The 71,350-nt window shown below is 43.9% G+C and overlaps 2 protein-coding genes across 4 annotated transcripts in view; both read left to right on the top strand.

Moving 5' to 3' along the window:
* The window catches only part of ARHGAP11A (Rho GTPase activating protein 11A), a 24,514-nt gene extending 13,414 nt beyond the window's left edge, over positions 1–11,100 (top strand). Inside the window, exons 7-12 of the mRNA XM_059372457.1 lie at positions 1,291–1,365; positions 2,120–2,287; positions 4,681–4,810; positions 5,888–5,996; positions 8,103–8,241; positions 8,641–11,100. Coding sequence (XP_059228440.1) covers positions 1,291–1,365; positions 2,120–2,287; positions 4,681–4,810; positions 5,888–5,996; positions 8,103–8,241; positions 8,641–10,235 — 2,216 coding nt within the window. The 3' untranslated portion in view covers positions 10,236–11,100. The remainder of the gene's footprint in view (positions 1–1,290; positions 1,366–2,119; positions 2,288–4,680; positions 4,811–5,887; positions 5,997–8,102; positions 8,242–8,640) is intronic.
* Positions 11,101–13,860: 2,760 nt separating this feature from the next.
* Positions 13,861–66,151, top strand: SCG5 (secretogranin V). Of its 3 annotated transcripts, none has more exons than XM_059372459.1 (6): positions 13,893–13,979; positions 15,427–15,659; positions 50,235–50,384; positions 54,492–54,601; positions 61,890–61,943; positions 65,574–66,151. In XM_059372459.1, exons 2-6 carry the CDS (start codon positions 15,434–15,436, stop codon positions 65,667–65,669), a joined length of 636 nt encoding a protein of 211 aa, XP_059228442.1. In that variant the 5' UTR covers positions 13,893–13,979; positions 15,427–15,433; the 3' UTR covers positions 65,670–66,151. The 3 variants fall into 3 exon arrangements, with proteins under 3 accessions (XP_059228443.1, XP_059228442.1, XP_059228441.1); XM_059372458.1 differs by having other exon boundaries at positions 54,489–54,601; XM_059372460.1 differs by lacking the exon at positions 15,427–15,659 and having other exon boundaries at positions 13,861–13,979; positions 54,489–54,601.
* Positions 66,152–71,350: the final 5,199 nt, after the last annotated feature.

The raw sequence follows: 71,350 nt of genomic DNA, 5'->3' as shown, positions 1-71,350 counted from the left end.
CTGAGCCACCCAGTTTTTTAAAAACGACCATTGCTGGGCTGATGACTGCCAAATCTACTTCTGTATTCCTGATCTTTCCACAATTTGATTTCATACCCATTTCAGTCAGTGTTCCATAGACATAGCTAATTTTTCCTTGCATAATTTCCTTTTCTTTGGGTGACATCATTGTCTACTCCGTCATGAAAATCAGCATTTTAGATATTCTTATCTATTCTTTTCTCATTCTCACATCTCACTGATCACTAAGTCTTGTCACTTTGAGCTCTGAAATACCTTTATTCCCATCTCCATTTGCACTCTTCCTGCTTAGTTCAGATCTTCATCTTTTGCTTGGCTAATTGCCACTCTTTAGATCTCAAATATCACTTCCTCACTAGCACTTTCTCTAATTCCCCATTGTAAAGCTTATTAAATTTATACGTCAGACTACAGATCTCATTTGTCATATTTTTATTTCCTTGGTATTTATATATTTTTTTCTGTTAGAATAAGTTTTATGAAAATGAAGACCATGTCTGATTTGACATGTGCTTGACACATAGTAGGTACAAAATAAATATTTGTTGAATGACTAAATAACATACTTAGAACAACCTTCATATGGTTTGCTAATCCTCTGTCATACTGCTGCTGGTTATTTTTTAAAAAATGCAGATTTGACCATTTTGTCCCCCTTTGCCTTTGGAGAAGTTCAAGTTCTTCAAAATGACAACAGGCCTTTTTCTGTCTAATGCACAAGACTTATCTCTTACCATACCACAGCTCTCTGTTTGCTCTAGCAGTATCAAACTACTGGTTTCTAGTATACATAAATCCTATTTTTTCACCTACATGCTTTTGCATATGCTATTCCCCTTGCCCAATGCTACCTTCCTACTGAATGAACACCTATTGATTCTTCAGAACACTGTCCAGGTTTTGCTTCCCCTTCCAAGCTTTCTCTCTTGTTGCCATTTCTTCTCTTCCTCAACAAGTAATGATTTTCTTTACCATTCTCTTTCTGTACATTATACACATTTTGTTTTACACACATTCTATATTGTATGTCTTTTTTTTTTTTTTTCTGAGAGAAAGAGGTGTATAAGTAGGGAATGTAATCAAAATATATCTTAGTTTTTTCCAATTTTGAAATAATTTCTTCCACATAACCTTAAGTGATTTTAAAATGTATAAGCTGACATAAACTTAGATGCTGGAAAGTCACAAATATCATATGAATTACTGGTGAAAGGTAGGTAAATGTGAAATTATAATTGATTATATGGTTATATGTGCTTTGCATTTCAGATTTTGTTAGTGGAGCATTAAATAAACTTAAATCTAACAGAACACCCTCTGTTACACCTCAACAGGAAAAAATTGGTAGGTATTATGTATTTTTAATTTTAAGTGAAAATTTCTGTGTATTATACAAAAAGTAACCATTACCTAACTTACTTTGGTTACATCAAATCAAGATCTTATTTTCAATGGAGATACTGTAGTATAATTGTGTTGTGACATTGCTAATTACATTGTATATAACCCAAAATTTTAGGTAAGAATTTTTTAGTCTGTTGTTAGGTCTTTAGTCTTTCAAATCATGCTTTTCTGTTGAACGTAAGTTGGATGCTGTTGAATATGTGAAAATAATTCAAATTTCATTTTTGTTTTAGAACCAGAAGTTTATTAGTGTATATTCCCATTTTTATCTTGGTTTGCTGGTGGCTGAAAGTAGTCAGCCCAATAACAGAATAATAGACAATATGATCATTTGTTTTGCTTTTCAGATTGAAGAAATTATTTGGTTAATACTCAGTTATGATAAAAAGCAAAACTATTATGTAGATCAGTTTGAGCTCCTTGATTATGATTTTATTCCATATGTTAATGTTCTTTAATGTGGATTATATGCATCTTTCAGTCTATTTGGTTTAAGTTACTATTAATCTTGCCTCTTTGTGCCTTTCCTATTATCATTTTAAATAATTGGATGGTATTAATTTGATATATTTGGTAATATAAACATAATCCCTCATTGTTTGGTCAGCTCTAAGTAATAGCTTTATAAGAAGAAATTGTATAAAGCTTTTTTTTCCCCCATAGAGTTAATAAAATAAAACAGTGTTTTTTTCAGCCCAGGTATCCATCTCACCCACGATTCTTACACCAAATGCTAAACGTAAACTGCCAGTGGATTCCTCTCATGGTTTCTCAAGTAAGAAGAGGAAGTCCATCAAGCACAATTTTAACTTTGAGTTGTTGCCAACTAACCTCTTCAGTAGCAGTTCTACACCAGTATCAGGTAGCAAATAGAATTTATATTACTGAGTTGTAAACATTAACATGAATGCGTATTTTGAGAAAAGTGCTATTTCATATTAATGTCACCCCTTTTAGGAGCTATGGCTTTATTCTGTTTATCAAATCTCTTAATTTTTATAAAGTCCCCTAACTTTTAAAATAGACGCTAGGTCTGTATAATAAATGTGTGTATGTGTATGTTGATTGACCATGCCTATTGAAAGTTATGATATGAATAACTTGGAATGAGAGTTTGGGCTTCTGTATATAGCAGTGGTGCTCAGGTTTTAGGTGATGGGATATCCTGAATTCTATTTTAGTTACTTCGTGATCTATAGCTATGATTGTATTGCTGTCTCCTGTTGAGGTTGTCAAAACGTTTGATTTTCCCGTCCATGGAGTTGTGGGGTACCGCCATTGGAGGAACCATTGTGTAGTTGGCGGGGGGGGGGGGGGGCATTTTTTTTAGTTTTATACTCAAGTAGATTTTATAAAAGCTCTAATAATTTGGTATACGCTGTTCCTTATGACATAGTTTCCAGATTCTTTGCCCGCTCAGCCATTTTCTTCCAAATGACCTATAAGTTCCTAACATGGCCAACCAGAGCCTCCAGAGAAAGATGTAATTTTGCCAATTTGACTATCAGATTTTTGTTAGTATGGTCTTAGATTGAGTTGGCTCCTTTAGAATACAAGTTGGCTTATGGTCAATCTTATAAGTTAATGTTATGATCAACCCAAAATGAAATGAAATCCTAACTAAGCCCAGAGTCCTCTATCTTCTATTTGTCTCATATATCATCAACAAGTGAGTGATCTCTAATTCTTAGGTTTTTATTGATTTCAGACAATGTTGAGAGTTTTCCTTTAAATTTGCTGGCTAAGTTAGATCTTTCCAGAAGCCTCCCTTTGGTTTCTGTTATCCAGGAAGTTTGGATTTTCCTTGTTTGTTTTATTAGAAAGTTGAACAGAATAGCAACTTGTTTTTTATGGTCCTTCACATGTTCTCTGTGTATAGTTTGTTAAAATGTAATGATAAGAACTCTGAAGTTTTGTCTGTATTTCTTTCAGTATTCAGAGGTTGGAGAATTAAATTCTATTAATTAATTTATTTGAGAATTAAATTCTTTTAAACTTAGTGTTTCCTCTCTTATTTTAGAGAGAGAAAGAGTAGTAGCAGAGGGAGAAGGAGAGAAAGAATCTCAAGCAGATTCAGTGCAGAGCCTGAGACTAGGCTTGACCTCAGTGACCCTGAGTTCATGACCTGAGCTGAAATCAAGAGTGATGCTTAACCAGTTGAGCCATCCAGGTGCCCCAACTTAGTGTTTTCTTAATTATTAAAGTATTTTCCACTTTGGAGGACTGTTTCCAGATGGCCAATATGAATTATAATTCTATCTGTCTTTGCATTGTAATATTTGCTCCAAGAAATGAACCTCTTGCTTCCTTCTCTCCAAGCTCCTAAAAAGTAGTTTAAACGTTCTTGTGTTACTGGAACATTAGTATAAGCCTGCTTAATCAGTGATATTTTTTAAATTAAAAATTAATTAAATTTAATTATTAAATAATAATCCTATTATTTTAACTCACCATTTTTCTTTTTTCTTCTTTTTTTTTAAAAGATTATATTTATTTGAGAGAGGAAGTATGAGCAGGAGGGAGAGAGGGAGCGTGGAGCTGAGCGTGGAGCCTGTCGCATGGCTCCATCTTAGGACCCTGAGATCATATCCTGGGCCAAAGTTAGATGCTTAACTAACTGACTGAGCCACCCGGGCACCCTGAAAGATTCAGTTTCAAAATTTGTCTAATCTAATTATAATAATTATATTTTAATAACTTAGGGAGCAATAACATATAAGTTTTTATTACCAAGCACCATGTTTATATTACTGAGAAAAATAACAATAATGTAGTTTATATTTACTAATATATTTTTTTAAGATTTTATTTATTTATTTGACAGACAGAGATCACAAGCAGGCAGAGAGGCAGGCAGAGAGAGGAAGGGAAGCAGGCTCCCTGCTGAGCAAGAGCCCGACTCAGGGCTCGATCCCAGGACCTTGGGATCATGACCTGAGCCAAAACCAGAGGCTTTAACCCACTGAGCCACCCAGGAGCCCCTACAATCCATTGTTAAATGAGGTTAAAGCAAAACTTTAATATAAAGGTCATGTTTAGTCTGACACTTAATTGACAAAGTGTAAGAAACTGATTTTTTTTTTTTTTTTTAAGTTGAATTGGGTTTATTTGGCTTCTGAATTTTCTACCCGGAAATATGTGATTTTGTTGTTGCATAGGGTTGGAAATTAAGCCTTGAAATCTAATTGCTATTAATATTTTATACTTTAAAAAGGAAGTATGGGTGGTACATTTCATGTGGTTCTATTTTTATAGTTCCCTTTGATACAAGCCCAGAAGGATCATCTCAGAGTTCACTCTCTCCCATTGCCATCAGTGGAAACCACTTGATCAGTTCAGGTGTACTAAGACGAAGTAAGAGGATTGCAAGCAAAAAGGTTTGCAGGTAATAAGTCCAGGACATTTCGTTTCATTGGATAAACATTTGGAGTATATAGTTAATAAAATATTTTGTTTTTCTGCTGGGAATCATATTTGAGTCACAATTTTTAAAAATTCCCTCTGCCTTTATTGTCTTATCAGTCAGACTGCTGTTTATATGCTCTCCAGAGAATGATTTCTAATTTGAGGCCACTTTGCTTGCTTAGAAAATTCTATTGTATGTTGATAATGTGTGATTTTTAAATTTCCTTTTATTTAAAGGCTAGTCTATTCTTTTTTTTTTTTTAAGGACTTATGTATTTTAGGGGGAGGGGCAGAGTGAGAGGGAGAAAGAGAATCTTTAAGCAGACACCCCGCTGAGTGTGGAGCCATCAAGGCACTCAGTCCCAGGACCCTGAGATCATGACCTAAGCCAAAATCAAAAGTCAGACTCTCAACTGACTGAGCCAATCCAGGCACCCTAATGCTAGTCTATTCTAATGATTCTGGGTTTTTGGTTTTTTTTTTTTAAAGATTTTATTTATTTATTTGACACACAGAGATCACAAGTAGGCAGGGAGGCAGGCAGAGAGAGAGAGAGAGCCGAAGACAGAGGCTTTAACCCACTGAGCCACCCAGGAGCCCCATGATTTTGGTTTATAAGTGATGAAGTAACTCTTGTGATAAACAGGAGAGGCCATTTATTATACAAATATAGTATGTTCATATATGGTATCTTAAAACTTAACTGATTTTAGAAAACTATTACTCTGTTTAATTACTAGCAATATAATTTGCTCTGGACTTTCAAATTGCATTTTGTAAGAATGCTTCCAGTTTTTATGCAAACAGTTTTGTTTTTTTTTTTAATGCTGACATTTTTATTTATTTAATTTTTTAAAAGATTTTATTTATTTATTTGACAGAGATTACAAGTAGGCAGAGAGAGAGGAGGAAGCAGGCTCCCTGCTGAGCAGAGAGCCTGATGCGGGGCTTGATCCCAGGACCCTGGGATCATGACCTGAGCCGTAGGCAGAGGCTTTAATCCACTGAGCCACCCAGGTGCCCCAATGCTGACATTTTTAATCCCATGCTTTTTTAGAGTGGAATCAGGAAAAGCAGGCTGCTTCTCTCCTAAGATCAGTCGTAAAGAAAAGGTCCGAAGATCTCTTCGTTTGAAATTTAGTCTGGGGAAAAGTTGCAAAGACATGGTAAGTGTCTTTCAGCGTTTCATTGATGTTCATATTAGCATAAAGCTGTAGAATGGATGGTAAAAGACACTCAACCTTGCTTCTCTAGCTGTTGTCCCGTTCTCTACTCCCCTTTATACCACACTCTTACACATGAATTAATATCTCCTGTTCCCTCCTTTCCTTTTCTGTTCTGCTTAAATCCCAATGAGGCTTTGAACCCCAACACTCAATATAGCTGCTCTCAAAATCACCCAGAATTTCAGTGGTGCTCAAACCAGTTGACAAATAACAGTCCTTGTTAGACTTGACTTGTCAACAGCATTTGACCTGGCTAGTCACTTGCTCCTCTTTGTTATACTTTCCTTCCCTACTTCAGGGCACTTTACTCATGATTTTCTTCCTTCACTGGTTACTTTTCTGATTTCTTTACATTGTGATGCCCAAAGCTTTGTCCTTGGATTTCCCTTTTCTGTTTCTACTCATTCAAGGTGCTCATTTGCTTTAAACATCATATCGTTACTTAAGACTTTGAGTTTCTATCTCTAGCCCAAAATGCTTTCCTGAACAACTTGACTGTTTCTTAACAACTGTCTACTTCACTTCTCTACTTGATGGCCATCCAATAGATAGCTCAGGTGTAACCTGTCCCAAATAGAGCTCGCAAGGTGTATTTCTTCACTGCTGCTAATTCTCCACCCTTCCCCCTCTCTGCCAACCACATTCCCACCTGCAGTCTTCACTATCTCTGCTATGGCAACTCATTGTTCTAGTCATTTAGGCCAAAAACCATATAGGCGTTCTTGACTCCTCACTTTCTCACACCATCCTGTGTAAACCATTAGGGAATCTTATGTCTCCTCTGCTTTTAGAGTATATCCAGACTGACCAATTCTCACTGGTACTACATTTCTAATGTTCTATAAATTCTGGCCTCTCCAACTTGGATTACTGCAATAAGTTCCTACTAGTAGGTCTGCCTGCGTCTACCTTGCTACAATACTACAGCCAAAATGATCCTTTTAAATTCCTTTTAGATCCTTGTCACTGTTCTGCTCAGAATCTTCCAGTGACTCCTCATGTGAAATAAGGAGATAAAAAAAATAGATAAAAAATAGATTTAAAAAAATAGATAAAAAATAGATAAAAAAATCTTTTTCTGAAAAAAAAGATAAAATTCTTATGTTTCCATGTACCTCTCCACAGGACGGGAACCAGCCTGCCTCTTTCTGAGCCCTCTTCTCACCCACTCCCTCTTGCTCACTCAGCTTCTTGCCTCCTTGCTGTTTGTCAAATGTGCCAGACCTGTTTTCAGTCTTGGACAGTACCCTGGCCTTTATTCTCTCTGGAGTAATGTTCTTTCCTCTTTTATCTTCATGACTTTCTCACATTTTTCTTTTTTTTTTTTTTTTAAAGATTTTATTTATTTATTTGACAGAGAGAAATTATAAGTACACTGAGAGGCAGGCAGAGAGAGAGAGAAGGAAGCAGGCTCCCTGCTGAGCAGAGAGCCCGATGCAGGACTCGATCCCAGGACCCTGAGATCATGACCTGAGCCGAAGGCAGCGGCTTAACCCACTGAGCCACCCAGGCGCCCCTCACATTTTTCTTTACTCACAAATCATCTTCTGATCACTCTATTTAAAATGACACCCCACCATACCCGTCTTACTCGGCTCAACTTTTCTGGATAACATTTCTCACCTTGTATATTGTAAAATATATAATGTAATTTACCGTTTTTCTTGTCCTGCTCAAAATCTCCCCATCTAAAATGTAAATTCTGAGGGTAAGATTTTGGTCTGTTTGTTTTGTTTTGTTCACTCACTGCTGTGAGCAGGTCCTAGCGCAGAGTCATCACAAAAGAAGTTATTTTAGTTAATATGCGAGGCTGTTTTTATTTTAGGTCATAAAATATCAAGTAATAGCCAAGTCAAATGCTTACAGTTTTTGTCAACATGCATGCAAGTATATTTGTGTTTGGTATGAAATTGTTTAATTTTATTTACCTTTTTTAATCAGCTGTAGAGGATTTTGATAACTATAAAAATTTACTTTGTCTTAGTATTTGAATTAACTAGATTTATTTCTTAACCAAAACATTTTCAATTTTTCTTTTCTGTACAGAATGGGTGTTCTGGGGTTGATCGACGTGAAAATGTTGGTCGACGACTTGCAAATCAACAAAGTTTAAAAAATAGGATTGAGTCTGTAAAAACAGGTCTGCTTTTTAGCCCAGATATTGATGAAAGATTAACAAAGAAAGGTAGAGTTACATGATATTTTTAATTTTACTCAAAAAGCTTACTCTCATTGCTTTTCTGAAAAAGTTTTTCTGGCTTTCTTGAGATATAATTAGATATAATTACATACAAGCTTCAGTTATTTTATCATAAAATATCTTAATTTACTGTTCTAGAAATTTAAAATTCATGTTTGAATAGTGAAAATAATTGAATTGGCATTGTATTTTTGTCTGAACAATTGGAAGATGCTTATAAGTATAAAACTAACTGACCTTTTTATTTAAAAAATTATTTCTTTTAACAAATCCTTAATTTATTGAAATTTAATGCCCAATACCTTTATCTGCTATGTATTTGAATAGTATTTCAAATATGTTTCAAATATAAATGATTAAAAATGCTGAACTACTTTATTTTAGGTTCAAAAAAGATCAGTAAGTCTGAGGAAAACTTATTAACTCCAGAGCGTCTAGATGGAACAAGTTATCGGATGTCTTGGACGGGACCAAGTAATTCCAGTTTTCAAGAAATAACTGCAAGTGAAGGTTCTCCAATCAAGGGAAATGTTGAGGTGGAAAGCTCTTCTTTGGAGCCTGATACTATGGTTGAAAAGTCCCCTCTTAGTTCATTTGGACTCACTCCTTCTAGTGTACATGATAAGCATAATAATGACAAAACTGGAAGCTCTCTTAGTGGGGATGAAAATAACTTGACCACAGAGACTTTGGTGAAAATTCAGAAAGCATTTTCTGAATCCGGAAGTAATCTTCATGCATTGATAAATCACAGGCAGTCATCAGTAACTAATGTGGGGAAAGTGAAGCTAAATGAAACATCTTCTATAGAATATAGCCCAGAGAAAAATCTATTTGAAACTAATGATTTGACTGTGATAGAATCAAATGAACATGAGACTAAAACAGATGAAAATAGTTTTTCAGAACAAGACATCTCACTACATCAAACTCAGAAATTGGATAGAGAAGCAACTATAACATTTTACTCAAGTCATACGAAGATTGAATATGAGAAAAGCATCCATTCGAATATACTTAGAGATCATTCACTCAAGCCAGAATTGCCTAGTGATGAACACATAAAGAATCAGCAGCTCACAAGGGACAAGCTGAATGCTCCGTTAAAGGAGAATGAGAATGAGAATATGACTGGAGAGAACTTGCTGAAACGTGCAGCTTCTAGGGAGGATCCAGCTGACACCTCTTCCTCAGAGCAGATTACATGTAATAGAACAAACTTGCCAAAACCGAGGCCTATGAGAATTGTCCGGCAGCCGTCACTGGTGGAAACCTGCCACACAGCCGGCTCTGCGAGCTTACAAGTGGCAGAGCACGGAAGGGTGTCAGACCACATACAGTGGTTTAATAAGCTTTCTCTCAATGAAACAAACAGAACCAAAGTTCGCTCACCTCTTAAGTTTCAGCGTACACCTGTCCGTCAGTCTGTCAGAAGGATTAACTCCTTGTTGGAGTACAGCAGACAACCTGCAAGGCAGAAATTGGCAAGTCTTGGTGATGCGGCTTCTCCTCTGGTTAAATCCATAAGCTGTGACAGTGCTCTTTCCTCTGGTCTAGAAAGTACATCAAAGGATTCCTTGATTTCATGTACCAAGTCAGGTCCTAAGGAATTGAAGTTTACAGCATGTGAGCAGCCAAATAGTGATGCAATTTCAAAATCAGGCATGGAGTTAACTTACAAGTCTTTCTCAAGGATGAAGAGGCACCCAGACTCCAAGAATGCTGCTTCTCTTGGGTCTACCAGAGTTTGTAAACAGGAAGTAGTATCCGATGGCCAAATTAAGATTCCTTTGGATGACCTGACAAATCATGACATATTAAAATCTGTTGTAAATAATAATACAGGCTCTTCTCCTGGGATAAATAACAGGGTCCTTAGGAAACCATCAGAAAAAGAAAGGGTCTGGTATAAAGGTTCTCCAAAAAATCCTATTGGCAAAGGTCAGCTACTACCAACGAGTAAACCTGTAGACTTGTAATTGACAGATGTTAATACTTGTTACTGTAAATAAAATTAGAGGGTGGTGATAGGACTGGCAGGATAATCTGCATGTTAGTTTGTTAGCTCAGGAAGATTAAGTGATTTTAGTTTCACTTAACAAGCAACTTGAATTCTTATGCTTGTATAAATGACTTGTTTTTCTTAATTACGGCAGTATTTAAACTTGTGATCTCTTAAAGCAGAGATTATACTTTACTTTTTGAAAGAAATTGTTGGCTGGGTTTGTGAGAAATCAATTTTTGAAAATTGTATGAATTTTGTACTACGTGTGATAGAAAAAGTGGAACGAGTTGTCTATTTCCTGTTATTCCTCCTAAGTCAGAGAAGGTTTCTACAAGAAATTTCTAACATAAAGGGAAAAGATAAGCCTTACAAATCTTATTTCTTAAATTACATTGATATTTATGGTTTTTGCCAAAATCCCTAAAAATTAACTTCCTTCAATAGCCTCTTAATCTAGTACTCCTATGTGGGGCAGAATAATTAGGTTTATATTGTCTGTAGTTGTGTACAGTGTGTTCACTTGGACTAAGAATAACGGCTAAAGCAGAATAATGACCCAAGTATGCTCTTATAGAATTATGCTGCAGAAATAATTGTTGACTTTTGAGCCATACTATGTTTTTAAAGTTAATTTGCACAAATACATTCGCTGTTTTGTCTGATAGAGAATTTTAAAATTATCTAAGGAGGAATAATTAAGCTTGGAAATTTTTAATCAAGGTGATTTCTTACATGCACATACTTGATTTTATAATTTAAAATAGTTGATGTACCTCTGTATATTTAACTTGGATTCTTAACTTTTGATTCTTATAAAAGCCTATAATGGTTTTGTCTGATGTGTAAATGTTATTTATTTAGCATAGACATTAAAGGTAACCTGGAAAATAACTTGTCTGAATCTGATGAAATTCAAAGGGCCTTTTAGAATTTGACCCAAATTGTCAAGCAAATCTGTCTAAATTTATATTTTAAGTTATTAGAAGTTACAAATGTTTAAGAAAAGAATCATGTCAACAATGGTAGATATTCTTGAGGTTTTAGAGGAAGGAATGCTATAGGCAGAATGATCCACTAAAGATAGTTTTTTTGATCAGTTATTAGAATGCCACATTCCTTTTTTTTTAAGATTTTATTTCTCTGACAGCTCACAAGTAGGCAGAGAGGCAGGCAGGGAGAGAGGGGGAACCAGGCTCCCTGCTGAGCAGAGAGCCTGATATTGGGCTCAATCCCAGCCCCTGAGATCATGACCTGAGCCAAAGGCAGAGAGGCTTATAACCCACTGAGCCACCCAGGTGCCCCAGAATGGCACGGTCTGATAGTGGAGGAGAATACAACAGCATATCTACTCAGAGCAGTCATATTTACAGAGAAATTTAAAGTAATTAGATGTGTCTGCTTCACCAGGTTCTACTTGATAATAATATATTTCATTTCAAAGCTATTTCCTATTTCTATATGACCTAGGAATCCACCTTTTCTCACTATTAGTAAGAATTTGACTTAAAGACTGAAAACCTGTAGATACAAATACCATGATTTATAACATCAAAACAGGTGTGTAATATAAACCAGATATGCACTTTGGGTGTTTATGATATTTCTGATAGTAAGTGGTGATAGAAAACACTCATAAACTCTTGAAATATATGTTTTCTGAATCAAAGCAATTATTTAAACTTCACCTCCCCTCTGGATAAACTTTTAAAAATGTACTGCTGTCATTTTATATCCTTGGGAATGGGTGAAGTGTTGAATTGGAAGAGCAATAAGGTGGCACAGGAGATTAACTGTACAATTACCTGAATTAGTGGCTTTTCTGAGATTAATAATAATGAAAGATATTTATTTAAAAAAAAAAAACAGAAAAAACTACCCTGAGATGCCTCAGTGGCTCAGTCAGTTAAGCATAAGCTTTCAGCTTGGGTGGTGATCCAGGGTCCCGGGATAGAGTCTCATATTGAGCATCTTGCGCAGCAGGGAGCCTGCTTCTGCCTCTGCCTCCATTCCCCCTGCTTGTGCTGGATCTCTCTGACAAATAAAAAAGAAAACTACCCAGATGTCACTCATTTTTGTTTTCTGAAAGCTAACAGTATAGCAGGACTATGAAGGTGAGTAGTTTGGACAGTTAGAGAAGTTTAATTTTAGATTAATCTCTTCATTTTATATAAAATGGAGATAATGTTACTCAATATCTGGTTAAATGATAGGTGAATATACTTAACACAGTTAAAAGTATGGACATAGGCACTAACTTCAAGGATTACTTTGTTCTTAATAAGTGTAAATAAAGATCTCATACAAATTACCATGAGCAACAAACAATACAATTACGCAGGACTTAAATTAGAAGGCTGCTTGGCAACATTTTATGATCACTAAGAATTCAATATTGGTGTTTGATCAGCATCAAGCCCAGGGTATATTTGTCTTTTAAAAATATTAACTTTACTATGAAGCAAACCTTTTGGTGTATCTCAATTTACATTCAAAACAAAAGCAGTAAAATGTAATGTCTTCTCCATTTTTCCAAGCACAAAGTGAAGGTAACACTAAGCAATGTTAAGATAGAATTCTGAATTGAAAAACTTCAGTATGTGTAAGTAATACTAAAAATCCCAGCATGATCTTTGAGCCTAAAACCAGTAACAGCATTTGTCCTGTTAATCTGCATGACTGAAACAAAAAGCTGGAAACGGGAGTCCACCAAAGAAAAGACACTGGGAAGAGGGCAAGGCTTTAGACCAAAAGGCTGTGTGTCTTGTGAATGAATTTTGTGGCTCCTCTTCATTGCATAAGATGCCTTAGCTGAGTATGGATTTGCTGCATAGAGCCAGGGTAAAGGAATCTTGGATTCTAGCGTCAAGTTAGTTATTTTCTGGCCCCCAGGTACTTTACTCATCCCTAGTCTTGAAAGAAAGTTGCCACACTCTATTTTATGGTTTTACATCTCAATATTGTATTTGAACTAAATTCACATGTTTAAGGTTGTCCCATAAGTCTTTAACAAAAAATTCAGGGTCTACCTGGATAAATTTCTGCAATGTGTAGGGAATTCAGTTTCTCTTCAGGCCAAAGAAATCTTACTTGATAACTGATCCGGAAGTTTAAGAAATAACACTCAGAACTGATGTTCCAAGAGGTCTTCATGTTTTTAGAGTATCCCTTCTAACAGAAGTTTCTAACATCTTGTATTAAATAACCCCATAGTTTTTCTGCTGAATGAAAGGGCTCCTAAAAGCATACTTACTATGTACTCTATCACTGCCATCATTAAAAGTTCTTAGGATCTCATCTTCCGTCTCACCTATCATTACTCCCTTCTTCAAGCTAGAAGGCTAAAAAACAAAAAGACGAAAAAACCCGAAGATGGCAAAATTAAACATGTGGTGTTGGGGGGCGAAGGGCCAAAGTGGTGATTTAGCACATTTAGATAATCGCTTATTCACCTTATAAAAGGTGAATTACTTCCACAAGGGTCGATAGCTAAATGAGCTCCAGGACAAGTGTACGTGGAATGCGTGGGTTGAACGCTGCGTGGCTCAGAGCAGGAGCCACCAGCATCTGGTGAGCGAGGCGCCCTCCACCTGCTGGGGGAGCGGTGTGGGCGGAGCTAGGATGAGGAGGGAGGTGACGCACGCGCGATACGGATCAGTCCGCTGGCGGCTAGACCCCCGCCCGAGCGCAGACCGCTGCAGAGTCCTCCGGCTGCCCCTCGGTGAGTCCTGCAGTGATGCCTGCTCGCCCCCCTGAAGCCCACCCGAGACGCGCGGGTTTTACAGGATGGGGAGGGGAGCGGGCGTTGTGCTGAAATCCTTGAGCTGGAGGCTGGGAGCAGACAAAGAGTGGGTGGGGACTAGGAGTTCGGTTATAATAGGAGGGAAAGAGTATGGAGGGAGGAAATTAGGTAGCTCATCAGATCGGAACGGTGTTGGCCAGGGGTTTAAATGAAACAAAGACATCCTGCGTTCACAGCAGGCCAGGGGAAGATGGAGGTGGCTGGAGAGGTTGGTGTCTGCCTCCAGCTTTTCACGTCAGAATTTACTGCCTCAGCAATTTGGGGAACAAGGTTCCATATCTAGGGGTGGCTTGGAAAAAGCCTTGCCTTTACGGGGGGGGAAAAAAAAGGAGGTTATGAATATTGCACTTTCAAGGAAGAAAATGCATCCCCCCAGCCGCCTGCATAGAAGAAGAGTCAAAAGGAGGGTTTGCACAGCCATTGCCTGAAGCGTCCGTCTTAAACAGGTTGGGCAGCTGCAGAGGGAAGCGGCAGGAACATTTGTCCCCTTGTTCTGTAGGCTTCTGGTTCCCTAGAAGGCAACGTTTAAGACAGGTTGACTCCCCAGTGCAGTTTTCTCCCTCTCCCCTCACCACTGCCACGTCCTCAAATTCTAATCTCTGGAACCCAGAGACAATATTGGCAGCGTCATTCTGACAGCATGGGGGCTCTGCCTGGCTCAGCGCTGATGCCCGCCCGCAGCAGCCCTGTCACACAGGTGCTTTCCTCATGCCCGCCCTGCAGACCAAACGGGGGCATGTGGCCAGGACCCCTCAGCTTGCCTCTTCCCGCCTCCAGGACTGCAGAACAGGCCTGAGCTGGCTGCATTTTCAGCCCCTTCAGCTTCTCAAATGTAGTGGATGTCTGCTGAGCTCAGATGTTCCCTTCCACTGCTCCTAACCTTTCTGTGCACCTTTCCCCTTTGTGTCCTCCTGACTCCTTCCTTGGAACCTCTTTTCTCCCCCGGGACTGGGAAAACTCCCCATGTCCCTCTTCCTCTCCTGCTTTCAAAATGGAAGCAAGTTCTTGTCGTTGGGTTGCTTGCTTTACTAAGAGAGGAGAGAGGGTGGTGGCGTTAGGGGTCATGAAGCCCTTTCAGGGAGCTGCAAGCAGAGAACAAGGAGTGAGAACCGTCTTTCCTGGCTGGTCTTCCCAAGGCTGCCACGTGCATAGGGAATTGGCTATCTCGGGTTGTCCTGTTTCTTTAACACCCTTCCACAGCAGATGTTCTGCCCACACTGGACACTTCAGGCAAGCGCAGACCCCTAAGGATTTTTCGATGCAGCCCCCACTGGGTGGGTGGTCCTTGAATCACTCACCTGCGTGATTGATCATCACAGTGGCCAATGGGGGCCAATCGATACACGTTTGGTCTTTTTTTCTGCAGGTGAAAAATGGTCTCTGCAATGGTTTCTACCATGCTCTGCGGCCTAGTATTTTGGCTGACTTTTGGATGGACTCCAGCATCCACATATAGCCCTCGGACCCCTGACAGGGTCTCAGAAACAGATATCCAGAGGCTGCTCCATGGCGTTATGGAGCAGCTGGGCATTGCCAGACCACGGGTAGAGTATCCAGCTCACCAGGCCATGAATCTTGTGGGCCCACAGAGTATCGAAGGTATTTACTGTGTTCTCCAAGTTCAAAGCTTCCAGTAGTACTTAAAATAACGCATGTTGAAGAAACTATTTCCTCCCTCCGTTTCCCATTTCTTCTTCTTCTCAACAGTATATACATGCATGCTTCCACATTAAGAATAGGAGTACCAGGGCACCTGGGTGGCTCAGTGTGTTAAGCCACTGCCTTCTGCTCGGGTCATGATCTCAGGGTCCTGGGATCGAGCCCCACATCGGGCTCTCTGCTCAGCAGGGAGGCTGCTTCCCTACCTCTCTCTCTGCCTGCCTCTCTGCCTACTTGTGATCTCTCTCCCTCTGTCAAATAAATAAATAAAATCTTAAAAAAAAAAAAAAAGAAAGAAAGAAAGAATAGAAGTACCAAGAGAACAGGGACCTAATCTATCTCACTCACAGCTGGAGCCCTAGCACCTTGCACAGTCCAGTACATTAATATTTGAACGAATAAAGGAACATCTAGTGTTATCCCTAAAGAAAGATTGGAACCCAGACTCCTCGTCTCCTCCCATACTGATCTTTACGGAGCTGTGTCCAGCTGGTTCTCTCTTTGAGTCATTGCCAACCAGCATTTGTGAAAAATCCTTAAAACGCAGGACCTATGGGTTCGGACTTGACTCTTAGGGATGATATCGTATAAATATGAAGGGAGCTGAAAGACGTACTGACATTGAATTTCTGTCAAAAAACGTTTTTTGAAATAGTTTTTTGTGGTTTTTTTTAAGATTTTATTTACTTATTTGACAGACAAGAGATCACAAGTAGGCAGAGGCAGGCAGGCAGAGAGAAAGCAAAGGAAGCAGGCTCCCTGCTGAGCAGAGAGCCCAAGGAGGGCTCCCAGGACCCCAGATCATGACCTGAGCCGAGGGTAGAGGCTTTAACCCACTGAGCCACCCAGGTGCCCTGAAATAGTTTTAATTGTAGCAAATGTTACTTAAATTTTTTTAGTGTGGCAAGACCACCCCCCCGAATTTTTTTGATGTTTCCGGAAATGTCACTGTAATACTTATATTAAAAAGCGGTACTTTGTTGTTTCATGATTTATTTGTAGAGAGAATCTGAATCTATTTCTTACAAGTTGGTGACAAGCAGGTGCCTTATTTCCATGCCTTGCTTTGTATGCTCTCTGATTCTGAACAATCTCTTTCTCCAGTGAGGAGGAGCCAACAGCAGTAAGTTGGTTAATTTAGGTTAACTGCAAGGGAGCACTCCAAATCTTTGCCCGTGTAAGTGGGTCCTGAGGAAAAATGTGAATTCTCTCTGCGTTTTGTCAAAATGCGTAACCAGCAAATACTCTTCCGTATGGATGGATGATGAATCATTTTTCCTGAGTCTGTGATTTCCTACAAATGCCATTTTCCCTGGAGACTGGTCAGTGCCGTGGATGTTGTTGATAAACGATTCTCGTTTTTGTCTTGTTAACCCGTAGTTGTAAGCCATCAAGAGGAGAGCTACCTCTGTGGGATTGTTGTCTGTGTAGGTTGGCATCAGATTAACAGATAATTTGAATCAGCAAGCGTGCAAACCTAGCACAGGGCTTAAATCGGAGTAAATCATTGCCACCTCTTTAGGGAGAATCTCACTTCTTCCCAGCACCCGCCGCCTGTCGCTCCTAGCATAACTATCCACTTCAGACCAGCTTTTTCGAGACAGTAGATATCTGCCCTTTTACCACAGTCAGTGCTTGATTCGTTCCCCCGCCGTCGTCATGGAGAAAGCTTTCCCAGTTTCCATTAATACCTGATGCCTGATCATCTGTGTGGAAGGGAAAGAGCAGCTCCCTGGGCGGGCAAAGCCTGTGTTTTTCCAGAGCCTCGTTTCCTTGGACTCTGAATCCCATTATTTAGCGCCCACTCCATGCCAGCCCCGGTGCAGGGCCTGGGGCAGCTGTGTCCTCAGAGAATCTCGGGCTGGGAGTGGGAGCTGGGGAGAGGTTACCACCCTGCACCATGTATGGCAGGTTTTGGGGGAGATGTCGAGACAACCAGCCGTCAGGGAAGCGAAGAATAGGAGTAATTTATTCTGCTTGGGAGTGGATGGGCATGGCTAGAAGGAAATACTTCTGTGGAGAAGCTACATTTGATTTGGGTTTGGAAGTCTGAATTGGAATTCAGCAGGGAATAATACTAAAGGAAAAGGCATGGAGCTTTTTTTTTCTTTTTCAAGATTTTATTTATTTATTTGTCAGAGAGAGAGAGGGAGAGAGAGCACAATCAGAGGGAGCAGTAGGAGGAGAGGGAGAAGCAGGCTCCCTGCTGAGCAAGAAGCCTAGTGCAGGACTTGATTCCAGGACTCTGGGATCATGATCTGAGCTGAAGGCAGATTCTTAACTGACTGAGTGAGCCACTGAAGGACCCAGTTAGAAAAGGGGTTTTTCTTTCTCATTTTTTATAGAAAGGATAGACCTAATGCGTGTATTCTGGTGTGAATTTTGACACACGTTTAACACAGACTGTTGGCGAAGACGCCTGAGTTTCAGTACCAGCGCCATTATTTACTAGTGATGTGACGTTGAGCAAATTCCTTAACTTCTCTGTGCTTCCATTTAGCTTGGGGATAGAATTTGAATTTCCTGAATTTACTGCTTGAATATGAATTTATTACTTGCAAGCTGGTAATATTCTGGTTCAGAAAAAAGGTGTTTGCATGCCTAATTGCACTACCATGGAATCATTTCTGAATGAATCACTACCACACTGGAGATGACTATGACTGGACTCTGAGTCCCTTGCAGGAAGGTCTGTTCAGTATCTAACAAATGGCAGGTTGAAGATAATTTTCCCTTCTTTTGTCTACTTTGATTAATTAATCTTACGATCCTCAGATTAATCTCATTAGTAAAGATACATATTAGCTCTCAAACATAGGGTTATAAACTAGCCTTTCAGTATAGGATATAAGATCAGTATAAATTACCCATATGTCTCATTAGAAAACTTGCCCTCCTTTGATCTCATACCCCTTGTAGCTATGGTACCATTTTGCTGCTGCTCTTCCCAGCATCTGTTCACCATGCACTGATGGTCTTCCCTCCTCCCCAACCCATTCTCTCCTAGTCCATGGTTCCTGCCCCTTATTTGTCAGGTCAACAAGTATTTCTTGAATGCCAGGCACTGTTTTAGGTGCCGGGGAAAGAAACATGAACCTCAAAGACTGGCGGGACAGGAGAGATACAGTCCCTACACAAACAGATAAGTTAAAATATGTAATAAGTCAGATGGTTATAAGTGCTCTAAAAATATAAAGCAGAGGAGGGGGATGGAGGAAACAACTCAAAATTGGAGTCGGGGCTCCTCCCTGGGAAGCCAAGCTAAGTTCTGAGAGCTGGAGAGTGAGCTGGGTGGTAGGTGGAGAAAGACATCCCAGGCAGAGAGCTGCACATGCAAAAGCAAGGAGGCTAGTGTGGCCAGAGCCCAAGACAGGGGAGCATGGTCGGAAGGAGCCTGGGGCAGGAGGAGGCTGGGCACGGGGAGACAGAACTCCTCCCAGGGTCTTTGGCTTGTCCTCTGAGTGTCTATCCTCGAAAAGGATCACTCCATCTGCTCTATTGAAATAAAGTCTTCCTACGGGGAGGGAGGACTAGAATGGGGGAGCTCATTTAAGAGGCCCCTGTGATAATCCAAGGGAGAGATGTACTAGCACGATAGGTAGAGAGGCAGTGAGACAGCTGGTGGGTATATTTTGAAGCTAGAACCAACAGGTTTTGCTGGTAGGTGGGAGGCAGGAACTGAAAGAAAGAGGAGTCAGGGGTGACACCAAGATTTTGGCCTGAGGAACTGAAAAGGAACACTTTTTTCCCCAGAGGAGCACACTGAGCCTCTCCAGGGAAAGAGTTCACGTTCAGCTTTCCACCGTGAATTTTGAGATGCCTTAGACCGTTCTGTTCGGGGCCGGCCACTCACTTGCCACATTCACCGACGTTCTGCCTTCATCATATTCAGCCTTGGCAGCATTCAGCACACTGGACCTTCTTAAAACCCTTGCCTTTCTTGGGTTTTGCACCAAGATGGCACACTCTTGGCTTTCCTCCTTGCCCTTTTCCCCATTACCTCTTTTCTTCGCTGTCTCCTTGGCAGTTTTCTGCTGCTGCTCTAAGGGCCGCTTTAAGTTAATCCGCTCTCCAGGGCTCAGTGCTGGCTCTGTTTCTTTTATTCTTCTCAATTCTCTGTCAAGAGGATTTTGTTTCTTCTCTTGACTCCAAATGCTATTTCTTTGCTGATGATGCCAACATTTGTATTTTCAACCCAAACTTGTTTCTTGTATATCTAGAGACTCCTGTGAATTGTTAAATTACCGTATGTCAATCCTGATTTCTCTACCACCACTTTCATCAACCTGTTTATGTCAGTCTTTTCTGTCTAAATGAATAGTGCCACCACTTAGCCATGCATGCAGGCTAAAAACCTGGAATAAGCCTCCATTTTATCCATTTCATGTCATACCCAAATTATTAGCAATTTATTTCATTTCTGTTTCTAAAATACATCTGTATTTGCCTGCCCTCTTTTTCCTCTGGCTCTACTCCAAACACCCTCGTTCAAGATACCATTGTGCCTGGCAATGAATTTATGAAAGTGTCTGTGAGAAACCTCATCACTTCTACTTTTTGTTTCTTTCAAATTGTTCTCCATAGGAAAGGCAGAGTTACACTTTAAAAATACAAGTTTAAATCCCATTAATGTCACTCTCCAGGGTTAAAATTCAATCAATGGCTTCCCACTGCACCTGGGTTAAAAGTAACACTTCTAGGGGGCACCTGGGTGGCTCAGTTGGTCAAACAACTGCCTTCAGCTCAGATCATGATCCTGGAGTCCCAGCATCGAGGCCTGTGTGTGTGTGGGGGGGGGTCCCCACTCAGCAGGGAGTCAGCTTCTCCCTCTGACCCACCCCTCCTCTCATGCTCTCTCTCTTTCTCATTCTCTCAAATAAATAAATAACATCTTTAAAAATATAAATAAAATAAGAATAAGAGGGGCGCCTGGGTGGCTCAGTGGGTTAGGCCGCTGCCTTCGGCTCAGGTCATGATCTCAGGGAGCCTGCTTCCCTTCCTCTCTCTCTGCCTGCCTCTCCATCTACTTGGGATTTCTCTCTGTCAAATAAATAAATAAAATCTTTAAAAAATAATAAGAAGAAGAATAACACTTCTTGCCACGTCCTGCAAGGATACACACCTCCTGCACACTCTTCCCGCTAACCTCGCTCCGCTGTCCACTCCCACCCACCTCGCTCTCACCCTGGTCACACCAATGGGCTTACTCCAGCTTCACACCTTGTGTTCTTCCTTCTCTGCTGGCAGATCTTCCTCTTAGGTCTTGGTTTCAAAGTCCTCTACTCAGAGAAGGCTGCCGTGACCACACCTGCTCTGAGTAACACCTATTCTCCGTCACGGTGTCCTTTTTGGGGTTTTTGTTTTGTTTTGTTTTTCTAACCCCCATAGTATCTTTTATAATTTATAATTAGTATTTGTTTCCTTTCCCATTGTCTGTCTCCCCATTGGAGTATAAACTCCATGAGGCTCTTATTTACTGCTTTAAATCCAGACACAGAGTAGGCACACAGTTAATATTTGAAAAACGAATACATACTATCAGGGGAAAATATATCTAGCAGCAACAGATAAGTAAATACTATTTGACATCTGGATCTGTTGAGGCTTCTTCTCTTCTTTCAGTTCGAGGCAGGTGTTTCTTTTCTGTTCCATGATTTATTTATTTATTTATTTATTTTACTCTGTCTAGAAGGTTTTTCCCAGAGCTCAGAGTGATATGCACTGAGCAAGAAGTCTGTTGACTTCGATGGTGACTGAGAGGTGTATAAAGTTGGTTCCCTTTGTATTCCTGTCTTGTTGAGACCCAGGAAGGACGTTTTGCAGTTCCAGCACTGAACCAGCAGAGGGCCAACCAGACATCGGAGGATTCCCAAAACTTGGTAACCAGCCTCCTGGTTGATGGGCTAATTGTTCAGTGGTCACTGGGGAACAAACATTTGCAATAAATGAGGACCAACTTGTGGTTTTATAGACAACAGAACACGGGGGCTGAGGGCTGGCCATATTGTTCACTAGTTGTGTGTGACCTTGGCAAGTTCTGTGAGCCTTCGTCTTCTCTTGTGTCCAGTGGGGTCACGGGCAGTTGGCAGGTGCTGTTAGTAACTTCTCATTCAGTGGATTACTAACAGCACATTTTCAGGCTCTCCTGGCTTTCCCCTGATAGGATTTCTGACGACTCATCTGGTTAGCGGTACCGTTCAGATAGGCTTCAGTGCGTTTCAGCAGTGGCGGTCTTTCCCCGAGCCCAAAGTTGCTCACATGTCCCTGGGACCTACCTGAATGGCTACTATGGTTCTCTTGTCCCAAGAAACAAGTGAGGCTACCAGCCGGCCGAGGTGATTCAGAGAGCCGTTTGCCAGGGGACAGAGACTCCTGGGAGCCAGGAGTGGCTCTCCCAGCTGAAACTACTCTTGGCCTTGGATGAACCCAACCAGAAAATATGCTTTGGTTTTCAGAATGTTAACAGCCTCAGGTAAAAGAGAGTCTCCTCAGCGCCACCGGTTCATTTTTCCCCACAATTCTAGGACACCAGATGCCTAGCTCTGTGATAAGACCAGGTAACAAACCACCGGTTAGAAATTTGTAAACACTGGCATTTGATGGTTTCAAATAATTTTAAAGCTATATTGCTAAGCATAAAAAGGCCCTAATTTTTTTTACAATGCTCACTTCTGGACCTCAGTTTTTCTCTTTTCAAAATAGAGAGAACCAAAATTGTTTTCTTAATAAATATCAAAGGGAGAAAGAGTCCTTTTAGGGTAAAACCTATTTGAAGGGGCAGATCCTAAAGGAGCTTTAGCCAGCCTTTGACCTCTGTAAAGGACTGCAGTGCCTCCATCGTGCCACAGGGGGGCAGCAGTTGCTTCTCATTTGAAGGTTGGACGGGAGAGCGACTTCAACCTTGACCAGCACCTGGGCCTCTGTTTCTGGCTAGTCTCTCTGCAGTTGGGGGAAAGAATGGGGCTGACTCTTGATATCCTGACTAAAATCCGTCTAGGCTGCCCTCATCCTGGGCGAGCCATCGAGAACACTGGGTTGGCTCTTTAGGAAGAGAGGGCTTCTTGTTTGTCCCCTTTGGGGTTGCATTCAGCACACCCTCAACTCAAATCCTTAAAAAAGTCCCTGGATGATTTCCAGTTTCTCATCTTGCTCAACTGCATGCAGAATGAAAAATTCAAAAGGAGAAGGGGGAGGTTTGGCGTTTGGAGTGAGGGGGACGTGGAGGCAGGACAGGAAGATGAAAATAGTGGGTGTCTTTCTGTGTTGGGTTTACGTTACCCTGGGCCGTCCAGAGGCAGGCGTCCAGGAGGCGGGTAGCTGTATATGACGCAGGAGAGATGCTGGGGCGAAGGGAAATATGTCACGGGCGTCCCCAGGGTCGCGGTGGCTAATGCCGTAGGAATGGAGGAGGTGACCCTGGGTGAGGGTCAAGGAGAAGAAGCAGAGCGCCTAAGAAGGAGGCCTGGAAGTCTCCTCCCAGAGTGCCAGGTAGAGGAACCTGCGGGGGAAGCAGAATGACAGGTCAGAAAGCACCAGAATGATGATGTGCACAGAAGACAAGGGAAGAGTGTCTCAGGAATGGGGAGTGCTCCGCATGGTAAAAATCTGCAGAGAGGTCACCTGAAACCAGGGCCACTGGTGTAGAGTGTTCAATGGGCGGGACAGCACCAAAGTTACTGGGGGGCCTCGGGCAGAAACTGTCAGGCAGGAGACAGGGAAGATGACCCTGGAGGTCAGGTAAGAGACAGAAGACTGAGTCATCCTGACAGAGGGAATGGCAGGGATGCGGGGCATAGGGCTGAAGAAGGTGTTTGTGTAGGTTATCGTGCCAGGAAGGGAGAGATCTGAACTTGCTTACGTGCCGATGGGCCAGAAACTGGCGGGGGAGCTCGGAAGACGTGGCATGAAAAGCAGATAACCGAGGGGTGTAAGCTCCTGAGCAGGTGGGGCGGAATGAGACCTAGAACGCAGGTGGCCTGAGTCCGGCCCTTCCTCTGCTGGGAAGAAAGGGAAGAGGCAGAGGGGCGTCGGTGTGCAGTGAAGTTTGGAGGTTTGGGTCTCAGTATTTGCAGTCACTCTGTACTACTTCAAGCCGCATGCTCAGAATTAAAATAACGATACAAGAAGGAAAGGCAGTGGGCTCCCCAAACCTCTATTCTTTGCTCTCTTAGAGATCTCATACACCTGACCTATACGGGTTTTGATGTTTTATGAATTTGTATTAGAAAAACTCAGTTTCCCTACTGTGTCACACGGACACCACACTCACAACACTTCTAAACCGCATGTGCTGGGGAGGGAGAGGTTCCCTTCACCAGGCTGCTCTGTGACCCGGGCTGGGTAGTCTACAGTTCAACTCAATTCTGACACTACTTCCCTAGAGGTAGTGTCAGATACCACAAGGCTCCCCGAATCCAGACGCCAATCCCAAGTCCAGCTTGTCACCTGTGCTTCTGACTGCCTGACTGTCAATCTGAGCTTCCCACCACCCCTTGTTTGTTGCACTGATTTTCTAGAGCCACTCACAGAAATCAGGGAAACACTTACTTATATTCACTGGTTTATGAAAAGATATGATGAGGAGAGAGATGTACAACCAGCGGAAGAGATACTGACTCAGGAACTCAGCCAGTGGGCGAGTTCAGGAGGGTCCAGAAGGAAGGAGCTTCTGTCCCCATGGGGTTGGGGCGCATTACCCTCCCCATGTGGATGTGTTCACCAACCTGGAAACTCCCCGAACGCTGTACTTTTGGGGGTTTATGGAGGCTTCATTACATAGGCAGGATCAATCATTAACTCTGTTTTCAGCCCTCACCCCTCTCCGGAGAATGAGGGCGGGACTGAAAATCCCAAGCTTCTAATCACAGTCTCGTCTTTCTGTTGACTGGCCCTCATGGAAGAGCCCCCCAGGAACCTCCCCCACCCCCTCGCCCCCCGAGTCATTCCATTAGAACAGAATACACTGCTCAGAATCCTCAATTGACTGGCTTTGCTTATACCTCCTCACTCAGGACCCAGGTCCCCTCAAAATGCCTTAAATATTTCTTGAGATCCCAGAGCCCAGCACAGGCATGACCTTGACTGGAAAGCATTGATGGGCTGCCATGGGCACTTACCGGATTCCCCCTTCTCCTGGTCTCCTTCAGCTGGGTTCCACCTCAGCGCCAGCCTGCAGCCTCCGGCGGCCTCCGGCGGTTGTAGCCTCAGGGATTTGTGTTAGCACGTATCGGGTGCCGAGGCCTGGGGATATCCCTCAGTGTACCTCATGCCCCTAAATCCTACACACTTCTTAGGAAAACCGCTTTCCCTTTTATTCCTCACTGTTCTGTGCTTTTCATAGGATCCACAGGAGAGGTTGGGTGGGGAGGGAAATCTAAGCATCAGACAGCAGGGGGCGCTAAGAATCCCTCCCTTCCCGCTGACCTCAGAGGCCAGACTTGTACCTGCCACGGTTTGGGCAAGCCAGACCTGACTTTCCTTCAGCAGGAGCTGTATCCTTGGGGGCGGGGGTGAGGGGCTGTTTCAGTGGGTGGGGGCTGCCCAGGTCCTCGTGCAAACTGGCTTCCAGCAGGTGTCCTCCTGGACATGCTGTTCTGTCTCAAGCCCGAAGCAGGTTCAAGCCAGGCCCTTGTCTCCCATCACCTGAGACACCCAGTCTGGGCCAAGAGCGAGACAGCCAGAAGCTCGCGGCGTCCCCAGGGAAGCCAAGTGAACAATGTTCCAGATGTAATTGACCAAAGTGGATCACGCACGTGGAGGAAATGGAGTAGTAGCAACGAGTATTTTATGGTTTGCAAAAATACTTTCCAGTACTCTGTCTCATCTGATAGAACCTTTATAGCGGTGAAGAAAGTGTAAAGTTGCCCACAGTCACACAGCCTGAGCTTTACGAGCTGGTGGGCAAGCCAGCTGTGTCAGGCTTGAGTGTGTCTCTCCCAGCAGCTGTCTTCCATCCCCGTAGACTTGTATAATCCTGTGATTCTTAGCTGAGAAGCTGTAATGATGCTGGGAGTCGTGGTAAACCACATGAGGATTCAGGCAGATGGTGTTTCTGGGACGCGAAGTTTCAGGAAGCAAATTATCTGACAGACTGCCCTCTTGGAACAAATTGGTACAAATACCTTGGGCACCATGATTTGGAGAGAAAGCTATTGAAGCAGGCTGGAAGGGTTTAGCAGACCCCAGCTTAGCACCACAATTAAAATTAAGCGTGCATCTTTGAGCGTGGCGTGCCATGGAGTTGGAGTAGTGGTAGGGGCACGTGGTGTTGGGGGTGTGTGGCGTGGGTAGTGAAGCAGGATGCGCACTGAGGCAGGAAACCCAGGGCTCGGTCCTGCCTCGGACCAGCTGGGTGGCACTGAGCAAGTCCCTTTAAGCTCCGTGAGGTTTATTTTCCCATTCTGCACACGGAGGTAAGCGATCCGGTCCGTCTTATGGGGCTGATAGGAAAGTCAAGTTAAATAATGGATAGAACAGTGTTTGGGACAATAGAGAGCATCACACAAATGCAAAGCCTCATTCTCATGGAGCTGCTGCTTTTGTTCCCTCACATGTATCTCCTGGTGGTTGGCTCCGGGGGTAGAAGATGGTCCTGACTGTGGTCATACTCTGTGTTCTCTCTTCCTTACATCCTTCCCCTAAGTGTGGCCTTGGAAAACTGCCACCAAACGTTGTGAATCTTTGGATGAATGGGCTTCCCTCTGGTCTTACGAAGTGCTCTGCCCTCTCAGTGTTCTCCTGAGGAGTCTGGGCCACGTGACTGTCCTGAGGATGGATGCTTTCCAGAAACCCTGGTAAAGGGCAGCTTCTTCACACTCAACCACACTCTGTTCCTTCTCTTGTCCTTGTGGCTGTTTAAATACTGTCTTTTAACATGAGATAGGCTATAGAAACATCTTTTTTTATTTTTTAAAGATTTTTATTTATTTATTTGTCAGAGAGAGCACAAGTGTGGGGAGGAGCTGGCAGAGGGAGAAGCAGGCTTCCTGCTGAGCAGGGAGCGCCGTACGTGACTCCATCCCAGGATCCCGGGATCATGACCCAAGCTGAAGGTAGACGCCTAACAGACTGAGCCACCCAGGCATCCCCAGAAACATCTTTAAAGTCAAGAAGTATATTTAGTCAGCTGCTAAGCCAAGCACGAAGCACGGTTCTGGAGACGTCAGGGATGGCAGCATAAGGGGTGAGCACAGGGGAGCTGGAAACCGTGCCCTTCGTGTCTTGAGAGTGGGCTGTCCGCGTGTCGGCATGGCTGGGAGGCAGCGATCAGAGCTGCATTGGAACCATGCATTCTATCAAAATGTCGTCTAACACATTTCCAGTTTTGTTTATTGAATAAGTAATCATTGAGCGCCTACTACCGGCCAGGAATTATTGCCTTCATGCATTTTTGAAACCAGTAAGCAACCCATCTAAATCATTACATTGATCTTCATAAAATAAGCAGGAGTCAGGCATTATCTTCTTTTAACCTGTTAGTAAAGGTTAAATTCTGGAGGAATGGAGTTGTTTTAGAGATAATTAGAATGGAGCAAGATTTGGCTGCTTTTTGCCGTACTGCTCCATCCCTGACTGGGCTTCCCATTGGTGTGTCAGTCTAGAGGCATCCAGACCTGCAGAGTGACAACACAAGAAACATCAGGAAGGATGAACTGTGTTTTCACGTACCGTCTCACCCTAGTGAGGGGACTGGCTAAATGGACATCAGTAACACTGATATCCAGGGAAGGTGTTGGCCCAGAAGAGACATTACAGATGAGCTGAACTTGAGCTGGGCCTCCTTTAGGAGGGGTAGGAGGTGGATCACGGAGACTCAGGTTCCAGCAGCGAGAAGCGGGAAGAAATGCACTATTTAGCTAGTACGTGCTGAGTGTAGGGTAGCGATGGGGAGAGGCGGCAGCAGCAGGAAAGGCTGGACACTTTGAAGAATGTCACCGAATTTCTCTACTTAAGAGCATCTGGGGAATAGGGCATGTGGTCAGTATTGTTCAGAGCCCTAAGACGCCCCGAGGAAGCTCCCAACCCACCGCCCATCACCTGACCCGCAGAGTGTCTTCCCAGTCCTCTCTTTTTGCAGATAGAAAGGCTCCCCGAATCTGGAGATGCCCTCCGCGGGAGGAATGGTGGTCACAGTGGTATTGGGCGGGCGCGGGGATTGGATATTTGTCTTTGTGTTTGACAAATCCATGCACCTTTGGTGCCAACACCATTGGGGTTTCTTCTATCACTCAGCACTTAGGGATGTCAGAAAGATCAAGGGAACATGTTTTCTGCCGTGCTCTCCAATGTATAAACTGATTGTACAATCTGTAAAATGGACCTTTGTCATACCCGCCCCACCTTTTCCACATGTTTCTTCACAGGGACACATCTGATCATAAGGTCCCAGTGGGTCAGACACTGGCCTCCCCCAGCACTTTAGAACCTACTTCGTCTCCAGTGGGCGGTCTCCATGAGGCAGTCTTCCAGCAGGAAGGGAAGGGTCCACTGGCCTGTGGCCTGACCGAGACAGGGCGAGACTTACGCAGAGCCTGGCGTGACCCTGGCGATGGACCCCTCCCACTCACGGCACCGCCCGCTGTTTCCCCCAGTAGCCTGTCAGAGTCTGTCTTGGCACAAGACGGATCGTGGCTCAGAGGACGCTCCACCCTGGCGACTGGCCCAGGGGACCTTTCCGATGCCACTCTCTGGTACGACACACAGCTCAGAAGGCCTGGGTCAGCAAACCCTACGTGGTTTGGATACGAGGAGGGTGACTAACATTTTCCCCTCAAGCAGCGGGAATGGATGGGCCTGCTGGGAAGGATTCCCCTGCTGGAAACTATGGAAGACGCCGGTCTCCTGAATTGAACCGGCGCGTCTCTTCGCCTGCCTCTTCGTTTATTTCCGTCGTTGTCGTCTTCTTTTCTGTCCTTCCCTGGATGGTGGGAGGGACCATTTTGTGGAGGTTGTGCCGACGCTGAAGAGGCCCTGCTCACTGGAGTGTGCAAAAACATGGCAGCAGCGCAGGTGCTGTGGTCTGCAATGTTTCCGAAGGGAAGGGGAAGAGCAGTTACTCTGACAGCAAGTGATGCATTATCCTAATATCATAGAGAGTTGTATTTTTTTTTTTTTTTTTTTTTTTTGCATGTGTGGTCACTGAAGAGATTTTTGGCAGTTGGCTCTCCCTTAACTAGATCTGTATACAGCACGCTGGAGCCTGGTTAAGTGCCTCTGGTTTTTTTTACAGTCAGAGTTTTGGTGCCTAGGGGTCTGGGCAGCGGACGAGGAGGACGTGTCTGCAGGCAGGGAGTGGTCGGCGTGCTCCCAGCTTGCCAGATCCGTGGCTGCGATGCCCTGCTCTGTTCCCCCAGGCTCCAGGGGAGGCCGCATCACCTCTCAGTCCCTGCAGGATGGCCTAGAGGAGCGTGCACGGGTGACTGCCTTGCTCCAGTTGAGGCAAAGGAGCGAGAGGCAACGGTGGGATGTCCCCGAGCCCTCCCAGACGGTGCCGACACTGTCCTGATGTAGAAGCTGTAAGAGGGCGGGTGTCTTGGGTCTAGACTTCTGGTCTCCGTAGGCCATTTTTAATGTCAACGAATAGACTTAAAAAGAGAGCCAAATCATTCAGTGTCAGGGAAAAAGTACAAGAAACCCCCATGGGTGGACGGGCCCCCATCCCTGATGAGTAGCTTTGGCTGATAATGAGAGATGCGCACAGGACACCTGTGTATGTGCCCTTTGGTGCTCAGCAAGCTCAGCCTTTCCACCACAGGGCAGACCCAGCTGGGCGCTGTTGGAACCGGAGATCAGCTCTTCCCCTATGTTAGCCCCAGAACTTAGAACATTTGCCTCTGTTTGGTAACTACACTTGGTAATCGCTATTGTAGACCCAAGAATTCTTTTTTTCTTTTATCCTGTCAACCTGGATATTGAAGGTCTAGAATCCAGGGAGAGCCCCATCTATATTTTAAACGCATAATTGAGAAGGATTAAAAGTTGGAGGAACTTTTTTAAATAACATCTTACAAAAAGAAAAACTGCGTTGAGTACAAGTGTTATTTCTTTAAATGTGGTTCTAGGGGGAAGAGAACTAAGACTTATAATCTATCGACTATTTGCCTGATGCTTTATATATTGTTATTTAAAAATCCTCAAAATCCTATGTGATGATTGCCTTTCATAAGGGCAAGTTGAGGTGTAAAGTGTGTGAGCGGTTGGCCCAGCACTGACCAGCTAAGGGAGATAGGATCTGGATTCCAATCCTGGGAGTTAGTCTCCAGAGCCAGGTTTTCACCCCCAACACTCCTGATGTTGGGCCAGAGAAATCTCTGTTATGGGGGCTGCATCTCTGCCCACGAGATGCAGGTAGAATCCCCCGACTTATGACCGCCAGGAATGTCTCTAGATACTGCCCTCTGCCAGTCAGCAGTGGAGAACCACGCTCCAGGGGATTAGTGTTTCCTGCTGTGGCACATTCCGAAAGAAATTCGGGGGTGCCCTTAAAGACTACAGATGCTACCGTTCACTATTGTTTGTAGTGATTTTTCTTGTTATAACCATAATAAAGTCCACTTGTGGATGATTTGGAAAATAAATTGTTTATCATTTCACCACCTAGAGAGACCCGCTTTCAACATTTAATATATTTCCTTCCAGTATTTTTCTCTATGCACATACATGTAGTTTTAAAAAATCATACTTTTTTTTTTTAAAAAAAGGATTTATTTACTTGAGAGAGAAAGAGAGAGCAGGGGGAGGGGAAGAGGGAGAGAGAGAATCTTAAGCAGACTCTGCGCTGAGCACATAGCCCGATGTGGGGCTCCATCTCACAAGCCCAAAATCATGACCTGAGCTGAAGCTAAGAGTCAAAGCTTAACCAATTCAGCCACCCAGGTATCGCCCAAATCATACCTTTGTATCTGAATGTTTATAAACATATTCATATTTTTATGTGAATTTTATACTTAATATTATATAAAGAACTTTTTATATTTCATTAAATAATCATTAATTATTTTTAGTAACTGCATTATATCTTTTTTTATGTTTATGTCACAGTTCAGTTAAGCATTACCCAAATGTTGGACATTTAGAGTTTCTCCAGTTTGTTTGCATCATAAATATTGCTTCAGTGAACGTATCAGCACAAACGTCTTTGTGTGGACTCCTGATCATTTCTCTAGGGTATATATATATTTCTATAAAAAGAGAAATTGGGTCAAGCTCCATGCCTGTTTTTAGGCCCCATTTCCTCCATATTGTTACATTTTTTTCTGTAAATGCTGGACTAGCCTGGCTACCTTCTCCTATCTGTTCATGGGAGTCTTAACTTGCTTCCTCACTGGGAGTATTACCTTTTTTTAATCTGTTCATTTGGCAGGCAAAATAGCACTCATTGTCTAAATTTGCATTCATTGGATGACCAAAAACACTGACCATCTTGGGGGACCTGAGTGGCATAGTCGGTTGAGCCCCCAGTCTTGGTTTCAACTCAGGTCGTGGTCAGAGGGTCATGGGATTGAGCCCTGCACTGGGTTCCGTGCTCAGCGTGGTTTCTGCTGGAGGTTCTCTCCGCCTCTGCCCCTCCTGCTTGTGTGTGCTCTAAGATAAATGAATAAATAAGTCTTTAAAAAAAAAAAAAAAGCCTGACCATCTTCCCATCTATTATATAGCTATTTACTTTTATTATGCTCCAAAAATATTTGTTGATGAGAGGCATTGTTGGTTTAGTAAATCAAGTGTGTCTTACCACTTCAAGATCTGCTGCTTTCTTCATAGCTCAGACTTACTGCTGAGGCTCCTTAAGCTTTCCAAGTAGCGAGACAGGGAGACACAGGGCAGGAGTTGGAAGAAGAGATGGAAGGGAATGCTTGTGTATAAATTGTACATGACCTAGCCAGAATTAACAGCCCTGAGCTTGGAGGAAGACAAAAAGGGGAGAATGGCTTGCATAGAGGTTCGCAGACAGTGAATGAAGGCGTGCGGAAATACTTGCTTGGGGAATTCCCATGGTGGCCACCAGGTGGTGCCATTGGCCCAGGACGATTCGGTTTCTCTGGTGCGGAAGAGCTGGCTGGGGAAGCGTGTTGCTAAGTAGTCTTTAGGTGAGGGAGGTGGTCAGAAGGGGCCAGTTGCACACATAGGACATTTGCCAGTTAGGTGTTTGTAACTAACCTGCCGGTGATCACCGGTTGGCGTGCTGCACCTGTGTGTGTGTGTGTGTGTGTGTGTGTGTGTGTGCGTGCATGTGTGTTTGTGTGGTTTTTATCACTCCGAAAAGGAATTCCATTCCTGTAGCCATCATTCCCCCAATCTCTGCACCCCTCCCTACCCCATGCCTTGGTCCCCTTCCCCCAGACCCTGGCAACCACTAAGCCTCTTTCCATCTCCAAGAATTTGCCTACTTGGGGCATTTCATATACATGTACAAATTTATATGCAGTATAATACATGCAAGAGGGGGTCTTCCATGATAGGGCTGTTTTCTGTAGCTACTTTTACTGCTTGTCCCAGCCAACGCTACCCCGGTTAACTTTGTGGCACGAGGCACCAGGGTAGTGAGATAAACTGATGATTTCAAGTGCTATAGCATTGCCAGTTCCGTTCGGACAGAGAGAAATACCTAGAACAGCAGTTTTCTGACCTGGGAAGCTTTTAGAAGTAAAACATCCTGGCCCCCAATATCTCTAGAAATTCAAATTTGATGGTTCTGGGAAGTTGGGCTGCTTAGGATTTGGGGGAGGGGTGCTCCAGGAGCTTCTACGGATAGCGTAGCTGTCAGCAGTGAGCAACCGGTGGTCAAGCCCGGGAGAAAAGGAACCTTGGGTTTGAGCAGAGACGTGGAAATGACATGGCCCTTCCCTGCAGACTGGCTCTCACTAGCAGCTGCAACTTTAAATCCAATGCCTCTCCTGGGAAAGCAGCTGTACCCTCATCGTCTGCCACGTCGCATGCTACAACGCTGGCTCATGTCAGTGTCATCTTTGACTCAGCATGACAACAGTGCATAGTTGAAGGCCAGCAAAGCCAATGACATCAGCCTTATTTACTGTTCAGCTGGCAAATATGTGCAATGTGGTATAGCAGAAAGAACACTGAATAAGAACCTTGTACTGCATGCCCCCAAGGGCCGTGGCGACATCCGGTGAGAGAGGAGCGGGAGATGTGGCACAGGGCATGAAGTGGGGTACCAAACCCCAGGTCAGCATGGGGCTTTAGAGAGCATCTTGTCTACCTGCTCGTTTCATGTAGAGAAGATGGTGGCCTTGAGAGGGGAGGTTCCTCGCTGTGGGTCGTATACCAGCTGTTAATTCAGTCGGGACTAGGGCTAGGGTCAGATCCTCGGCCTCTGTCTCTTTGCTCACTATGCCTTACTTCTCAGCCTCTCTCTTTTCTGGGATCTGGAGAATCCTACCCAACTGCCTTTTGTTTTCAGAAGTGAGGAAACCCAGGCCTAATTTGTCCAGTGTTACAGAGCTAATTGATTTATATTTGCTTTGGATGAGTGGGAGTGGCAAGGATGACAGATGAAAAATCCAAGATGGCATTCATGGATGGCTTTTCAGAACAGCCCAGAGCAGATCCAAGTTCTGTGAGGCGTGAAGCTTATGCAATCGAGAAACCCTCTTTAAGACAAAAAATGCCAAAAAAAAAAAAAAAAAAGACAAAAAATGCCAAGTTACAAATGCAAAATTAGGTCCAAGGCTTTGGACGCCATCTGTGCAAAGGACAGGCCCTGAATCTTACACATCTTTTTTCTCACTGTAAATCCACCTCTAGGAGCAGTCCTAGCAGGATCCCCAGTCATACGTGTTCTACCGGGTTCTTTTATGTATGTAAATAACGTGTGTCCTGCTGAGAACCAGTTAGCTGCCTCCAGTTGCATGGAATGGAGGCCATCCTGTAAACAAACACGCATTGAGGGTCTGTTTTACGTGAAGTGTGCTGAAGGACACAGAGGGGATGGAAGCTGGAGTTTGGCTGAGCCTTATCTCGAGCACACAGTGAACACTGGTAACAGTCCTCCTCACCAGCTGTGGCGCTGTGGTCTGGCCCCCGGGCACTGCAGGGAGCCCAGCCTCTGTTTCTGTCCCCGTTTTGGTCTCAGAGAGTTTTCCTCCTGGGACATTCCTCTCCCTCTATTGAATGAGGCACGGACCTCAAACCCTAAGGGGTTTATGGATGGAAAACTTGTCCAGGTTTAAAATGACATTCCTTTGGCTGGGCACCTCCTCCACCCAAGTCCCTTAAATAACAAATCACCACCTTGAAAGGAATTACAAGTCCATTTACTCATCAGGGCCACTTTCCCGCAAAATGTACCTAATGCTGTTGAAATAACTAGAATAGCATTAGTATCCCAAATAATCTCTATGGATATTCTCGAGACATTTATTTTATTTCCATTTTGGTAAGACATCTTTACACAGTTCTGCTAATTTAACTGATCACATTTGCATTAGTTTCTATATTAAAAAAATATATATATATATACACACACACACACAAACACACACACACACACACATCTGGTTTCTGCGACTTTCTGAGAGATAGAACATAGTGCTAGAAATAAATGCAGGGTCAGGAGTGGGACGAGTTTAGTGGAAGGTGTTTTTGTTGTGTTTGCTTTATTTCATTTTTACTGTCACATTTCATGTGTATTGAATTCTTGTGGATGAACAGAGAGCTACGAGGTCATAAGTTCCCTTTTGGGAAAAACCAAGGATTGTTTGTGTCCCCTTTCCGTTGGAGGGAGCAATGGTTGAGGCCCTCAGGATCACCCAAAACTTGTTTTATTTTTCATGACCATCTTACGGGCATTTGGAAAAAGCCTTCTGGAATATTAAAGTACAAAGGGGCACTAAAGGCTTGGGAGGGTTTACGGCATCTTCTCCAAGAGCAGCATAGAGGGTTCCCAGTCTAGTTGAGGAGTGGCCTGTCACTGCTGATGTCACAACCAATCCTGTCACCCCCAGGTCCCTCCCTGCTTGGAATCACAGATTTCAAACATCCTCAAAAGCTCTTCCCCAGTGATTCCAAAACTCTTAACAAATCCATCCTAAGAAAAAATAAACAAATATGCAGAAGAGCAGAAGGATAATTAGGGTATGGTTTTGATTAAAATTGTTAAGTGTTCCTTCTCAAAATCTTGTTTGAGCCGCTAAATATGCAAAAGCAAACTTCAGAGTGGAAAAGCAGTCAAGGCCATTACCATTAGGGATTTTGAATTCTGCAGTGAACACGTAGTTTATTTTTCATCTTCGTTTTCTTGACATCAAGGGAGTCGAGTCGTGGCTGAGATTTTAAAACAGAATGGCTGTCTATGGCATTAGGTGTATGCAGGGAGAGATCGCAGAAGAGGCAGATTCAGCCTCCACTGGCCTATGGACCGGTGAACCTGCTTGCAGTTCCACAGCTTCCCATAAAGGGACTCCCAAAGAAACACATCGAGTGGGTACACTCACACTGCCCGAGGTGGGCTGGAGCCATCTGGATGCTGGCTGCAACGTGGTTAACTCGTGACTCTGGGCTTTGCCAATTATCTGGGCCCATTTACCTCTGTCCTCACGCCGCTGGCCCTTTGGCTGTTTCTCTGTTTATTGACATCTGAATCCAAGGGGAAAGAAGTGAACATTGATTAAGTGCTATGTTTGTACCAGTTAATCTTCTCAATGAAGTATTATTATCGCCCGTGTTTTACAGAGAAGGAAAACAAATATCCCAATGGGTAAGACCCTTTGCCCGGGATCACACAAGTGTTGAATCGTGCATTGTAAAAGGACAGCCACTTCTTATTTGCCAGATTCCACGCACAAGGACTATTTTATTTTATTTTCTGCTCCTGGCGTCCCCTTAAGATTGGTGTTCCTTGTATCCTCAGGTTAGAGATGAGGTCATACAGCTAAGGCCAGGGAGGCACGTGGGTCGCAGAGCCTCAACTTTTCCCACCAGGCCCCTTCTGTGTACCTGAGCTGTCCAACATGGACACCAGCCACACGGGGCTACTAGACCTGCGAGATGCAACCCATTTGAATGGTCACGTGCCCTAAGTACAATCTACACAAACGATTTTGGACATCGTTCAATAAAAATGCAAAATATCTCATCACTCATTTTTTCAAAATACTGATTACATGTTGAAATGATAATAATTTGGGTATGTTGGAGTAAGTAAAATAAGTTACAAATTTAATTTCTCTTGTTTCTTTTTACTGTTTGAGATGAGGGTACTAGGCCATTCCAGCTCACCGGTGTGGCTCATGTTCTGTTTTCACCTGACAGGGCTCCTGTGTACTATTCCAAGTAACAAGGGACCGAATTTTCCCCAGGCCAGCAGTGTTTCTCGCCAGTAGTTCTAGTTAAAATTTTAGTTGAGGGTGTAGGTGGAGAGCTTGAAGCCATTTAAAATTTTTTTGAATTATTTTTTAAAGGTATTTTTTTTAAAATGCCTTACAAATGTATATGTTAAAACACGAAGCCTGGGTTTATTTGTGAATTTGAATTGTGCTTTCTTTACCCCCATGACCATCTGTGGGTAAGAAAGAAAGCCATTTTTAAGGTTCAAAAGAAACCCGTGAGTTACCATTCCAGTGTCTCCCACATGGAGTGCTCCGCCTATCCGAGTGTGTGCTCCTGGATGCCCCTCTTCTAGGCTCCACCGAGAGGAGTTGCCTGCCACTTGCCACAAAGCCTTGTGACCAATCACCTTTGTGTCTCCTCCAACATGGTGTTGGGCACTTGGCCCAGGTATGGTGCCTGGCACTTAGCGGACGCTCGGTGAGAAGTTCAGCGGTTTTCATTGTTTTAGATGTTGTTTTATTTATTTATTTTTTAAATTTTATTTATTTGTTTGACAAACAGATTACAAGTAGGCAGAGACACAGGCAGATAGAGAGAGAGGAGGAAGCAGGCTCCCTGCTGAGCAGGGAGCCCGATGCGGGGCTTGATCCCAGGACCCTGGGACCATGACCTGAGCCGAAGGCAGCGGCTTAACCCACTGAGCCACCCAGGCGCCCTGATGTTGTTTTATTCTTAATGACTAATACCCGGCAGAGATGACATGGGAGACAAAAGGAAGAAGCTGGGGATATTTGTGTGCAGTGGGAAAACGACAGGCCAGAAAAACGGTACCAGAGCTGCGTAGAAGATTTCATCGGCGTGAACACCCCACCCCGGCCCCCCACCCCCAACACACGCACACCACCTGCGCTCCCTTCCTGGGGCTGGAATTTTTTTAAAAAAAAAAGGAGGAGGAGGAGGGGGAAGGTAATAACTACTAGAAAATTGGAAGCAGAAAAGAATGCCCTATAAGGAGATCATTGTCCAAAACAAATGTTTACACTAGCTGTTTATAAAAGATACTTACTTATTTACAGCAACTTTGGATGGAGAAAGGGAGGTGAGGGATCAATCATGAATGCAGGGAGACCTTCTTCACTGTGGTCCAGAAGGCCTTCCCTGACTCAACTCAAGTCCCCTCGTCTTAATCTACAAAGGAGCAGATGGAACTGCTGTATGAAATCATTGCATCCCTGAGCTATCCCTGAGTGCCCACCCTGGGCCAGAACCTCGGAAAGGAGATTCTTGACAACAAGCAGCTCATGGAAGGGGGCTCTGGGCTGGCCCAGCACTGCGGAGCTCCACCCCCTCCCACCTCTGTCCCATGTAGCAAGGGCCTGGCTCAGTCTCTGCTACGCCCTACTCACACCTTCTCTGCCGTGGGTTCCCAGGGTCTTACTTCCCCGTAAAACCTGAGCTGGCTGGGAAAGTCCAGCCCCCCGATGAAACCATCGAAGAGCTGTGAGTCTGGGGCTGGGATGACTCCCGCTATCACGTGGCTTGGCGTTGATGTCATCTATCAGCTCTCCCAGGCTCCTGCAGACCTCCCTCATCCTTTCCCTGTGTAGAAGCTAGCTCCTTGTGTACCTCATCGCTGATTATAAACCTTCTGGCCGTTTACTTGGCTCTGGTCTGGCCGCTGATGTTCTACCTGCATTGATTTCTGCCTGCCTCCAGGGACCGACCCTACACTGCCCTTTCTCTTTACCCAAAAACCTGTGCTGTCCTGCTTGTCTCTCGAGCTGCTACACCAGGGGACCTAGGAGGACTCCTGTGAGGGATTACAGTGATTTAAGTTACAGTGGTTACCCCAGAAATTGTCCAAGATGCAGATATATTACACAGGAGCAGAGGACCACGTTAGTTAGTACTCACTGCCGTATCAGTGGAGAGCCTTACCCAAAGGAATGGCACATGGGACTCGGCTCATCTTCTAGAACAGAGACGTGGGGCTCTTGTTCTGCGCAAAGGACATCATCAGTAAGTGGAGTGTCAGAAACGAAGATGAACTTGGGAGATTTCAATAGCTGGAGACAGTATGACTCTAGACAGGGCCAGGTTCTGAGGGCCCAGGTGTATATCTTCACTTTTTTATGGTTTTTTTTTTTAATCTTTTCTTACATGGTTTTTTAAATGGTTTTCTCCATGTCTTCATCCTACCACAGTTTTGTTTAAGTATCACATTATTTTTTTCACCAATAAGTGATACCTGAACTCAAGCTCTACTCTGACTCCCAGTTAAGGCATGTAATTGGAGCAAGAATCATAGAATAAAGGTTTTAAAGGACCCCCAATGGGCCTTAACCTCAGTACAAAAAACATACTTGGCCTCCATACAAATTGTCAGATATAGAGACCTCACTTTAGGCAACAAATAAAGTTACATGAAGGGATTAAAAGTGCTGCTGCAAATTACCTATTAAAGTGGCTTTTTAAAAAAAACCTGCAAAATTCGCAGCTATCCTCCAAGTGCCTCATTTTCAAATTAATGTATTTTGTTCTAATTTGGGGTTTTGTGCGACTGCATCGGGAGGGGTGGGGCTTGTGGTGGCTGCAGGAGAATTAGTTAAATTCGCAGAATAAAATTTGAACTTTTGCAAATGAGCAAACAGCCAAAACAAACACCACTTTGGAAAAAAATACACATTTTCTTCTTTTGAAAAGCAAGCAATGCCTAAGCAAAATACCTTAAAAGTGAACTAAAAAGCTTTTCTAAAATAAACAACTCTGCTTGTGATCCTAAATTGGGACCATATGTAGATGTGAAAACCACAGACGCAGCGGTCCGCCTCAGAGTTTCTGCCTGCACTGTTTGCGTGCCTCCGAGTAGATGATGATAATGTTGCCTTTGGTCCCAAAGGAGCCTGAGTTTTTTAGATCCTCGTATTGGGGATGTGGGGGTGGCGGGTGAAGCAGAAGAAGAAAGAAAAGGAACGAAAACAAATGCCTTTCAAGACAGAATATCCGAACAATGCATTATATTTTGCTTATCTGCCAGCAGATTCAACTCAGTCCAGATCTCTCCTGCACCTTTAGGGTCGTGCCAACGACAGGGCTCGCGGAGGATGCGGGCTGCGTGGGGACGTCCCTGTGAGGGACCAGGCTGGCACTCAGAGCTTTCCGATGGCTCTTGCAAACTGCCTGGACCAGCCCCCTTGCCCTGGGGCAAATCAATGATTAAGCCAGTTCAGCAGAGATAGAATCATTTCTTTGTTTTTCTCAATTACCAAATGCTGTGTGCTTTGGGGTCACTTGTCATGGGTTTAGGGAATGTGGCTATTGCAACATAAGTCCTCACCATTCTAAACAGCTTCGGCCAAGCTCCGTTACCACGGAGGAGAGTTGAGGCCCTAACACCCATCTCTAATGGTAAATGATTCTACATTCACCCTCTCCTTCTGGGACACGTAGTTCTCCGTCCACATTGTGCTGGTGGTCTCCCTCCACAAACCAGCATTTCCACTGGATATGTGTTTATGTGTTTTGCCCCCTCAACTAGATGACAGATCCTTCAGATTATGTCACCTAGGCAAGAATGGCGGATGCCTGCCCTGAAAAAACCGAGTAGGTTGAGTCCAAATATTAACTTATTTAGTGTTAAGTGGTGTAAGGAGGCACTGCTGTTAAGAAAAAGTTCCAGAGTTTCGAGCCCCTGTTACTCACTGCCCCAAATACAGGGCTGTGATCATCAGAGTGAAGAATACATAGGATTGTTAATTGGGGCTCTGTTAATTGTGTATATACACAATTAACTGATTTGGATAATAAAAGGAGCAAATATTTACTTAGTGTGCATACTACATGCTACCAGACTGCGAACTATTTTGCATATAATCTCTTATTTGCTCTCTCCCGCACTGCTGCCTCCCCCTGTGAGCATACTATTCCCCAAATTCAGAAAAAGGACATAGGGGCACCTGGGTGGCTCAGTGGGTTAAAGTCTCTGCCTTCGGCTCAGGTCATGATCCTCTGCTCAGCAGGGAGCCTGCTTTCCCCTCTCTCTCTGCCTGCCTCTCTGCCTATTTGTGATCTCTGTCTGTCAAAAAAATAGATAACATCCTTAAAAAAAAAAAAAAAAGAAAGAAAGAAAGAAAAAGGAAATTGACATTCAGAGAGATTGGGATGTTTTCAGAAGTGTGGCAGAAAGTGGACTTGAACCCAGGATCTTAACGACAGGGAGCCATAAAAGGTTCCCTGTATAAAAGATGCACTCTTTTCTTTGGGTTCTCAGTAAATGAAAATTTTTAATTTTCCTCAGTAAATGAAATTTCCTCAGTGAATGAAAATTTTTAAATTTCATTGCTTTTTAATAATATGTTTGGATTTGGGGACTCTTATTTCTTACCAGGAATCTAAGCAAAAATGCCTCCTATATAGTCAATTTTGAGGATGGACATGTAAAAAAATGACTATTTTTTTTCTTCTTTTTAGCTCATTTAAATTATTTGACCTGAAGGAGGCAGAAACATGAATATCGAACATTGAACATTTTAAGATCCCACCCTTACGGGGCACCTGGGTGGCTCAGTGGGTTAAAGCCGCTGCCTTCGGCTCAGGTCATGATCTCAGGGTCCTGGGATCGAGCCCCGCATCGGGCTCTCTGCTCGGCAGGGAGCCTGCTTTCTCCTCTCTCTCTCTCTCTGCCTGCCTCTCTGCCTATTTGTGATCTGTGTCTGTCAAATAAATAAATAAAATCTTAAAAAAAAAAAAAAGATCCCACCCTTACATTGTCCATTTTTTTCAGGTGTTCCCTCCAACCCCCTTAATAAGGGCTAAATTGTGTGTCTTTTTCTCTGTGCCTCTGTCTTCTTTGCTCCTGTGCGGACAGTCGCGTGTAGCCAGACTCCCCGAGTGCTGTGCTAAGGAGAAATCGAGGTGCAGCTTGTGCAGGAGGGACAGATTCATCCATCTTGGGGTAACGGTAGTACTTCGTGTAACAGCGTATACGTGTACCTCCGGTGGCGGGTTGGGGAGGGAGTCAAAATTGTGGGGCCGCCAGAGCTTCCTCTGTCCTTCAGGATTTCCTGGGATGCAGGCTCCTCTTCGTCCCCTCGTGGTCACACTGGAACTGCGCACTGTCCCTGTCCTGCTGGTCCCCTTCTGTGCCTGCTCAGAGGCCTCTGAGGCCCGGGGCCCTGCCTCCTCTGTTCCAGTTTACTTGCCTTCCTCTGGCTCCGCTGGGGCTCAAGAGTGTGAGGGGCAAAACAGAGCAGGGCAGCGTCCTTCCTAATCACCTCCCTGATGTCTCGGGGTCCCAGGCCAAGAACACAGGAGAAGCCGGGGGGGGGCCTTTATAAACGATGCACGGGGACGTGCAGGAGAAGCGAAGGCCCAGACTGCAGGGTATTTTTAGCGTGGGCTGTTTGTGGTGACCTAAGTGAAAACTGCTGGCTCCTCTCCCTTCAGCTGAATGGCTGGTATTCAGGAGAGTGTGCCCACTCCCTGCCAGACTCTGCTCACGGAGCTGCCTTTTTACGAGGTGGCTGACTGGCTCCTTGGCACCAGGCTTCCCGGTCACAATTCTCCCTTATTGCTCACTGCCCAGTCGTGTGGCCCCATGGGCAGCCCCGGCAGGGCGCTGCAGGCTGTGGGGGTCTGGGGGAGACTGCTGGCTGCGAGCTCATCAGGGTGTTACCCAATCGTGAGGCAGAGTCTACAGGGCCAGGGCTGGGTCTGGACGCTCTAACTCTCTGGCATGAGACTGGCACGCAGATGCCACAGAGCCACAGTGGCAGGGACCATGGCCGCTCTCCACTCCAGAGTCGTTCCTGCTGAGGCCCGGCTGTGGTGGGGGGAAGCTGATCCTCCTGATCATAGACAGCTTGAGGCCTCAGAGGGAGCTGGAAAATAAGAGAGGCCCCCATTATTCTGACAGGTCATTCTACCAATGATAGCTCTGGAGTTAGAGCTGATCTTGGGAAGATGACCCCCCCGCCCTGCCACAAAGGGAACAGATGGGCTGGGTAGAGCGTTTTGGGGGTTCCCCTGGTGCCACTGTGGAATGAAAACAGGGCCGGGGTCCCAGTCTCCAGATAGCACTAACTTGCTGAGTGATTTCAGGCAAGTAAGAACCTCCGAGGACTCCCTTTCTCACTTAGGAGTAGTCATGCTTGTCTTACTGACCTCACGAAACATTTTTAATGAGGATATAAAAGCACTTTGAAACTATTGAAACAGTCGTAGTACAAAAGGTGACAATGGTGCCAGACCCCATTTATCTTCTTCATTTCTGGCCAAGCTTGACTTTGACCCATCCCAGCCAGAAGGGACTCTTGTATTAGATGGGGTGAGGTCTTCAGGCTCTGTGAACGACATCACCTGTATGTGAGAACTTACCTTCAAGATGGAAGCCTTTACTTCAGATTCTCACAGGGTTTGTTTGAATGGAAAAGGGTGCAGTGGGATCCTTTCCTTGTGAAATGTGAGCCCGTGCCTCTATAATTAGAGTAAAACCTTAAATGAAAAGATGTCAGTGGTAGCCACAGCTCCTTTATCTGAAACCGCAAGTGAATTTTAGAAAGCCCCTCAACAGCTACCCTGGACGTCACAGGGTCCGTGAACCAAGTTTCTCCATGAACCAAGATCATAACCCCAAGGCATCTCTCAGAGATAATTTAACCTTTTTTTTTTTTAAAGATTTTATTTATTTATTTGTCAGAGAGAGAGCAAGCGAGAGCGAGCACAGGCAAACAGAGTGGAAGGCAGAGTCAGAGGAAGAAGCAGGCTCCCTGTGGAGCAAGGAGCCCGACGTGGGACTCGATCCCAGGACACTGGGATCATGACCTGAGCAGCTGCTTAACCAACTGAGCCACCCAGGCGTCCCAATTTAACCTTTTTTTATACCTAATTTGAGTAAGTTTGGCTCTGGCATTTATTAGCCCCTTGCTGCTGAAGGTGTGGTGTGTGGACTGGCGGCATCACCATTCCCTATGAGCTTGTTAAAAGGGCAGAGTCTTAGACCCCACCCCTCACCTATTAATCGGAACTTGCATTTTGACAGGATCTTCATGGGATTTGTGTGTGCAGTAAAGCAAATTGGAGTGCAAGGCTGAGGCCCACTCTTTATGTATGTATGTAAGTACTTCATTATGAAAAGGACCTGGGATGACTCGGATTAACAACTGACAAGGAGGGAGAAGACGAAGAACGATAAAAGCCATCGTAGCTGGGACTGTGTCATAGGGTGATGTCACCGTGTGCCCTTCCCCACAGTGAGAACGCACTGCTGGAACACTACATAGTCCTTGATACCACCAGTAATAGTCCCAAATTATCAAGAGGGGGACCGTAGTATTCCCAATCTGCTGTTCAAGTCTTTACCTGAAATTCATCGTGAAAATTTTCCTTTGAAATGGTTAAATAAATGAATCTTGATGTTAAAGGGGATGCTTCAGGGATGTGCGTACATATGGAAAACCACATTCTCCAGGAAAGAGATATGTGAAATATCATTATAATTTAATTACATTAAATTATAATACTCAATTCATTCTTTTTTTTTTTTAAAGTGCACTACATATAAGAGAGTCAAATGACATCAAGACCAGGCAGCATTCCAGAGATTTACTCACTATATAACTAAACAACTAAACAACTCAGCTGATACCACAAAATCCCCATGACTGAAGCCAAGCAAAATTTTTTGGGTCAATAGGTAATTTTCATTTATTAGATACTGCCAACTGATCTTCAAAATCACTAAGAGAGTTTTAAGTTAACCAGAAAAGCTAGTGCCCTTTCCGGGTGAATGAGTATTGGAGGTACAGACCCAGCTGGTGGCCCTTAGGACTCTTGCTGGGAGCCGCCATGTTGAGACTGCCTGAGCCCATGGGTGGCAAAGCGAGAACTGAGGTTGAGCAGATGGCCAACTGAAATAACAGATTCACCGATTTTAAAAGGACATGCAGAGGACGGGGAATCCAAGCACAGGTAGGGGGTGGGAATGCAAAAAAGAGCTGAACGCTCTTAGAGAAATCCCCCAAGATGTGGGAAGGTGCCTCAACAGATTGTTATGGAGGGTTTCAGTACAGAGCCAAGAGCTCTGGCCTGGACCGCACAAACCTCGGTCTTCCTCCCTCCTTCCCCGCTCCCCGCTTCCATTGCCTCTGAACACTACCACTGACGGACACTTTATGGCCATAACAGTTCGAAGAAAACCCACCCGTGGCCTAGAGCTTGAGCATAAACAGCTGCACGGTACCAACTGCATTAAAGAAAGCAAAGTTTCTATAAGCAAAACTGAGCCTAAAACCTATTTGGCCAGAATTGAATATTTTCTCTTGATTCTAGAGACATTTGTGGAGAGGCAGGGCTGTGAGCGAAACAGATAAATAAAGCATCATCACAGGATAGAATTAATTAATTGCCTGAAATAATCATAAAGCTGCAGTGAAAGATTCTGTCTTTACCAAAGGCATTGTTTTCCCTACTCAGGGGGCCTCTATGCTTTAGAGACCTCAGGGGCTTTGACGCATCTTCCCCTTGTGCACTGTTTGAAATCTCTCTTCTTTCTACTCATGTCAGGACCACCCCAGCCCCATTCCTCCTTGCTTCACCCCTGGGTTTCGGCAGCAGCCTTCTAGCAGAACTTCTTCAGTTTCTTCCAGTCTGTCTTCCTACAGCAATCTTTAGAAGGACACGTGGATACAGTGACTCTGGACTGGGGGGCATTGGAATTTTCTGATATGCCTCCTTTTTCTTTTTAAGGTTTTGCTCATTTGTTTGACAGAGAGATCAAAGTAGGCAGAGAGGCAGGCAGAGAGAGAGGAATTGAGCAGTCTGAGCAGAGAGCCTGACGCAGGGCTTGATCCCAGGACCCTGAGATCATGACCTGAGATGAAGGCAGAGGCTTAACCCACTGAGCCACCCAGGCGCCCCTCTGATATGCATCCTTAAGTGGGAACAAGGGCTTTAAATTGTTGCGAAATTAACATTCTGTGTAACATGCAATTATTACATTGCTCTCCTGCCCGGAAAGTTTGGTTGCCATTTATTACTATGCTAATTCATACTTGTCTGCTTGCCGCTGGCTTTCTCCCCTTTTCCTAGCTCCCCGCTTCCCCAACAGTGCTCCTCACAGATACTCAAACATTCCTTACTTACACCTACCTCTGCGCTTCCTTCTGGTTCTTCCTTTGTCACCTGTAATGATGGATCCTGTCTTTGATGAGTCCAACTCAAGGGTCATCTCTTTCACGGATGTTTTCTGGGAAAGCTCTCTGTTTCCTGAATTTCTATATCATTCACAGTCTGTACCATAACGAATTATGTCAGATAATTTATCTTATCATATACCACTGGCTTATTGTGTTAGCCTTGAAGAACCAACTAGAATGAAGAACCATTAGAGAGCAGGAGCCATGTCTTTTACATTTGTTTTTGTTTTTTTTTTAAAGATTTTATTTATTTATTTGACAGAGAGAGATCACAAGTAGGCAGAGAGGCAGGCAGAGAGAGAGAGGAGGAAGCAGGCTCCCTGCTGAGCAGAGAGCCCGATGCGGGACTCGATCCCAGGACCCCGAGATCATGACCTGAGCCAAAGGCAGCGGCTTAACCCACTGAGCCACCCAGGCGCCCCTACATTTGTTTTCCACAGCACCAAACATAATCACTGGTATGTTGCTTCCTGCAGGAAGTCCTCTGTGTCGCACATCTGGGTTAGATATTTCTTCCCTCGTGCCTGTGGCATCTTGCTGTATCCCAGTTACATTAGAAGAGCATTCCAGCTCTGCAGTGCAAGTGTGTCCTTCTCCATACATGTTTTGTAGACTGTAAACTCGGAAACCCCCATTTACCTGGTTTTAGCTCTTAGTCCTGGTCTTGATATGTAGAATGTGCTTCAGACATATTTTTTAAATAGTGGTTGATTAATGATTTTAAAATCTGTGTTTGGTTGAGACTGAGACCCCTTAGAACAAAGAGATTCTATAATATCGCAACATTTTGGTTGAGTTGGCTTTAGGTGGGATAAATTGAACATAATCTAAACATAATGAACCCAATAACTAGCATTTGATTGCATACTCAAATATATCATTTCCTAATTATTTCCTATATGTGTTTTCTTGTCTATAAAATTCAAGCTCCTGGAGAGCATTTGTTATTTCCATGTATCTCCCACAGCTCCTACCTCGATGTTTCTCAATTTGAGGTCATCAAATGTAGTTTTTAAAAGAGCCTGTGTAATAAGGTATCAGATGGTAAGAAACATCTGCTCCCCTTAACAAGTGTTACATTCATTTTAATGGCACTGGTGCACAGAGGTAAACAGAGCCTTGGCAGGCCCTCCATAAAGGAAACTGTGTTTGCTTCCTTCATTAATTACTAATGGAGCATTAAGAAGACATGCATTCTCCCTTAAGCCAAGTTGGATAATTCCTGGCACTTAAGGCTAGGGTGCTTTCAAAAGTTGAGACATGTATTGACACACCAGAGAGCAGAGAGCGTGCCCTTTAGCAAACACAGTGGTGACCGCATTGCCAAGATTGTACAAAGTTTCAAATGTATCAATACCAAGGGCGCTGATCTGTCTGTTTCACCTTTCCACCCTCTTGGTTAGTGTGGAATAAGAAATAGGAATCCCTTCAGTGTCTCTGAAGGCAGGCACCACAGGAGGAATTGGAAAAACCATTAGAAAGATACAGAAAGTTGCAAATAGAAGGATGATCAAAGATTTACCAAGCAAAACAACAGAATGAGGAGTGGTGATGCTAATGGAAGAAATATGATTTGTCAATTTTCATTTTTACTCAGTAGCCATTAATAGCACAATTAAAATTAGGAATTTATACTCTCGAACATGGCAATTCTATAGCATCAAAATGCTAAAGCAAAAACAGTGAGGAATAAGAGGTTGAGAGACTTATTGGAGCAGTAGATTTTAACACATAACCATCACATTAGGATAGAATTAAACCATCAGATTGTGTTAGATTATGACAGATATAAAATTATACCTTATTTTAAATATTCACATGGATATTTTCCAAAAATAATACCTTTTTAATGCAGAAATTTTGCAGGCTACTCACTCCCATTACAAAGTAATGAAATATAACGTAAAAGTAAATGAAACAACCCAGCCACTTGATGATGTCTATGTTTTGGGAGCTAGAGGAGTTTGAAATTGAAGGAACTACAATTACCTTTTAAGAATCTGGTGTAATAAATTAAGACGGACTGATACAAAATTACTTCAAAGACAATGTGATTCCCAGGACATTAAGATCTAACCATGATCCTACTGAATACATTAATATTTCCAAAGGAAAAAAAATGTGTCACTCCAAGAGGGAGCTGGTTCAGTCAAAAAAACAAAAAAAAGCAATTGTCAGAACAATAACCGTGACACAGCTCACCCAGGGAGAAGGGTGCCTCATCCAGCTGGACTTAAATAATATAGTTTTTTGGCAAGGCTGTCCTGTGGAGGTGGGCGTGTGGCTGTTATACAAGACGAGTGCTCTAACCCCTGAGCTATGGATCCTTCTCCTGAAAGCGTGGCTATCATAGCCTGATGTTGACTCTAAATTCATGCACACTAATCAAGGCACCTTCTGATTTGGCCCTTCATGTATAAGATTCACGTTGTGCATTAAGAGAGCTATATCCCAATACAATGATTAGATAGGAATTCATTCCAAGAGTTTGCTTTGATGCTGGTAGAGTAAGATTCCTGAATAGGAAGGACAGGATTACTTAACTAATGCTGGTGGAATAATTGGTTAATTATTTTACATGCACACACACACACAAAAAAACCACTAAAGTATCCAAATGTTGGTAGTACTCCTAAAACGTCAACAATTTGGAAATTTAAAAAGACAAAAAGAAATCACAAAGGGGAATAACAAGAGCACATATGACTGCATAAATATTAAAAACTTATGTTTGCAAAATATTGCTGTAACAACTGGAATTCCAAGTCGAGGAAATGGGAATGTGTTTGCAGGAGATGTAATAGCCAGAGTTTTGTTATCTTTACTGTGTAAAGTGTTCATGCAAATGGATAAGGGAAACATTCAAATTCCAAAAGTATAAACAGACAACTTGCATTAAGAAACTAAAGCTAGTACAGGGCATCTAGGTGGCTCAGTCCTGTAAGTGTCTATCTTTGGGGCAGGTCATGAGCCTAGGGTCCTGGGATCAAGCCCTTCATCAAGTTCCCTGAACAGCAGAGAGCCTGCTTCTCCCAGTCGCTCTCTCTCTGTGCTTTCTCTCTCTCTCTCTCTTTCAAATAAATAAATAAAATCTTAAAAAAAAAAAGAAAGAAAGAAAAAAAGAAAGAAATTAAAGCTAATAAACACATGGAAATATATTTGAGCTGACTTTAAAATCAAAGACATTAAAAATAAGACCACAGGGGCACCTGGGTGGCTCAGTCGTTAAGTGTCTGCCTTTGGCTCAGGTCATGATCCTGGGGTCCTGAGATTGAGCCCCACATTGGGCTTCCTACTCGGCAGGAAGCCTGCTTCTCCTTCTCCCACTCCTCCTGCTGTGTTCCCTCTCTTGCTGTGTCTCTCTCTGTCAAATAAATAAATACAATCTTTAAAAAAAAAAAGACCATAATTTTTCTAGACATTAAAAATAAGACAGTAATTTTTCTAAACACCTTTTAAATTAGCAAGGAAAACATAAAAATGATTTTTATAAAACCCAGTGCTGGGTGACATTAAGCGCCTGTCTTCGGCTCATGATCCCGGGGTCCTGGGATCGAGCCCCACATTGGGCTCCCTGCCTGGTGGGAAGCCATCTTCTCCCTCTCCCACTCCCCCTGCTCGTGTTCCCTCTTTTGCTGTGTCTCTCTCTGTCAAATAAAAATAATGCCTCATTTAAAAAAAAAAAAAAAAAACTGCTGGTAGACCTGTTATAAAAATGGTGTTCTCATATTTTGGTGACCTTATTTTATAAAATGGTACCTCCTTTCCCAGGTTGGAAAACAGTTTGGCAATATAATATAAAGACCCATAAAAATATTTATGGTCTTTGACCCAGTAATTTGACTTCAGGGAATCTATCCTGAGAAATATTAATCCAAAACATGGAAAAAATTAAAGTCTGAAGAGTAAATGAGGAAACACTAAATGTCCCACAATAGGGGAATGATTAATGTGTTGTGGTAGAGCCACTGGCTAGAAAAACAACACAGCCATTTATGACTATGTGAGAAGAGACCGTGCAGCCATATGGGGAGATGCTGGTACTTTAATATTAAATAAAAGTGAATAAACACTTTAGTATAAAAAGACTTTAAAATCAAAGACATTAAAAATAGGACCATAGGGGCGCCTGGGTGGCTTAGTCGTAAAGCCTCTGCCTTCTGCTCGGATCATGATCCCAGGGTCCTGGGATCGAGCCCCACATCAGTCTCTCTGATCGGTGTGGAGCCTGCTTCCCCCCGCCCCTCTGCCTGCCTCTCTGCCTACTTGTGTTCTCTGTCCATCAAATAAATAAATAAAATCTTTTTTTAAAAAATGCAGAGGAGAAAGGATTGAAGTAAATATACTGAGTTTTAAGTGGTTGTTCTAGAATTGTAAGAAGACAGTGATTTATGTCCTTTCTTCCTTCCTTCCTTTTAAAGATCTTATGTATTTATCTGACCAAGAGAGACAGGCAGAGGGAAGAGAGAAGCAGGTTCCCTGCCAAGCTCAATCCCAGGACCCTGGGACCATGACCTGAGCTGAAACAGACTCTTAACCGACTGAGCCACCCACGCGCCTCTTTTTTCTTTCTTTCTTTCTTTCTTTCTTTCTTTCTTTCTTTCTTTCTTTTCTTTTCTTTTCTTTTCTTTTCTTTTCTTTTTTGTGAAAATGTGTTGTTTTTTAGCCTATTCTCATGCCTGACCACAGTTACCTCCCTGTCTCTTCCACTACTCTGCCGCCCGGGTGCCTCTTGAGTTCTAGCAGGTCCAAGAAGCCCTCCCCATCCTATCAGCCAAATGAAACTCTCCCTTCACCATGCTCCCAAGATGCTGTATTAACATTTCTACTCAGACATGTATCTAATGTGCCTTGTGTGCAAATGGTGCGTGTGGGGCATGTGTCTGTCTTCATAACTAAAGTTTTAAACCCTAAAGGGCAGAAACTATTCAATTTCTTATTCTCTTTCCACAGTATAGATCACAGTGCTTTGCCTGAGTACATATTATTTGAAATGAATTTCACTGCACTCAAGTGAACGACTCTGATTCCCTGGCAGGTGGAGCTCATGAAGGTCTTCAGCATTTGGGTCCCTTTGGCAACATCCCAAACATTGTGGCAGAGTTGACTGGTGACAACATTCCTAAGGACTTCAGTGAAGATCAAGGCTACCCAGACCCTCCAAATCCCTGTCCTATTGGAAAAACAGGTAATGGCCATGCCCTAGGGTTCTCAAGGAAGGTGGAATCTTTGGGAGGAAATTAAAACTTCTAACATCCAGGGCACCTAGGTGGCTCAGTGGGTTAGGCCTTCGGCTCAGGTCATGATCTCAGGGTCCTGGGATCGAGTCCTGCATCCGGCTCTCTGCTCAGCGGGGAGCCTGCTTCCCTCTCTCTCTCTGCCTGCCTCTCTGCCTGCTTGTGATCTCTGTCAAATAAATAAATAAAATCTTTTAAAAATAAATAAATAATAAAAATAAAAATTCTAACATCCACTACAAATACTCTTAGAGATAGTATTTCTATTCTAATGACCCCTCCCCCCCGACCCATGTATTTGTAGGTAGATTGGAAAGGGAAATTTTTCTAGAACCCTCAATGCTTTCTGGCGGTTAGATACACACACGTAAGACTCCCTTGCCAAAGTTTTACCTTCAGTCTCTCTCCCTCTTTAGGAATTGATGCTTTTTTTCTGCACTTGCTACCCTTTTAATAAAAATGGAGAGAGATTTTCTTCTTTCTGCCTTTTCTGTAATACAACTGCTGCCCACATTGAGTGTCCTTGGTACTTACCAGTTTACGGATTATCCATGTCCGCCGTTTTCCTTACTGCCTTTGACAATTGACATTTTAACCATGTCATAAGCAGCATCTATCCTGAAATATCTCTTCGGGGTCCAGGGGGTGGCATGAGAGACAGTGGGTCCGGGAAGATGATAAGTTGGTTAAGGAAGAAGCTTGAAACTTTTCTTTGCTGCTTGTGTCTCGCTCCCACTTTCCTACTCTAGGATGCCAGCGAGAATGAATGGTGAGTGGACTGCGCTTACATGGGCCTTCGAGCAGTTAACCTTGGTGGTTAAGAGTAGTGGCTCTAAACCCAGACTACCTGAATTCAAACCCCAAGTCAAGATATGTGACCTTGAACAAGCTAATCGACTGATTCACACACCAGTTTCCTCATTGGCAAAATGGGTGCTGTTGTGGGAATTAAATGAAATGATCCATATTAAGCACTCAGCAGAACACCTCGCACAAAGTAAAGGCTCATTAAATGGCATCCTGATTAGAATTAATTTCACCGCTAGTGAATAATGCATTGTTCCTGTCGGGCTTGTGTTAACTTTCAGCACCAGAATAGTTTTTTCCCCCAAGCCTACAATAACAATAGCTGGCACTTATTATCCTTACTTTGCATATATGGAAACTGAAGCTTAGAGCATAGCCTGTCCAAGCTTACCTACTTAGCAAGTAGCTGAGCCAAGACTCAAACCCAGGTCTCCCTGATTCAGGACTGTGTCCTCAACCACCATGACAGTGTCCTGCTCTGAAAACTCTGACAGTATTAGCCCCTCAGATTTTCTTAAACACAACACGGGCTTTCTCTGAAAGAGGGTTTCCCTGAAGGATACTCGTCCTCTCATGTGGGGTAGGCATCTGCGTTCTTTGGGGCACAGAGCTTGTGGGGCAGCCAGAGTGGCTGGATGCATCCTAACCAAGGTGGGAATACAGGGCCACCTGCGGGAAAACCTGAATCACCGCACACAAACAATCCCTGCAGCCACCTTTTACGTGCTTGCGGGGTTTGGGATGGGTCGAAGGAAATACTTGTTCAGAGTTTGAAGAGCAACAGTCCCCATGGGGATTTGGTTAAACTGATTAGATATAATACAGTATAGTAGTTCTTAAAGTGTGGTCCCAGGTTTCCGGCGGCATCAGTATCACCTGGAAACTGGTGGAAATGCAGATTTCCAGGCTTTCCCCCAGATCCGCTGAATCAGAGACTCCTGGGGTAGGCTACCCTGGAAACCTGTGTTCTAAGCCGCCTTCCCTGCAATTCCGGCACATACTGCAGTCTGAGAACCACTGCTGTAGGAGATAGGATAGTCTGGGCCAAGAGATCTGAGGTCTAGTCCTAACTCTAGTATGCGAGCCTGCTTCCCACGCTTCAGTGTCCTCATCGGTAAAATGAAGACAGAGTGCCTTCGAAAACATAGATGCGGTTCCAGGCTGCCCTGGGAAAGGAGAAAGTCCAGATCCCTGTAATCATGCACGCAGATGCTGAGATGGGGCAGTCCAGGGATCCTGATGCAGCCGGGTCAGGTGACAGCCCCCAGACCGTTTCTCGTCGCACATTACCTGCCATTTTTCTTTGCTGTCTGGCCACCACACAAACTTGTTTAAGCCCCTTGTTCAACCATCATTTTCATTCTAGAAAGGAAATCGCTAGCTAAATTTCGACATTATTTGTAGGAGATTGCTTGAGATAGCGTCGGTGAGAATCATGACACTACAGGGTTGAGCAAGCAATCCAAGAATACAATCTTGGCTTCCCCCTCCCCTTCCCTGCTCTCTTCTGAATCACGGTCCGGCCACCCTGGACAGAGCAGCTGACCGCAGAGAGTGCATCCTCAGACATAAGATGTGAATCTCAGGGCACGTTTACAGGTCCCAAAATACCGCGGTTCCCCGAGCAGGGCTATATCTCTACATCTCAATCTGGGCCACTTAGAAATCCTGGAGAAACAATTATGAGAAGTTGTTAAGCTGCCGTCTGCAGACGGCCTGAACTCTCAGGATTGGCTGTCTCCTTCCTACATGGTAATTGCTGGAGATGAAGAAGTTAGATAAGCAGTCCCGTGATGAGTGGGGAGCCACGTTAGGGGTTTTGTTCAAACCTAATGACTCCCATGAGAGCTTCTTGCTATGAAGACACTGGGTGGCTTCAGGCTGCTGGAAGGCTTCAGAGCAATCCCAAGAGACCAGACTCTTCGGCTGGTCTGACTCCTTTCAGCATTCACTTGGATGCCTCATTATCCCTTCGCAAAAGGACTCTTCTCTTTTCAACACCCCCCCCCCCCCACCCCCGGGACATCACAACATTCACTCTCCCTCCTCTGCCCCCAACCCTTTGAAGCTGTTGTCTAAAAGCACATTTGATACTGAAAAAAAAGGACTTAATCTTAGAGCAGCGTGTCTTGTAATGATAGGGCTGAGGTCACAGCAGCAGCCAAGTGGGATAACCTTTCTTGGGTTTGATCGAAAGACATGATCTATTCCGAAGAACGGTTCAGAGTATCAATTCCCATTTAAAAAGAGATGGTGGGAAGGGAACTAAAGCAGAGGGAACATCTCGTGTGCGAGGTGTTCTGTGTGGGACCATCTCCTTTCCTCACAGCTACCCAGTAAGGCAAGTCCTGGATTCTGCCCTTCTCGCAGAAGGTTACATGGGTTTAGAGAGACAAGGTTAGTTGTCAAAGACAACTTTGTTAGTTGTCAAAGACAAAGTTAATCTTCCCATGGAATTAAGACCGTCTGTCCCTTATGAGCTAGGATAGGGGCCCTGAGCTCTGGTCTGTCTAACTCAAAGCTTACGCCATCACCACCATAACACACCTCGATTCTGTCTGGTGATGGCGTCATTCTTACATAAGTTGCTTTCTCCAAGAAGCTGAAATTGTTTCTGAAGAGCTCACCCAGGAGAAAACACCAGCGAGTCATGTGGAATGGAAATACACCCGTTAAGGAACTATTTGCTCTCTAACAGATAAGGATGATAGCGGTAACACAACAGAAGGCTATTTCTCACCCATGTGACATCCTACTAGAGGTGGGTGAGGGTGTTACTGGGATGGATGGTTTGCCAACCCCAAAGTGCCATCTTTCCTCTTGACACGTGACAGTCCCAGTTGCCCTGGCCAGCAGCATGTAGCGAGCAGAGCAGCAGGTGGGGTTGGGGGGAGGTGGGCAGGAGATGGGATCACATAGGAGGATTTTATGGGCCAGGCCTGGAAGCTGAATACATCACTTCTATCCACATTCCACTGGCACAAACTCAGGCATATGACTCCACCTGCCTGCCAGACAAGGCTGGGAAATTAGCTGTGCCGAGGGGGAAAGGGAAGTGGGTTTGGTGAGTAGCCAACCAGTCTCTGCCACAGGTGGGAGGAGGAGTGAGGGTTTGGGATGAGCAAATTCCAGAGTGACTGATGTGGACAGATGCTGACCTTTGGATGTCTAGTTGTTTTTAATAAATTCACTCTTAGAATAACAATAGATGCCTTGGCCATTCCTCAAAAGCCTTTTGTTGTTTGTAGTAGATGATGGATGTCTAGAGAACACCCCCGACACAGCAGAGTTCAGTCGAGAATTTCAGCTGCACCAGCACCTCTTTGATCCAGAACATGACTATCCAGGCTTGGGCAAGTGGGTAAGTCCAATCTTAATGACTAGTAGATCGTCCACTCTTGCATTCTGAAGGTGCTGATGGCGGGAATGAGCAATGTGGGTGGTTTGAGAGAAGAAAAGTTGTTTAGAAGCTGATTTTTCAGGAATCTCTGGTTGAGAGGGAACTTATGTAATTACCAAAACACATGCATGTCTAGGATGCAAGATGCCTCCCTGTCCCACGAGTCAGTGACCTAAACCCATCTCAGCAGCTGTAGTCTCCAGAGACTTCAACTCTGGTCTCCTCCACAGCCTGTGTCATAACACATCCTAAAGTCTTGCCAGGGTTTCTCAAAAGTCATGTAGGAAGTATATAAGTTGGTTTATTTTTTGGTGGGATTTTTGTAAAAAAAAAAAGAAGAAGAAGAAGAAGAAGAAGAAAAGAAAGAAAGAAAAGGATACTGAGAAAATTTGCAAATTCTCTCTCCAGACTGAGGGAGATGATCTCTGCAGGACCAAGAAAAATTGACGTCAGATGCATAGAAACAGGGGCACCTGGGTTGCTCAGTTGGTTGAGTGTCTGACTCTTGGTTTCAGCTGAGGTTGTGATCTCAGGGTGCTAAGATCAAGCCCTGCATCAGGCTCTGCGCTCAGTGTGGAGTCTGCTTGAGTTTCTGTCCCTCTTCCTCTGCTTTTCCTACTCATGCTCTCTCTCTCTCTCTCTAAAATAAATAAATCTTTAAAAAAAACAAAAACCCGAAACTTAGAAACAGACGTATGTAATTCTGCTCTATGGAAAGAGAGGAAAAATTCCAAATGCAGAGCCGTGAACTTGCTGTCAGTACTAGGCAAGAGTCTCTTAACTGTCCATTAAAGAGATTGTAGGCCCTTGGAAAGAGAAATCATCACCATTTGGCATATGGTTGTTAAAAGCAAGTTTTGTCAATCTGACTATATTCTTCTACTCACCAGTGTCATTCATTTACTTGTCAGCTTGACAAGCGAGATGGAGTGAACGTGGTGCACTTGGATCTCAGCAAACTACCTAATGAGATCTTTCATGATCTCCTCTTGGAATAGGTAAAGAGAGGCAGGATCACTCGGCAAGAGAACCTCACCCAAAGGGAGGTTGGGAAGGAATCCTCATCAATAGGGAGAGAGACTTCACGTGGTATCCTGCATGTCGTGGCCCTACCCCGCTCCACGTCTTTAGAAATGTTTGTAATAGAAAATATAGAACACGTACTTATGAGCTTCTCGAGGGGTGACCCAGAGTTGGAAGGGAGAACACTGAGTGACTGGAGTCGGGATTCAAGAAGATCCCGATAGGCTCAGACAATGAGTGCAACAAGATCACAACGGACTGGCCATATAGCTGTGCTCTGGTGGTCGGGGCTATGTAATCAAAGGCAAAAGCCCTGTGGGAAAAGTGGGAAACACCAAGGAGTGTTAATTTATGTAGAAGTAGCTGCTCAGTACATCTACGGCATGAATGGATGAGCAGATATCCCTGCCTAAGTGTTTCTAGAGTTTTCCGTCCCTGCTCAGCTTATGGCTGCCGCTGACCTTGCTTCCTACATGACGAAGACCACTGTAGTCTTAGGACTAAAATCCCTCCTTTCCTTTTAGACTGTTTTAGAGAGAGATGTCTGTCCCCATGAACATTCACTTTCATTTTTCCATTACCTTGTTTTAAGGTTGCATTGAATTGATTCTCTCTACCCTTGACCTGGACACATTTCCCATCCCAAAACACCACAGCAACTTTAATTTTGCTTCTTCCAAAATGCATTAATTCTATTTCTCTTCTTTTTCATAAGTGGTTCTATTAGGGAGACTTGTTTGTGGAGCCATTCTGAGGCCTCCTAGTAGAATTTGAACATGTTGACTAATACAAGCAAACATCTATAGGTTCTTGAACAGGAGACTGAACTCACGAAAGTCTATAAAAGAGGTTATTCTGGTGGCATGCGGAAAGATGCAATAGAGAAAGAACAGACTAAAGGCAAGAAAAAAATATATGAAGTCATTGCAGCTACAAAGGCCACGGATATAGTGGATTCAAGTGAACCACCCCCATGTGATAAGAACCTATGACATTTCGAAGGCGGCTGGGGAGCTGGCTAGAACGGTATATGGTGTAAATATAGCAGGAGGAAAGAAGAGCCATGTCAAGTTACCTAGAAATAGACAGCATGAAGAAACTTTTCCTCTGAGGGAAGTTTTTAAAGGACGGGGTGAAGAAGAGAGGGAGGTAGGAGAGAATGAGGGGAGCAGAGAAGGTGCGGGAAAGTAGGAAAGGACAGAGGAACCCTGAGAAGGACTTCCTAACAGAGGGGCAAAGTGTGGCCAAACAGAAGCAAGGGCCAGGTTCAGCAAAGAGCAAGTGGCAGATGCGGAGCCTGCTTTTTTCCATGTGCTGTGCTAGATGCTTGATATACAGTAGTCTTCAAGACGTGGAGCTGGTCTTCCACGAACTTACCGCTGCGTGGTTGAGATGAAAGGCATGAAATCACAATGAGCCCAATGGCGTGCCGTCCAGCCTCATGTACGAGCCATCCCATGAGCACCAGGTGCAATGACTGGCAAAGGGGGAGGAGAACGGCCGAGGGATATCCAAGACGGAGGCCTCGCACGGCCCACTGGACAACAGCCCACGAGGAAGCTGAAGGCAAAAGAATGGCAATGAGCAAAAGGAAGCAGGAAAGAGACCGAGAAAAGTGTGAGCGAGGTCAGAGAGCCCTTTTGAGGAAGCGGGAGAGGTGGAAACTTCTCTCTTGAGAACTTTAGTTGCCTCTTCTTGAAAACCGGGACAGACTGGTATTACAGATTGATGACCAGGAACAATGTTTACACAATTTTATCATTGGTAATTATGTGTTTATTTAAACTGAATTTTCTCTCATTTATTTTCTCAGTACCACCTGGCAGTGAAACATAATTGGCTTGATTTGTTTTTTGTTGTTAAGATTTTATTTATTTGTCAGAGAGAGTGAGCGAGAGCAGAAGCAGTTGGAGCAGCAGGCAGAGGGGGAAGCAGGCTCCCCACTGAATAGAGAGCCAATGTGGGACTTGATCCCAGGACCTTGGGATTATGACCTAAGCCGAAGGCATCCGCTTAACCGACTGAGCCACCCAGGTGCCCTGATTTGGTTGATCTTCACATGGAAGTATGAATTGAGTACAGTAGTCTTTCTGTAACCAAGGGGGATTTGTTCCAAGACCCCCAGTGATTGCTGAAACTGCAGATAGTATCAAACCCTATGTATAGTGTGTTTTCCTTTATATACACAATTAAGTTGAATTTATGAATCAGGCACAGTAGGAAATTAACAACAGTAATTAATAATAAAGTTGAGCAATTATCCTGATATATTGTAATCAAAGTTATATGAATGTGGTCTCTCCCAAAATATCTTTATTGTAACTATACCATAATGTAGGCATTGTGGTGTAACACTAATATCTGACTGTATGTCAGAAGGAGGATCATCTGCTTCCAGACCGTGGTTGACCACGGGTAACTTAAAACCATGGAAAGCAGAACCGTGGATAAAGGGGAGCTACTGCATGTTTTGCTTTTCTGCACTGGGGTTGAGAAGCCTTCCTCACTGTTTATATAGAATGATGGTCTCAAGCTTGTCCTAAGCTCCAGGAGATTGCAAGTTAACAAAGTAATGTTCTTGCACAAGAGAATGGCACACAACACCGCGATTCCTTATATGCTAATAACATTTGCCTGTTTTTGACATTAGCTAGAGCTCAGCTAGGTCTTTAGCAGTGATTCATATATTACAAATATCAGCGTCTGTCTTGTTTCCTGCATTACTTTCTCTTTGTTAATGCATCAAGACACATTGGTCAAATGCACATCACATGCCTTCCAGGCCCTCTGTTTGATGATGGGAATGAAGACGAAGAATAATAGTCATTGGTTTTATTGTATGGTGGTGAATAGTAATATTTATTGAGCACCTACTGTGTGCCAGACATTGTACTAAATACTGTACATGAATTATCTCATTTGATCTGCCCATCCCAATCACTCCCATTTTACAGATGAGAAAATCCAGGCTTAGGGAGCATGGGTAGCCTGCCTGACAGCACAGAGCTGATGATCAAGAGAGCTGGGTTCGAACTGGACCACCTGACTCCTAGAGTCCTTTAAAAACTGATTCCTTGGGGTACCAAGATGGTTAAATGTCTACCTTCAGTTCAGGTCATGATCCCAAGATCCTGGGATTGAGTCCCACATCGGACCCCCTACTCAGTGGGGAGTCTGCTTCTCCCTCTCCGCTTGCCTCTCCCCCTGCTTGTGCCTAATGAATAAATAGAATCTTTAAAAAAATAACAACTGGTCCCTTATCTTTCATGACTCATGGCTCATAATGCATTGACTGCCTTTTTGACAGTGTGTGTGCTCCCAGTGTTGAGAGGCTATGCCCAAAGACTGGCCACTGTAGGTAGCAGTCACCCCCTCCTTCACCCAGTAATTGCTCACTGCTACTCAGGAAAGGGTTCTCTTGAAAAGCAAATGTTTCTCCTTTCCAAGTGCTTTTCATATCTTCTCATCAGCCCGCTGGGGTGAATAGGGTCGCTTCCTCCCGGAAGCAGTTGATCACGGCCAGAGCCTGAGCCAAAAAAGAAGTGGCAACAAGGACCCTCTCTGCCTTTCTTTGTCTTTCAGGATCTCAGCCTGGCTGAAGAGCTGCACCCTCTACACTTAGGGTTTTCCTCATGTGATTAGCCTTGAGTCATGCCTTTCTGTGATAATTGCTGTTACTGTTGACATCAGAAGACACGTGATGCCACTTTGTCCCAGATTTGGTAGTGACTTGGTCTAAGTGATGTCGGCCAGGTTTCTCAAGTGTAAAATTACTATTTTCCCCCCTTAAAATTAATAATCTGTTGGGAGATACTTTCAGACTGTATACATGTTCTCTCCCCATTGAACCTCACAGTCAACAATTTTAGTCTCCATTGATGATACCCGCCAGAATCATGGTGGTTGTCAAATGGTGATTTTTCAACTCTGTTACTCATTCTACATTTATTGGTTGGCATTCTGCTCTAAGCAAGGGTCCCCCCTACTCCCCCATTTATTCATTTATGTATTTAAAAATTTATTTATTTATTATCAACATTGATTCGTGGATTCCTATTATTACTTATTTTGGTGTTCAGACTATCCTAGATTTAGTTAGTGGGAGTCTCCTAGCTGGCTTCTCTCTCCTTTTAACGTGACTCACCACTTTCTGAGCATGTTCTTACTTTATGGCTCAATTAGATAGATATTCTAGCTTCATTGATCCTCGTACTTTCCCTGCCTTAGCCCTGGAATCAGACCTTGGAGAAGTGTCCCTGGTTCCATTTAGGTATGGAATTTGAAACCAAGATCTGGGCAGTTGTCCAAAATCTTGATGGGACAATGGAAAGCCCTTTTTGTGAACTTGAACCTGCTACTCATGTGGAAAACAGGCTCACCACTCCCCCAACTCCACCTCACCTACAAGGAATGGTTGTCAGGGGAGGGGGCTGAGCCCTGCCAGTCTTCACCTTCCAAACCATTCAATAGCAGAGCTAGTCAGGAATGCCCCAAGCCCTTCCATGCACGGGTGGGAAAGCTTCATCCCAGCTAATCCTAACCCTGGCTCTTAGGCAAATCCAGGGACCATCTCTGAGAGGAAGGCTTGCTAGACTTTTTGCACTTCTTTTAGAAGGAAGTCTCTTCTTGGGTATCATCTGCCCCAGGACCTTCTAAAGGACATGAACGACAACGATGCTGCCTTCGCCCTGCTGGTGGCGCAGTGGAGCTCAGGCCCGGCAGAGGGGCTGCCCCACCCATCCTCCTGGCTCCAGGCTGCATGCCCTCCCACGCACTCGGGCCCGGACCCTGATGAGACACAGGAAGAGCCTCTGTCCTCGCCCCCAATCTCCCACCCCCTCAACCCACCCCCAGCCTTGGCACAAGCTCCCAGACATTCTCTGTGCAATAGGAGTGGTTACGTCCCCGGAAAAGCAACTGCAGACGACGAGAATGAGCCTCACCGCGATGTGCTCATTCTTCGAGGGTGTGATCTGCACGTCTGCCTTTTCTCCCTTCCAGTATTAGATTAACCAGTTCCCCAAGTGAGCGGGAGACCAAGGCTGCGGCCAGTACCGGCCTTTCCGGCAGCGGAGGCCCCTTCACTCCCTGGCGTCATCTCCCTGCACAGTTGAGGCTGGGCAAGAGATACGCATTGTAAATTGCGGGTGGGGTAGATTTTAATGCACATGAAAATTGTGAAGCTCATTCTTGGCATTTGTGATTTTCATTTCCAAATCTACCATTTAAAAAAAAAAAAAAAAGACACTATATCCAAACAGTTCAGAGGATAGAAGCATTGTAAAAACTTGTTCTTTAACAGAACGCTGTCATCTCTTTAAAAAAAAAAAAGTCAGTATATTTTATTTAGAGTAAGATGAATCATCTCTTTTATACATTATTTCCCTTCTGATGAAAAAAATCAAATAAAAAAAACAACTCAAATATGTCCCCCCAATGCCCCTTCTCCTGTTCTGCCTTCAGATTAAGTGTTCTGTCTTTTATAATTTCAGTAGAAGAAAAATCTGCGGAGCATGTGTCTGATATTCTAGAGCTCATTTAAGCCCACTATGTGTTTGAAATACAGCAATATGTGGAAACACTTATACAAACTGTGGTAACAGAGCCTGGTTTTTTTTTTCCCCCAACATCGCTTTCCTCCTGCCAAGAAGTTTTTTGGCCGTTTTTAAAAGGTTCACTCTATTAAAAATGTTATAGACCAAATGGTTTTCCGATTGTCTTGACTGGGGGCACACACTGACTGAAGCCACAGGAGGAAAGGTTGCCGAAGTCAGAATGTCTCATTTATTTACATAGAGGATTGTTATTAATAGTCAGACACTCCTCTAGAGAACAGTTTATGTGTACGGCTCATAAAAAGGGCGTTGGATACAAAAGCAAAATGAGATAAAACTGTTTGTTTTAAACAAAGTCTTGTTCAAACTGAGGAGCTGAGTTTCCCGTGCCCTGTGTGTTTTCGAATGTCGTATTTTCCTGTTTATATGATTGTTGGTGACACTGGGGTGCCTCGGGGCATTGCAGAGAACTTTATTAAAAGCTACACAACCACCAGCGTTTCTCTTGTGGTCTGTCTTTCTGACACGACCTTCCTTTCATCTAGCTTTGTTTCCAAAATATGTGTATGCAAATATCCAGGGGGACACACCAGTATTGCTTCTAAAATAGACGTTCACCAAATTTGATCCATACTTGTGCATTCGTGTCTTCTTTTTCTCCCCCATTCTAGAACAAGAAACTCCTTTATGAGAAGAAGAAGGGAAGACAGACCCGGAAGCGGAGGGTAACGTGTGCCTGGCGGGGCCGTTGCTGGGACACCTGGAGCTTTCCCAGAGCTGTTATTTTCCCGGAGTGTAACTCGCTCTCCGTTGTTGGAAAATAGCCGAAACCTTTCATGTGCCCTCCTGGGAGGGCACGACTGGGGTCCCGGAGAGCAAGGTCCATGCCCTTGCCTCCTGCGTTGGCTTGCCCACGATTTAGCACATGGTTCCTCGAGGAGCCCTCCTTGGTGGTGATCTCGCCACCTCCATTGCATTTGCGAAATGTGGATTGCATCCAGCCCCTGGGTTGTGGGAGTTCAGGGAGCCCATGAGGGGGTCTGTCCTCAGAGGGGCTCTCGGCTGCTGGGGGCAACTGCTTATACATCTGCACCAATTATATAAAAACACAAGACAGGAACAAGGAAGCACTTGCTGCACTGCAAGCTCCAGGCAGTAATTCTGAAGGAATGTAGGGGCAAAAGATGAGATGACCAAACCTCATTCCTCCTGCATACCTTTTTCTTCGCCTAGCCAGACTGATGTCCAGTCCATGAGATCTGCTGTATTTGCTTGCTGGCTGGTGAATTTGCTGGCAGGCTTAGGTATTTACCATCTTGGGGCTGCCCAGGGTGGCACGTCGGTCTGGGTCTTGCCCATCGAGCTGCTGTGGTGTTGCTTCTTGTAGAGCTGAAGGTCAAGTTTGCTCTGAGTTTCCAGTGCATTTTATGTCCTGGAGACTGAATCAGTGGTCAGTGTCTGTTCTGATAATCCACTGGTGCCCTCATGGACAGAAGTGCCTGGTCCCCTGCCTTCTGATCAGGTGGAGGAGAAAGTTCAAGATCTGTTTTTCTGTGGCATAGTGCTGCCAGAGAGTAACATGTTAGATACGAAAACCAAGCCATAGACCCAAGGCCACTGACTGATTTTTTAGACCAGCAAGTGCCTGGATCCCGGCAATAACTGGGAATCCAGACAACGGTAGTTGTGGCTGTCCTGCATGGTTTTGCTGGATCCGGTCAGGGTACTCGAGGAGGTGTCGATTTTCTGGTTGTAACATTAATTGACAGATCTTCTTCCCCAGAGTTCATAGGATTATTAGGGGTTTTTCTTGGTGATCACAGTTTCCGATGGCCAGTAGTGGCAGAGAGGGTCCAAAGGGTATATTGTGGTCTTGAGAGAACATCAAGAAATTCTATTTCAGGAGCTCAGAATACACATAATTTACCAGTAGGACGGCTTGAATATCTCCCCGTGGCACAACAAGAACATTTCCAAATAAGACCAATGACCGACCCAAAATGAATAACTTAGCATGAAGCTTTAATTGTCTCTGTTTCCTGGCTCACCATTCCTTTTGCCCTGACTTGGTTAATGACCATGGGTCAGGATTTAGGTCGTTTTTCCATGAGACCCATGATTACCAAAACTCAGAATTCTGGCTAGGACACATGTTATAAAAGATTGTACTTTGGCCTCAACTTCCTCCACATAGGAAAGGCTTCGAAATTATGAAAATAAGGGTCATTTTGACCCAGTGGTATCAAGTTCTTCCTATTCTCAGACAGTAATAAAAACTCATGGCCATGCCATAAATCCTGACCCTCTCAGGACCCATGGGGTAACAGAACTTACTTCAGGTGATTCTTCTACCTCACTGAAAGCCTCAGGTGATGTTTCCACTTAACTAAAGAATTTACTCACCTCCTCAAGTGCACCAATCACCAAAGCCTTCTCCAGTGATTTCCAAGGGACATCAGGATCAAACATCTGATCGTAGTGGTTCTTCTAGGTAGGAAATGGAAAGAACGTTCTCTCTGTAACCTAGCCAGTTTCTCTCACCCAGGAGAGAAGACAAATATATAAGTGTCTTGATTCCTTCAGAGGATCAAGTATCATTACTATTATTCCTCTTATGTATAGGATTCAGTACTAATGAACATTTATCAAAAAAGCTCAAGTGATTGCTCCCTTTGCTTCCTCATTAATTTACTTCCCCTGCCCTCCAATATTTGTCATTTTCTAGGTCTGGGAGAAGAACTTCCTCCTGTGAAAGTCCCTTTCCCAAGAGGTATCCTCCCTGGAGTTACAACAGACCCCTCAGTGGGTTTTATGTAACTTTCTGTATTCACTCAAACCCAGTTGAATTCTGAGTTGCTTCATGAGGAAAAGGTCAATTCCTCTTTAAACAAAAAAATGATCACCTTTGCAAACTCATGTTAAGATGTCTCTTGTTAATATTTGAAATCTACTACTGATCTTATTTAAAGGGTTTATCAACATTTTATTCCCATACTTGATAAACATGAAAATCTCATGCCCTTTTTAATATCTTGGAATTTTCAGAATAAATATTATTATTAAAAAACAATGAAGACATTCATGGCGTTGAGTACACTTTTCCAGTCTCCACTTGCTTCATCTACCCAGAGGTTCTTACATGACTCTCAGGAGTAAGCCATTCTAGCGGACCATCGTTGCTATAAAAAGTATTTTCCTTATTTTAAGGATTTTAAAGATGCCTTCCCAGTAAAGTACTGTGTTTGGGTGACGTATCCTTTCTCAGATTTGAAGACATCCCACACTTTGTAAATCTCAGCTTGTTTGTAATGCATTTCTGCTGGGTGAGTAGGGCCTTTCATGATGCATGGCTTTAGCTGTGAGAATGTGGGAAGACATTTACAAATACTAAACTCAGGGTCCATTCTTTTTGGAGAATGACCTGCTCACCCTTCAGAAAAACCAAGGCAGACAAGGTCCCATTGGCAAGAGAGACCCACCTGTGAACGGCCACCCTTCATTCACGGGGACTTGGGATTGCTGACCGTTTGCAACCGTTGCTTCTTCCTTATGTTATTGTTCAGTTACCGGAAGGTGACTTCAATAAACAAATATCGTCCATAACTTCTGAAATTTTTTCTGCTTGCTAAATACTATGTTGTAAAGCTCCAATTACTAGTTCACATCTAAACCTCAAAAAATAGATATGTATTAGAGGAGGACTGGAAAAACCTTGACTCATTCAGAGAAGCAACAGATGAAAGATTTCAGACCATGAAGTCTTTAGTCAAAAATAAAGGCACGTTGTGTTTAGCTTACTTCTTTTCTTTAGCTTTAGAACTTGACTGAGGAAGGTGGAAGTGATTGCTTGGGCCACTGCTGAGTCCTCTTGGGGTGGAACACTGGCGCAGAAGAACCAGTACAGCAACGGGATATCCTATGGCCAGTCTGCAGATGCTAATTCCCACTTGGTTCTGATCTGTAGTCTTCTTTAGAACGTTCTTCTAATTTAATGTGTTTCCTATGCTCTCTCCCACTAAAGAAGGCCATAGAATAATAATGTTATTTTGAATGGGGCTTGGCATCTAAGTAGTGAGAACTTATTAGCTGGTTCACGCCAAATCTTTGTGCCAAGAAGCAGGAGCGAGACATATTGCATCTGATAAAGAACTCCTTGGTTGTGTGAAGGAAACAGTTAGACACATCTGTCAGATGCTGAGGTATTATAGATGTATTGGAGTAATCACTAGGTAGGTGGTAGGTACCATTGTTCCCTTGTTTCTAACCCAATAGGCCAGAAGCAATTCTCACTCACGTCTTTTGTGAGATGTCTCTGACGTTCACGAATAATACAAAACCACGTTTTTTTTTTTCAGAGTGTCAATCCATACCTACAAGGACAGAGACTGGACAATGTGGTCGCCAAGAAGTCAGTCCCCCATTTTTCCGAAGAGGATAAGGACACAGAATAAAGTGAAGATGCTGGGTAGAAACCCACACTGCCTGTTAGCCCTCGGTATGGCTTATGTGCACGTGTGATTAGAGCCCCTGTGAACGGCAGCATGTTTCTAATTTAGACTAGTACGGATGAGAAGCAGCTGTATTTTGATATTGCATTGTCCTTCACGCGGACAGCTCTGCTTTCTACTAAATTAGAAGAAGAGCTTTTTTCTTTTTAAATGTGGATCTGTAGTGGGCATTAAAATTAAAGTGTCTATATCACCAACAGTAAAGAGAAAGACGATGAATGAAATGTCCTCGGAACTCTTGTAGTTTAAAATGGTGTTTTGGGCCACACTCTTTTGGCCGAGTCTGTGAAAAGCTGGCATTTGATTTTGATTATGTAGTTCCCCAGCCCTTGGGCGTCGTTACCCGTCAGTAAAGGAGACTGCACTCGAGAGGAGGAGCCGACACATTTCACTTGGCTACATCTTAATAAATGTGTATGCGAGCACTGGTGTGGGAACCTTTTTTATTTAGAGCATTATAAAAACAATTTATTTGCTTACGAGAACAAACTCCCAGATACGGTCTTATCTGGTCTGAACGCTCATACTGTGAAGTGAATGGAGGCTGGCACCACGTCTTCATTTTACAGATGGCGGGACCGAGACTCCTGGCTTCCGTGAGAAGCTGGAACCGGTACTTGTCAGTACATGAGGATGGAGGTCTTTGACTTTGAGTTATTGTGTCTGTTCATCAAATATCGGGCTTCTGCCACATGCCAGGCACAGGGCTGGGCTCTGCGGGCACACAGGGGACTCGGGCTGACACCGTCATGGTTCTCAGGCAGCAGAGCCTACAATCCGGGTCCCAAAACCTCTTTCGGTGAGCTTAGAGCTGGTCAGTCTGTGTGACCAGTGGGCTCCTCAGTTTGTTTTTGTTTGTTTGTTTGTTTGTTTGTTTGTTGTTTTAAGATTTATTTATTTGAGAGAGAGAGCAAGAGCACAAGCAGGGGTTGCAGCAGAGGGAGAGGGAAAAGCAGACTCTCCACTGAGCAGGGAGCCTGATGCCGGACTCGTTTCTACGACCCTGGGATCATGAGCTGAGCAGAAGGCAGATGCTTAAAAGACTGAGCCACCCACGTGTCCCTCTCCAGCCTATTTCTGAAAAGGTGGGCAGTTTTCATTCAGCTGAGTCCTCCCAAGTCAGAAAGCCAATTTAGTGGAAGGCTGGCAGGATTCAGCGCACCTATGAGATTACTTCTGTGTCCTTTACCACGCTTCACTGTAAAGACGACAACAGTTTCAGGCTTTGAGATGACTGGTCTCAGCCCCCTGGTCTCTGAGAGGGAGACAGCAGTGAGGAGGCACTGAGGGAGGAAAATGGATCATTCTTGATTTAATTTTAATGAGTGCACATTAAGTCTGAACGTTGGCGATTTATCTAACAGGAAGAGCCTAAATTGTCTTTAGTTAACATGTGGGTTAACATGTGAGTCTGTTATGATCATTTATAAAAATCAAGAAAGGCACTGGCATCTTTTTCATAGCAGGACACGTTTTTTCTAGAGAGCTTCTGCAGGCAGTTTCCCCACATTTCACAGCATGATTTCTGAAGTGCCCTGGCCACTGGATTCCCAAAGATCGTTCCCGCGTGTCCTAGAGCCCTGCGGAGCTGGGAGGCCTTACCCCATGAATCTTGTGTTTTGTTGGCATTTAGTTACTTTTTCCTACCAGTTTTAACTCTCACAGAAAAACCAAAGGATATCTCTTTTTCTGTGATGGGACAGAAGGAAAGAAAAATGGCTAAAAGCAGATGTTTTGAGACCGGAAAGACGAAAGTGAAGTGAAGCAGGAGGAGGTGAGGTCATTGTGCCTGTGTTTGGCCTGTTTGCCCTCAGAGGTGCCCTGTTGTTCTCTGAAAGGCAGGCTGGGTTTCCAAGACTCTCTTGTCGGCAGAGCTCTGTCCACGTCTAATGTGAGGTCACTGAGAGGAGAGGAGAGGGTGAAAGAGTGTAAGGAACCAAGGTATTGTGCTTTCTTTCCCAGGAGCTGCATCTTCTCTAAGGACGCATCTCCTGCTAGGTGAGCATGTTATCCGGGCTCCCGTCATGTTGCCTCCTCCCCTGGTCCCCTGCAGCAGGAGGAGGCCATGGCTTCTGCCATATTGGTCATCCCCGGGTTATTTACCCCACCCTGTGTGGCTTCCTGGCCCCTCCATCACCCTGTGACCCATTTTCTATGTTAAATTCCTTCTGTTTGAAACCTTTAGAGTGCTTTCCATTTTCCTGATTGGACCTTGCCTGATAGAGTTATCCAGTGGGGCAAGAATTAAGTACTGTGAGAAAAATTCTGAACAACCAAGGTGGAGAACAGATAGGATGGTACTTCTTGATTGTTCATGTGAATAGGATTCACTTGAGGCTATTCTTAAAAATATACACTCTGATGCAATAGAACCAGGATAAGCCTTAGATTTTGCATTACTTAGAAGTTTCTAGGAGATGCTGATGCTACTGCTAGGAGATGATGTTCGTGATGGTCCATGAACAACATCTGAGTAGCACAGAAATAGGGGAGTAGGAAAAGATGACTGGAAGAAGGTGAACTGCTCCGAGAGACCAGTTTAACTTAGTCTGAATTTATAAGGACCCTGTCAGCATTGCCACTCTCAACACCTTTGGAAGAAAAGCAGATAGCAGACAAGAGAGTGGGCCCCATGGTAAAACGTAAATAATTCACAGATCTGAAACCCCCAGAGAAAGCCACACAGAGATGCCCTGTCATAGATGTGAGACTTTGTTATGGATTGGGCAGAGACCAATGATTTGAGAAGTCAAAAGAATGTAGGAAATCATGTGGACCAAAGTCAAGTCAAGGAGTTGGCATTTAGGGGTGGAGGGGGGAAGTTTGGATTCTTGACAAAGGAAAATTTTCAAGTGACCATAAATGATGTCTCAGTAGAGACAACTACAAAAAAGCAGTTAGAATTGAGTGGAACTAAAGACCAGTGGACTTGAAGAAGTGGAAAAACCATGAAGTCAGGGAACAAAAGACAGAATCATCAATGCGAGAGATAAAGTCAAATTAGAGAGGGGAAGGTCAAGGTACCCAGGTTCTGTACAAAGTCAAAGCTGTACCACAAGTTTGTAGAGTGCAGGGTTAACTTGAGATCCAGGATATTCTGCCAGTAATTGGACTCCTGAGGGCCCATGCATATATGTTCTTTCTCTTCTTCTTATAAAGTTCTAATTCTCAAAGGAATCTGTCACCCTCAAAAGGTTAGAAATCACTATCAAGAGTAGCATGGTGTGAGCCACATTGGCAGTCACTGTGGAATATAAAAATTTGTCATGAGGGGCTCTTGAGAAAGAAAGAAGAGGACAGAATAACTTCTCTCATGTGGGTTTCAAAAGGGCATCGTCATGGTCAATCATTATCAATGGCTTCTACAACAGTGGGTGAAAAACCAAGAAATCAATTCCTAATGGCTAGATCAGGCCAGCAGCATCTGAACCCACCGGAAAATCAAATCAAGGAGAGGTGGAGATTATGTGCCTCCTGCGATTGACTAATGAGAAGCAATGTCAACAAAATACTCTTGCCATAACAATTTATCACGAACCTCTAGATCGAAGTCTCTGCCAATAGCAAGCACAGGAAGTAGAAAAACATGGTAAACACACCGCTGAGAAGCAGTCACCAAAATCTAGAATGGGGGAGACTATAGGACAAGGGACCTAGCTTTCATGAATGAATGAATGGCAGCAATTGAAACAAAAAGTTGTGGGGAGAGCTATTATAGATTTTACAAGACTTAAGAGACATAACAAACCAAATACAATGTGTGAGTCTTATTTGTATCCCGACTCAAATCAAATTAAAAAGACATTGAAGAGACAATTGACTAGTGACAGACTGAATATTTGGTAATACAGAATATTATGGTTTTATATATACATATACATATATATATATATATATTTTTTAAAGATTTTATTTATTTGACAGAGAGAGAAATCACAAGTAGGCAGAGAGGCAGGCTAAGAGAGAGGAGGAAGCAGGCTCCCTGCTGAGCAGAGAGCCCGACGTGGGGCTCGATCCCAGGACCCTGGGATCATGACCTGAGCCGAAGGGAGAGGCTTTAACCCACTGATCCACCCAGGCACCCCTATATATACATTTTAAAAGAGCTCTCATTTCTTGGGGATAAATTCTGACTTATTTATAGATGATAAGCTGTCTTGGAGTGCCTTTAAAATAAGCCACTGGTAATGATGGTGGGAGGGGTTTTGGAGGTATAGATCAAGTTTGGGCATAAAGTGATAACTGTTGAGGTTGGGTCATGGTACATGGAGATTTGTCGTACTTCTGTCCTACATCTGTGATTATTTGGAAGTTTCTACAATACAATCACAATTAATGGTTTAAATATAAGAGTAGTTTATGTATGGTAAGCATTGACCTAGAAATAACAATGTAGAATAAGGTATAAAGCTTTACCAGAGAAGGCTATGGAAAAAGTGAGGAACCAAACAGGAAGATTAATGAAGAGAACTTCCCCGGAAATTCTGTGCAGGGACCTACCAGTGTCTTCCCAGAAGAGAAAATCTGGTGGTGGTGATGGTGAAGGGTCAGAGTCCCTGGGTGGAGATGGGAGTTTCATAGAAAGCAGAAGGTGACTTGAAGCAGTAAAGAAGGGAGACCTTCATCAGACTGATCAATTCAAAAGGGCCATTTCTTTCTGGGGGAGACTGGGCTGCATCTACAGAAGAAACCCATCAATTCTCCTGGGAGCTGGGTCATTAACTAACCTCTGGGATCTGTCAGTTTTTCTGCCATGCTCCAGACAAAGATCTTTTTTTTTTTTTTTTAAAGATTTTATTTATTTATTTGACAGACAGAGATCACAAGTAGGCAGAGAGGCAGGCGGAGAGAGAGAGGAGAAAGGAGGAAGCAGGCTCCTCACTGAGCAGAGAGCCCGATGCAGGATTCAATCCCAGGACCCTGGGATCATGACCTGAGCAGAAGACAGCGGCTCAACTCACTGAGCCACCCAGGTGCCCCTCCAGCCAAAGATCTTAAAAGTCAGGAAGGTTGTTATTTCTTCCCCCCATCTGCTCCCAACACACATACACAGTGAACTAAAGAAGATGAAAGAAGGAAGAAAAAAGAATACTTAACACGGGCCAGAATGTAAGGCCTAAGCGCTAGCACCATCACCATCAGATCGAACTCCCACTGTGGGCATAACCATCGGGAGACCTCGGGGAGCAGTTAACACAGCATGGGGAGGGCAGGCCACCCTAGCACTGGAGGAGTTTACAATGGGAGCGTTCTAGAAGAGAATTACCTCCATTCTGACTGCCAGGAGAGAGAGAGAGAGAGGACTTTTCCAATTACTCAGGTAGACGCAAAGGGCAGCAGAACCATCCTTTCTTCCTCCCCCTTCCTTTGAAATCTCTCAGAGATACCAAGCTTCCCTGAGAAATGTCATAGATAACAGCCACAGCCAGAGGCATGGGGCCCTGGGACCAGAAGTCTCCAGTTCTTCCATATCTGCCACAGCATCACAGGGTGATCACTAAGGTGCCACCGCCTTGGCCCAGAGGGACAAGGGAGCCAAGAAAACAGAAACGTTTATTGCAAACAGCAAATGTCAGGTAGATGGCTAGAGGAAGTCAGTCCTCCTGGGACAACTGTGGGGCAGT

Source organism: Mustela nigripes, chromosome 13, assembly GCF_022355385.1.
Source record: "Mustela nigripes isolate SB6536 chromosome 13, MUSNIG.SB6536, whole genome shotgun sequence".
Classification (NCBI taxonomy): Eukaryota; Metazoa; Chordata; class Mammalia; order Carnivora; family Mustelidae; genus Mustela; species Mustela nigripes.
Note: the sequence above shows the minus strand (reverse complement) of the source record. Positions and strands in the feature narration are given on the sequence as shown.

What these genes read in the sequence shown, in the direction of transcription:
- SCG5 (XM_059372458.1), top strand. Translation starts at nt 15,434, where the DNA reads ATGGTCTCTGCAATGGTTTCTACCATGCTCTGCGGCCTAGTATTTTGG. An exon ending in ATCCAGGCTTGGGCAAGTGG is followed by an intron (nt 54,602 to 61,889) that starts GTAAGTCCAATC and finishes CCCCCATTCTAG; the next exon opens with AACAAGAAACTCCTTTATGA. An exon ending in GACAGACCCGGAAGCGGAGG is followed by an intron (nt 61,944 to 65,573) that starts GTAACGTGTGCC and finishes TTTTTTTTTCAG; the next exon opens with AGTGTCAATCCATACCTACA.